At 40.6% G+C, this 67,562-nt stretch overlaps 1 protein-coding gene and 1 long non-coding RNA gene across 2 annotated transcripts; both read left to right on the top strand.

Moving 5' to 3' along the window:
• The first annotated feature begins 17,428 nt into the window (after positions 1-17,428).
• LOC121897110 lies at positions 17,429-20,566 on the top strand. Its single transcript, XR_006096189.1, has 4 exons — positions 17,429-19,487; positions 19,614-19,786; positions 20,186-20,285; positions 20,440-20,566. It is a non-coding gene; the product is annotated as an uncharacterized LOC121897110 (long non-coding RNA).
• A 969-nt stretch (positions 20,567-21,535) lies between these two features.
• On the top strand, positions 21,536-41,783 carry dnajc24 (DnaJ (Hsp40) homolog, subfamily C, member 24). The gene is made up of 5 exons (XM_042411394.1): positions 21,536-21,622; positions 23,093-23,212; positions 33,575-33,710; positions 40,437-40,505; positions 41,041-41,783. Exons 2-5 carry the CDS (start codon positions 23,111-23,113, stop codon positions 41,256-41,258), a joined length of 525 nt encoding a protein of 174 aa, XP_042267328.1. The 5' UTR covers positions 21,536-21,622; positions 23,093-23,110; the 3' UTR covers positions 41,259-41,783.
• Positions 41,784-67,562: the final 25,779 nt, after the last annotated feature.

Raw genomic sequence — 67,562 nt, 5'->3', positions numbered from 1 at the left:
AGCCAAAGCCAAATGTATTCCTGGGGCCAGAGCGGGTGACAATGAATCAAATTTAAAACTGCGGGCTAAGGACAAACGTAAATATGGGATGATTGTTATTCACATCGGCGGGGACGACTCTTGATTACGCCAATCGGAGGTCACTAAAATTAATGTTGAGTTGTTGTGTACATATGCCAAGATAATGTTGGACTCCGTAGTTTTCTCTGGGCCCCTGCCAAACCTGACCAGTGAAGACATGTATAACCGCATGTCACAATTGTCACAAACTGGCTCAGAGTCAGTGACAAAGGAGGGAATCACACATGAATAAAGCTTTTAAAAATTAGATTTATTATTAACTTAATATAAAATTTAAATTAGTCATGAATGCAATGTATGGATGAGTGAAGTATGTGGTGTGTGCAAGCAAAGCAAAGCAAAACAAAACCAAAGTCTAACCCATCTGGCTGGTGGAGGCCTGGAAGGAAGAGAGAGAAAGAGGTTAACAGGAAGACACCTAAATAGGCTGGAGGCCTAAACTACCCAGGTGCAGGTAGTTTCCTGACATCCTCTCCCACCCACTGGCTCCTGAGCCAAGAAGCCAAAGCAATCTCTTAAGCAAAAGGCGAAAGGGATGTCACACAATTCAACCACTGGCTGTTGAGGTGGTGTCCAGCAAACGATGTGGGCTTCATAGATGATTGGCAGACTTTCTGGGGAAAACCTGGTCTGATTAGGAGAGATGGCATACATCCCACTTTGGATGGAGCTGCTCTCATATCTAGAAATATGGCTGAGTTTATTAGCAGACCAAAACCATGACAACCCAAAGTTGAGGGGTCGGCAGAGTTGCAGTCTCACACGCTTCTCTGCGCTTCCATTAGAGTAGTTACCAATCCAAAACCACATAGAGACTATGTTTGTCCCCCGACCACTCAAATCAATTTAATCTAAAATAAACAAAAGAGGAGTCATTCATAAAAATCTAAAACAAATTAACACCACGTCTGCAATTGCTCAACAAAACACAAGAATTAAATACTGACTCATAAACATTAGATCAGTGTTTTTCAACCTTTTTTGAGCCAAGGTACATTTTTTTCATTGAAAAAATCACAAGGCACACCACCAGCCGAAAATGTTAAAAAATGAAACTCTGTAGCCTATATTAATTAAAGCCGCAAGCAGCGTTGAACGGGCCTTCGCACCCTTGTGCACGTCAGGGCGCGGTGCAGTCCAAGGGCTTTTGTCACATGTAGATGTCTCCAGACCTGGGCTGACAGGTCTGACTTTACAAACATGTAAAGTTTGGTGCGACCGGAGCATGTACAATAAAGTTATAGCAATTTCCTCTGTCATGGCGAAACATCAAATGTCAACGGTGTGAGGATCACAATTTTCTGCAGGGTGAGACATGTCTGTTTTGCTCACCCCTGTGTCATCAAAATTATGCAAGTTTTGGGCCCATTCACTTTAATTTCAATAAATAATTTGAAAACTTTTGATGAGTTTTTGTGTAAAAGAAATTCACTTCCTAATTTTCATTAAGTCTATTTTTAGAAAAGTTAAGACTTCTAACCCACATTACCTGGTCAAGGTTTGATTGACATGTGTACTGTCAGGTGTGTAGAGACAATAAGTAACTGCAGCTGGACACAGAAAAATACTCATATTTGAAGGGAGAGTGTGAATGAACCGCTAGGTGCTCAGGCCTTAATAAAGGAAAAACTGCAGTACAGAACTACAAAATTTAGTTTCGATTTTATTTTTCTGCAGCACTTTATCACTTAACAGTCACCCTCACTCCATTTTTTCCCTTCCCCTAATAGGTCATCCCCACCACTGAATTATACATATAAGACCTACAATTATTGTAAAATAAATGATAATAACCCCAAACTTCATACAAAGTTTGTATATAATGTACAGTAAGTATATAAACCTTGCTGCTTTATCCTATAAAACTGAGCTACATTCAACTGTCACACCCATCCCCCGCCTTTCTTCCCTCCTTCTCCCTGTCAGATTGAGAGCAGGATTTCAGAGCAGTCTTCTAGTGGAAATATCTTCATAAATCCCATGACTTTGGCCAAATCTTACATTAAAAATCACATTTTAGTAGGAATTTTCATCGCAAATCCATTGATACAGGTTTGAAAGTGGTCAGACTTATAGTTTAGACATCAGACGCCTCAGTTTGGCGCAAAGTCCATGCCAAGAGATTGCCTCCCCATTGGTTTACGTTGTAAGGTGCAATGTGGCACTCCAACTTTCAGGGCTTATAATATCTAAACCGTATGAATTATTACAAAGTTTTTAATAACTTTTGTTCAGCACAGTGTCATAAGTCATGTATTAAAGTTTGAAGCTGATACCATTAACGCCCTCGGAGGAGATAGCGTTTCTTGGGGGTCCAAAATTGGCAAAGTTGTACTTTCATGGGTGTATTGTGGACTTCCTGTTGGATTTAGGTCAAGGTTGTCAGTGTATGATTTGTAGGTCTTGATGAGACAAATAATTGAGTTTTGGTTCGATCTCTCTACGACATTTCTGTGGGCCGTGGCAGCCATTTTAGTGACATAGGTGGCGCTATAGAGCACATTTTGGCACTTTGGGGGATAATTTTTACATTTTATCAAATTTTTCACCAGACCTGATGTGTGTGCCAAATTTGGTGAGTTTTTGAACATGTTTAGGGGTTCACATTTAGGTCTGAAGGGGCGAGATAAAAAAGAAAGAAAGAAAGAAAGAAAGAAAGAAAGAAACAGAACAGATACAAGAGGGTCTTCGCCCCTTTGGGGCTCAGGCGCTAACAATATAAAGTCATTCTCATCAAAGTGTCTTGAATAGGAATCAAATAAACACAAGTCTTTTATAATCTTTCATATTTCTACTCACTCAGTGTGAAACCTGGGCCTGTTTGAATGAACACAGAGCTGATATCCTGGCGGGAATCGAAGAAAGACACACACAAAGCTCTTCCTCAACAGCTCTCAGTCTCTCTCTGTTTTTAGTTTTTATAGCAGTCAGGCTTGACAAGGTAGATCAGCAAAGCTTAGCTTTAAACCATGATTTTGTCTCAGTTCAGTTAGTTCCTCCTGCTCCTGTAAAGTCATGTCCTTTCCAACAACTGAGTTAGGGACCCATATAGCTCAGCAGCTATATATATGAAGAGAAATAAAATGACATTTTCTCCTCAAGAGTTTTCAAATGTTTAACTATTATCTCACACAATGCAGCAGTGTTAACATCTTGCCATTTCTTGGTGAGTGGGAACATTTCAAGGTTGTTCTGTTTTTTTCTTTCTTTCTTTATTATCTCACCACTTCAGTTGGAGTGCCACATCACACCTTACAATGTAAACCAATGGGGAGGCAATCTCTGGGCATGGACTTTGTGCCAAACTGAGGTGTCTGACGTCTAAACTATAAGTCAGACCACTTTCAAACCTGTATCAATGGATTTGCGACGAAAATTCCTACTGAAATGTGATTTTTAATGTAAGATTTGGTCATAGTCATGGGATTTATGAGGATATTTCACAAGAAGAGTACTCTGAAATCCTGCTCACCAGCTGAGAGGGAGAAGGAGGGAAGAAAGTGGGGGGATGGGTGTCACGGTTAAATGCAGCTCATTTTTGAAGGATAGAGCAGAAAGGTCTATATACATACAGTACATTATATACAAACTTTGTATGAAGTTTGGTGTTATTATCAATAATAATAATAATAATAACAATAATTATGAGTCTTATATGTATAATTCAGTAGTAGGGATGACCTATGAGGGGAAGGGAAAAAATGGAGTGAGAGTGACAGTTTAGTGATAAAGTGCTTCAGAAAAATAAAATCAAAACTAAAAGTTGTAGCTCTGTACTGCAGTTTTTCCTGTATTAGGGCCCAAGCACCTAGCGGTTCACTCACACTCTCCATTCAAATATATGAGTATTTTTCTATGTCTAGAAATATTGTCTCTACACATCTGACAGCAGTGTTCAATGCTTACTTTTTTGTCAAAGAGTATATGTGTTCCTAAATGAAAAAAACTAGGAGCACACTGAAAAATGTTCAAGTAACTGTTTATTAAAGACAACAGTTTATCACATACATATTTAAATGTTTTGTGTGTGTGTGTATGTAAATCAAAATTTCTGTTCTCTTTAGGGGTGCTTGATTATGGCAAAAAGCATAATCACAATTATTTTTGCTCAATATTGACATCACAGTTATTTAACACGATTACTTTTTGACTATCATTTTTGGCGATTGCCGATATATGCACAAATTTTTTCTCATGTGGCTGAGGAAACTATTACACATGCAAGCATAGATTGTACTAAGTATGATCAAAAAAGACAATATATGAGGGAAGAACTCAGGAAGACTAGAGTTCCGGAGCTCAGCATTAAAACTTTAATGAACTTGCCAAGTGGGTGCAGCAGTAGAGTTTTCTTTGAGTTCATTAGACAGACAGGATTAATGTGCAGGATTTAATCTCTGGTCCACACTCCAGAGCAGAAGGTGGCAGTAATGCACCTAATACGCTGGTTGCCAACTGCCGTTATAAACCAAAAAGATTTTTTTCCCCCCAATAGAGTGGTACATTCTGTCAGCCAAGGTGTTTCCTATCTGTGCAGCCGAACGTAGCAGTTCTTCCACGGACTATTTTACCCTGACGGTACCCTGATCATCTAAAGTTGTATTAGTAAACGATGTTATCTCAGATCATCATATTGATTTATTTTGTCTTATTGAAACCTGGAATTCTCAGAGTTTTTATCAAATTTAGTCCTTAGGACGGATAAAGTAATTATAGTAGGTGACTTAAATATTCATGTGGACGTCAATAATGATAGTCTTAGCACTGCCTTTATCTCATTGTTAGACTCAATTGGCTTCTCTCAGCGTGTAAATAAACCCACTAACTGTCTTAATCACACTCTCGATCTTGTGCTGATTTACGGCATTGAAATTGAACATCTGATAGTTTTTTCCACAAAATCCTATTTTCTCAGACCATTACTTGATAACTTTTGAATTCCTATTACTGGATTACACACCATTATACAAAAATGTCTTCACTAAATGTCTATCTGATAGTGCTGTAGCTAAATTTAAGGAATGTATCCCATCAGTATTGAATTCAGTGCTATGTCTCAATACTTCAGAGGACTCCTATGCTAATCTTAGTCCCTCCCAAATTGATAATCTTGTTGATAGTGCTCACAGGCTCACTGCAAATAACACCCAAATCCATCACCCCCTTAAAAAGGAAAATAATAAAACATAAGAGGTTAGCTCTATGGTTTAATTCCCAAACCCACAAATTAAAGCAAACATCGCGAAAATTGGAAAGGATTTGTCGTTCCACCAAACTAGAAGAATCTCGCTTAACCTGGCAAGACAGTCTTAAAACATATAGGAAGGCCCTCAGAGCAGCCTATTACTTATCATTGATAGAGGAGAATAAAAATAGCCCTAGGTTTCTTTCCAAGCTGACAAGGAGTCATAACTCTATTGATCCTTAGAAACAGCTGTGAAACCTGACATTTATTTGGACTGTTTTTCCCCAATTGATGTTCTTGAAATAACTTCAACGATTTCTTCATCCAAACCTTCAACCTGTCTCTTAGACCACATCCCAACTAGGTTGCTTAAGGAAGTCTTAATCTTAATTAGTACTTCTTTACTAGATATGATCAATCTCACTTTAGTAACAGGCTATGTACCACCGTCCTTTAAAGTAGCTGTAATTAAACCTCTTCTTAAGAATCCTTCTCTTGAATCAGGCATCTTAGCCAACTACAGACCCATATCTAATCTTCCATTTCTCTCCAAGATCCTTGAGAAAGCAGTCACCAATCAGTTGGGTGACTTTCTGCATTACAATAGTTTATTTGAGGATTTTCAGTCAGGATTTAGAGCACATCGTAGCACAGAAACAGCACTGGTGAAGGTCACAAATGACCTCCTGACTGCATCAGACAAAGGACTTATCTCTGTACTTGTCTTGTTAGATCTTAGTTCTGCATTTGACAGAACTGATCATCAAATCCTATTACAGATACTGGGACATTTAATTGGCATTAAAGGAACTGCATTAAGCTGGTTTAAGTCCTATTTATCAGATCGATTTCAGTTTGTTAATGATGAATCCTCCAAAGTTAGACACGGGGTTCCACAAGGTTCTGTTTTTGGACCAATATTATTCACCTTGTATATGCTTCCTTTAGGTAATATTATTCGGAAATACTCCATAAATTTTCATTGCAATGCAGATGATACCTAAATATATTTTTCAATGAAGCCAGATGAAACCAATCAGTTAACTAAACTCCAAGCATGCCTTAAGGACATAAAGACCTGGATGACCTGCAATTTTCTGCTAGTAAACTCAGACAAAACTGAAGTTATTGTGCTTGGCCCTAAACACCTTAGAAACACATTATCTCATGATTTAGCTACTCTAGATGGCATTACCCTGGCCTCCAGCACCACCGTAAGGAATCTGGGAGTTATTTTTGATCAGGATATGTCTTTCAACTCCCACATAAAACAAATTTCAAGGACTGCCTTATTTCACCTACGTAATATTGCAAAAATAAGGCACATCCTCGCTCAAAAAGATGCAGAAAAAATAGTCCACACATTTGTTACTTATTGCAACTCATTATTATCAGGCTGCCCTAACAAGTCTCTAAAGACTCTCCAGCTGGTCCAGAATGCAGCTGCAGTTGTACTGACAAAAACTAGAAAAAGAGATCATATTTCTCCCGTTTTAGCTTCACAGCATTGGCTTCCTGTAAAATCCAGAGCTGAATTTAAAATCCTTCTCCTTACCTACAAAGCCATTAATGGTCAGGCATCATCATACCTTAAAGAGCTCATAATACCCTATTACCCCACTAAAACACTGCACTCCCAGAATGCAGGCTTACTTGTGGTTCCTATAGTCTCCAAAAGTAGAATTGGAGAGAGAGCCTTCAGCTATCAGGCCCCTCTCTTGTGGAACCATCCTCCAGATTCGGTGTGGGGGGCAGACACCCTCTCTACATTTAAGAGTAGGCTGACAAAACTTTCCTTTTTGATAAAGCTTATAGTTAGGGCTGATCAGGCTCGCCTTGGAGCTGACCATAGCGCTATCTGCTAGATTGGTTAGCACGGTGCATTTACAATCTATGGTTAAAAGTGATAATGCTAATGCTAGTGCTAATTTCTGCTAGCGAAGAACAAGCGTAAAACCGTTAAAACAAAATGTACTCACCAGAAAAACCAATCATCCAACTCATTGATTGTTGTAAGACCTAATATTGCAAGGAAGAAGAATTCTGAGTCAGAAAACTACAATGATTTGAAAAAAGTAAAGAGAGCAAATGAGATTTAAGAATGGAAATTAATTGTAGAGTTTGGACAACATTCCAGTAACATCTTGCATTCAGTGAGACTTACAAAGGCTATACATCAAGAAATTGGTCCGATTAAGCATGCATTTTTGAGAGGATTTTTGAGTAAAGGAAGGATGTTGATAGAAGCAGCAAATAGCGTCCAACAAGGAAAGATATTGAAGAAGAAAACACTGAATTGAGTTTGAGTCAAAAGTCATGTCCCAGAGGTAAACTGCAAGATACATGGAGTAATTAGTGGAGTCCCTTTAGAAATTAGTTTGGAAGACCTCAGGAAAGAAATTAAAGGGGGTAACATAACTGTAGTGAAACTGTAGTAGAAATTAAAGGGGGTAATGTAACTGTAGTGAAACGCCGTCCAACTAGGTATCAAGGTAAAATAGTTGACAGCTCGTCTGTTCTCCCTCAGTTTGAGAAAAACATGGTTGAGAAAGTAATGATTGGGTGCATGGGTTTTCCAGTCAGAGAATATGTTCCTAAGCTGCTACAATGTTTTAAATGTCAAAGGACTGGGCATGTGGTAGATCAATGCAAGTCAAAACCGAGGTGTGCCAGATGTACTGGTGAGCATGAATATGGTGGTTGTGCAGCTGATGCTAAATTGAAATGTTGTAACTGTGGTGGGGAGCATAATGCTGCTTATCAACATTGTGAAGTTAAAAAAAGAGCAATTCAAAGATATGAACTGCAAAACAGAATATCATATGCTGGCAAATTTCACAAAATATGACAATGAAGTCCTATCCATTCACCCCAAACACAGACTCTACAACTGACTTCTCTATACCACCACAGGTGCATAATCCAAGTCCCATGAAGTGTTCACGCAAGTGTGCAGTTAAAGAAAACACCCTGATTGTGGATAAGTTTAACTTTGTGGCCTTCATTGGGAAGGTTGTGAGCATCTCCATGCAACAAACGAAGAAAAGATCAATACTGAAGACCATAGTTGATGCAGCTGATGAATATTCAGGCATAAAAGATCTGACTGTAGAAATACTACATGAGATGTTACTCCCTATTCCCAATGGATTCTTGCAGTGTAGTGATTAATATCATGGTTTTCTTTATTCTTTGATGGAATGCCAGAAGACCTATCATGAATGGTCAAGAGTTTAAGAAATATCTACAGCAATTAAACAATAAAGGGTTAGGGTTAGAGGTTAGAGTTTGGTTATCTTAGCAAAGGACCAGGCCAGCCACTGTTTTCTACTTATATTTTACCTTTTTTTGTTTGTTTGTTTTGTTAGTTTCTTTGATCCCCAATTCCCATTGGCCGTTTGCTCACTCAGTACTATGGCCATTATATTGGCATTTGAGGCTTACCTTTAGTAGTGTAGGTTAGGCTAGGCTTTAGCTGCAACGCTCCTATTGTATGTTATATTTTGGATGATGATCTCATGTAATAGTTGCTTTCCTCTCCTCTGTCTCAATAGCTTGACTCTGTACAAGGCTGGGTCCATGCTGACACACCCCCTCTTCCTTGTGGTGGGACTGCACAGGTTGGCACATTGTAGTTGTGTGTATACTTAATACCAACACTGGATGGTATTTTGGATATTTTAGATGTTGTGTGTAGTGCATGCTTTTTGGTGTCAGTCCTGCTGTACCCTTCTCTTGTTAAAGCAGTTTTCATTTGGCAGGTCCATTTGGGTTCGTGTTGGGAATTCTTTCTCAGAGAAATATTTAGATGACAAAGGTACTCCTCAAGGCAGCGTTATTAGTCTTCTGTTATTCTCAATCATAATGAATAATATATATAAGCAAGTCAGTCCAGATATTGGAAAATCACTTTTTGCAGACAATGGGGCAATTTGGAAAAGAGGAGGAAATATAGAGTATGTTATTAAAAAAAAGTTCAGGAAGCTACCACTGAAGTTGAAAACTGGTCTCTGATGTGGGGATTTAAATTATCTGTAGAAAAATCTCAAACTGCTTTTTATGTGATGGATAATGATAAGATATTTGCCTTAAACTTTATAATCAAAGATTAGGAAAAATTAAAATGTTGAAGTTTTTAGCATTATGGTTTGATGCATTCCTCACATGGAAGAGTCATATAGACAAAATTGAAGATAAATGTAAGAAGGTCTTGAATATTATGAGATGCCTGACAGGGTGCACTTCCTGTACCATCTTTGGTAGAGACCGTAACGGTAGTCTGAAACCACAGAAGTTGTGACAAGATGTTGGCTAAAACTTTACCAAGATAAACATAAAATACAGAGTGAAATAGTAAGCAGTTACAGAGTGAAATTATCTAGCTCCAATCTGAATTTGTGGCAAATAATGGTCAATGTAGCGAGCTATCAAATTGTTACGCATTTGTTTCTTGCTTAACGTTAGCTAACTTTAGGTTTAAGTGAGGACAAGACAAGAGAATAGGCTATATAACACTAACGTTATACAGTGGAAACCGCTTATATAATCACAGTTACAGTGATCAACCGCTTACATGGATCAAAAAGCTCAGGACAGAATCATTCCTATACAAACGCTGTTTAAGTAATTTTCTTATAGTAATCAATAGTCCGTTTACAGTGTTCATTTTGTGTCTTTCAACACATGAAAACATGGGGGGGGGGGGGCGGGATTATGGTGACTCTATTTTTATTTTTTATTTTTTACCTTTTTTACTCCTATGATACACATATGATATTGTAATTAGCGTCTGCTGTACCATTATCAGGGGTTTGGGTGTGTTTATTTGTAACCACCATGAAACAATCAGAAAATAGAAAAATCGCTACCACTGCTTGCTCTCATCCACTCGCTAGCTCAATCGCTAGCTCGCTTGACCACCGCTCTTTCTCAATTTAATTCAATTCAAATAGCTTTATTGGCATGAACAAAGAAACATGTTGACAAAGCAGTTTACAGAAGATTCATATGTTACATGCTACATATACATATTGAATACACAGGTGTTACATGCAGGTTCTGTATTACACTGATGCAGTCCATTCTTTGATTGCATTACAATACAGTACAACACAGTTTAATTCTCTCTCTCTCTCTCTCATGTTAAAATGAGTCAGGAAGGCGTCAGCAGTGAAACAAGCGTTTGAAACAGCTGTACTGTATTGTGAAACAGCTACAGTAAATAGCAAAGCTGGCCATTTCATTACGTTTTCATTCATGTAATAAATATACAGATGTCAATTAGATGGTAATCTGCATGAGAAATTAAAAAAAGAAAAGAAATCGGTTATAATAATCATCCACTTATGGTGATTAATTTGACCCAGATGGACGTGATCACTATAAGCGTTTTCCACTGTACTAACCAGCTGACGAACCATCCAGCCAAAGTGTGAATGAGCAAAAGAGATAGAAATAATGTTATTGACAGCTCTTTACATACTTTTTTTTTATTTGCCTCTCAAGTATTCAGAAACAGTCATATCAGTAGGCATAGATTATTATTTATAATCAGTTAATGTCAGTGAAAAGGTCACATTGTGTTGATCATAACACAATTTTATATCCCTCAATTCCTCAACATGTAGATGGATAAACGACATTTCTTCAAAAAAGGCAGCAGCTCCGCTGAAGGCCAGTCAGGTGAGAAGATTTTGCCAGTTCAGACAAATACAAAATTAAACTGGTTGATCACTAATTAAGCCCTGAGTTCTTGTAAATCTGAGTTTAATAAGATAACGTGTTACTAAAAACAGGCGAGGGAGAGGAGAAAGATGGAGGAGACTGACATGGCTGAAGGACCAGGTCTGATGGAGGCTAGTGATTAAGAAGAGAGCGAGTGGAAGTTGTTTCAGCTTTCAGTTAAAATTAATACTGAATTTTATGGCATAGGCCTGTAATGGCAATTTTCATTTTTCGATGTCCTTTCTTTTCCTGTTTTTCCGGTTTGCCATTACTACACAGGTAGGTTAAGTTAGGAGTGATCTTACGCAGATTCAAGAACAGATTTTCCAGTCCGTTGGCTGCCGTTTAGTTTGTTGTTTTATTGAAGTCTTTGTACATGACATGAACATACCGGGTTTCTATCCTGCCAGCTGTAGTGTGCGTCTGTTCCCGATCTGGTAAGAACTGTATGTGCTCCACCTGCCTGTGCCTGTGCCCCTAAATATACAACCCTGTGCATCTCATGACCGCCACCCAGTGTCCAAAATAATACTGCAAGTTATAACTAAACAAATGACATGCCAACAATCAACATAAATGGCTCCTACATACCGGCCCCTAATTGTTTTAAGTATATAACAAAACAATTACCAATAAATAATAAAAAAGGTGCCATATCCATTATACATTACATATACAATTTTCAAAAAATGCATCTATGTGTTGGCATTAATCTTCTTTACTGATTCTTCAATCTTCTTTTTTCTTTTCCTTTTTTTTTTCTTGCCGTTTAGGTCTCGGCTTCTTGGAGCAGACATATCTTTGTTATTGGTCTTTCCAAGATGCTGCTCTTCGTCTGGAGTCGAACTGTGCGCACAAGTCCTTGTGCATCTGGTTTAGTTTCCAGTATTCTGCCCATTAGCCATGAGCCTCGTGGTGCAGTAGAATCAACCACCACAACAATGTCACCTGGAGCAAAGCTTCTTTTTACCTTTGACCACCGTTGTCGTTCTTGGATAAGAGGTAAGTATTCCTGTGTCCACCGTTTCCAAAAGAGATCTGCCATGTATTGCACTTGTCTCCATCTGCGTTTGATGTACAAGTCTTCTTTTACAAAGAGTCCAGGTGGTAGTATTGGCTTAGACTTCAACAGAAGAAGATGGTTTGGTGTGAGTGCTTCCAGATCCATTGGATCATTAGCAGAGATTGCAGATTCCAAGTGAGGTTTTGGCCATTCTCTGTCTGGCTTACAGAGAAAATCTGGTCCCTGGATCCATCTTTTGCAGCTCAAGAAGCGGTCTGCTGTTAGTCCTCTTGAGGCTTCATCTGCAGGATTTTCCTTTGTGTTAACATATCTCCATTGTGATACATCAGTAGCATCCCTTATAAAAGAGGTCCTGTTTGCTACAAATGTTTGGAAGCGTTTGGTTTCATTGTTGATGTATTTAAGCACCATTGTGCTATCGGTCCAGAAGATGGATTTGTCCAGTTGAAGCTGTAATTCCTTTCGCAGCATTGTGTCAACTTTGACAGCTAGGACTGCAGCTGTGAGCTCCATTCGGGGAATCGTTATTTGTTTCAATGGTGCCACTCTGGATTTTCCTATTATGAATGCAACATGCGCTTCTCTGTTATAGTTTTCCAGTCTTATATATGAGGCAGTACCATAGCCACTTTCACTGGCGTCTGAAAAGTGGTGTAGCTGTGCAAATCTGATTTGACCAAAGCTTGTGGGCTTCATGCACCGGTCTACTTTAAACTCTGCCATCTTGTTAAGGTCTGCTAGCCATCCTGTCCACCGATGCAAGAAGGTTTGGGGTATGTTTTCATCCCATCCAAGTTTTCTCTTACAGAGCTCCTGCATAATCAGTTTGGCTGGCAGAGTAAATGGTGCTACAAATCCTAAAGGGTCGTATATAGAGCCGACTACGGACAAGATGCCACGTCTGGTGTATGGTCGTTCCTGTGCAGCAATTTTGAACTTGAAGACATCTGTTTCAACACACCAGTGCAATCCCAGGGCTCTTTCCATTGGCAGATTGTCTTTGTCCAAGTCCAACTCCTTAGTCTCTTTGGTTCGGTTTTCTTGGGGAATGGATGCCAATACAACACGGCTGTTGCTGATCCACTTTGACAGCATGAATCCTCCCATTTTGCAGAGAGCAGTCAGGTCTCTTACCATTTGAACTGCTTCCTGTTCCGAAGGCAGGGATTTCAAACAATCATCTACATAGAAGTTGTTCTTTACTGTGTTTGTTACCTCTGATGGAAACTGACCTTTGTTGTCATCAGCAGTCTTCCTTAATGCAAAGTTTGCACAACTTGGTGACGACACGGCTCCAAAGAGATGTACTTTCATCCGGTATTCAACAAGATCTTGCTGCACATCACCATCGGGCCACCACAGGAATCGCAGATAGTCAACATGCTTTTCTGATACTCTGACTTGATGAAACATTGCTTTGATGTCAGCCATCAAAGCAACCGGCTCTTGTCTGAATCTGATGAGAACTCCAATGAGTGAGTTGGTAAGGTCTGGACCCTGCAGCAATTGGCAGTTAAGTGATGTTCCTTTAAAGACTGCACCACAGTCAAACACTACCCTTAAGGTTCCTTTCTTTGAGTGATACACTCCGTGATGTGGGATGTACCAGAGTTCTCCATCGCTTCGATTCAGCTGGTCGACTGGTACCACTTCAGCATAACCATTGACAATCATTTCTGTGAGGAAAGATGTATATTCATCATGAAATTTCTTATTCTTGGCAAACTTGCGTTTCAGGCTCTGGATGCGCTGCACTGCAATGCAACGGTTATTTGGCATGCTGGGCTTTTCTTGTGTGAAAGGTAAATCTAGGCAGTAGTGTCCATCTGTCACTTTTGCTGAGCGATTCACAATGTCCAAGAATTTTACATCTTCCCTAGACATTTCTTCTGTTTCCTTGCTGGTTCCTTCACTGAAGTCATGATTGTACTGTTTGACCAGTAGCTCCTCCAAGTTTACAATGGATATTCGATTGACAGCAGCAGCAGGGCAGCCATTTTCATCCCTTATGCTTTTGTCTCCTCTCAGGGGACCATAGATGACCCACCCCAGTAGGGTCCTCACAGCATATGGTCCATCCCCTTGGCTGTTGACCAGCTCCCAAGGTTCCAATACCTTTGAAGCATTTGTCCCGATGAGTAGGTCAATGCCAGAGTCTATTTCATGAATCATGATATCCTTCAAGTAAGGCCATTGTGTCAGATCTTCTTGTCTGGGAATGTTGAGCTGGGAAACAGGCATGGTTTTATGTGTGAACACATCAGATATTTGAATGAAATAGTCTTTGTCCAGACTAGATATTTCCAAACCTGAGATATGATGACTGGTCACAGGCTTCACTTGGTTCATGGTACGTAAAAGAATATTGGTCCTTTGCCCTGTTATGTTCAGCCTTCTCATCAAGCTTTCTGTGCAAAAGGTAGATGTACTTCCATGATCCAAAAATGCATATGTTTGCAACACTGTGTCCCCCTTTTGGCTCTTTACTTGTACTGGTACAATGGAAAAGGTACAGTTTTCGTCACCGGCCCCAATATGCCCACATGTATGAGGTGAGAGAACAGCATTACTCCCAGTTGCTTTTTCACTCTGTTCTGTATGTTCTGTTTTTTTTTCTTTGTCCTTTTGTTCAATGTGAAGTATTTCAGGATGATTTTGGTTGCACACATCACAAGTCAAACGACTCTTGCAGTCTTTGCTCATGTGTCCTATTTTTAAACATCCAAAACAGACTCCCTTCTCCTTTAAGAAGTCTATTTTTTCTCTGTGCATCTTCTTCCTGATCTGTGGACACCGCCCCAATGTGTGACCACTCTTGTTGCAGAACAAACAAGAACTTTGAAAATTGGTAGTAGGTACATTTCCTTTCATTCCATTTGTTGTCAAATTTTCTTGTACTGATGTTTTTACAGGTGTTACAGCTGTTGCAAAACTGCTTCCTCTAGGTCTTGACTTTTCTCTTGTTTTAGTAGAGCTTTTGACAGTTGCAGCTGGCTTAGCATCCTGAATGTTTCCAAAAAGTGGATCTGATAGTATCTTCACTTGTCTCTCTATGAAGTCTACCAGGTCAGGAAATCTAGCTCGGTGTCCACGCTGCTCCTGTAACTGACATGCTCTACTTCTCCACTTGTCTCTGAGCCTGTAAGGCAGTTTCAGAAGGATGGTCTTCATATTGGAAGCAACATTCATTTCCTCCATATAGGTGAGATGTTCCATTGCAGTGCAACAACCTCTAAGGAACAGTGAGAATGCTTGCAATGCTTCCACATCCTCTGATTTGATCACTGACCAGGCAAATGCTTTGTCCATATATGCAGTGGCAATCTTATGTTCATTACCAAAATGTTCTTTAAGCAGATCTTTTGCTCTTTGATAGCCCTGGGCTGGGGGCAGATGTTGACAGCTGCGGACTAAGTCTTTTGGAAGCCCTCTTGTATATTGCTCTAGGAAATGCAAGCAGTCACTGTAGTCATCACACTTTTTTTCCACTCCTCTCTCAAATGCCCTGCGGAAAACTTCGTACTGTAAAGGATCACCATCATAAACAGGAATGACTCTTGGTGGTAAAGTAGAAGAGAGACTTTGTTGAGCCAGGAGAGCAGTGATGTCATTTTGCCTCTGTATTAGGTTACACATATCACCTTGATTGCCATCATTCAATACAGGGGGTGTAGTGCGAACATGCCCCTGCATATGACTCTGTACATTTTGCCTTTGAGGAGAATATTGTATTAGATGGGTTGTATCATGAGGTCGAACAGATGGTCCGTGAGCTGTTTCTTTTGGTCTAACAACCTGTTGCTGGGAAGAAGAGTCAGTTTCTATCAACACATTCTGTCTTTGCTGCACTTGATCTGGTAAATATTCATTTGCGTGTGGATTTAATTTAGCTGATGTTTCATTTTGAGCAGTTCCTTTTCTCAAATAAGAGTTCATCCCATCAGAAACTCTAGAGCTGCTTCTTGATCCCAGAGCCTCAAGTATGTTGATTTTTGCATTGGTTGCTGCCAGTTCAGTTTCTAGTTCCAGTTGCTCTTTCTTTCTTTTCAATTGTTCTTCTTGTGCCTCAAGCTCATGTTTTTTCTTCAGGGCAGCAACACGTTCCATGAGAGCAGCCTTTTCTGCCTGAGCTTTAATGCGAGCAGAGGATGTTGAAGATGCACGTGATGAAGAACTGGATTTGTGCTTTGATTTAGGTTTTGAGGCATTTGAAACGCTGTCATCAGGTCCAATGTCATCTGAATTTACTACACTTTGTAGTATGACACTTTCAGCAACGGAGTGTGCAATTTGCTGTCCAGCCTCAGGTAACCACACCTTTACCTCTTGTATAAACCCTTTAAAGATTTCCATTTTTCGTTGAAACCACTGATTTTGCTTTTCAAGTTCATCTTCAGGCAGTGGTAAATTCACCAGTGATTCATGGTTTTCCTTGGCTTCATCACAGAGCTTGATTAATTGAAACAAATTAGATTGTACTTCTCTTGCATTTTCCTTTAATTTCATGAGCTCTTTCAGCATTTCCATCAACTTGTTAGCTTGTTTACATTTCCTGTTTCGTGTCTTTTGACAATTTGCAATGAACAATTCCAAGCCTTTGGCAGTGTGTTTGATAACTCTTTTTTCCTTTTCAACATCGTCATCTTGTGACTGAGCATCAGACATATTTGTTCACTGTCTCTTTAAGACTTGTTGACGAAAGCCGTATGCTGCCGGCACAATGTTTCAAACAGCTGATCGATGTGCGATCGTAGCTTTCAGTCTTCAGTCCACCAACTCCATTATAATAGCCGTCTTCCAATACGGCTTTGCATATAGCTTCTCCAATAAAGCTTAATGCTTGCATGTACTCACTCAGTTTGCGGTTTTCAATCACCGTCAGGTAAGCGCAGGTGACGAAGATGTCCACCTGGTTTGGTAATGGCGGCGTCCTCTTTGTTGTTCCGCGAGACAATGCTCAGTCCGTCTGAATGAATCACGAGCTCCAGTTTCACTGGAAGAGCGAGTTCTTACTTAGGTGTAATGGCAATTTTCATTTTTCGATGTCCTTTCTTTTCCTGTTTTTCCGGTTTGCCATTACTACACAGGTAGGTTAAGTTAGGAGTGATCTTACGCAGATTCAAGAACAGATTTTCCAGTCCGTTGGCTGCCGTTTAGTTTGTTGTTTTATTGAAGTCTTTGTACATGACATGAACATACCGGGTTTCTATCCTGCCAGCTGTAGTGTGCGTCTGTTCCCGATCTGGTAAGAACTGTATGTGCTCCACCTGCCTGTGCCTGTGCCCCTAAATATACAACCCTGTGCATCTCATGACCGCCACCCAGTGTCCAAAATAATACTGCAAGTTATAACTAAACAAATGACATGCCAACAATCAACATAAATGGCTCCTACAAGGCCTATTACTCATACCAGGCATAAACCAGCCTAAATGATTTTATGACATTTTTAGTTTTAGAGGTTCACACATCAAACATCAGTCTGTGTATGAATAACATACTTAGGACCTGCAACATATCTTAGAGAGAGGAGATAGCATTCCTTGACTTCAATACCTTTGCTTGATCTGTGCCTGTTGTAAGTGGATGGAAAGCATTTAATTCATATTAGATCCTTGTCGAATACAAACTATGAAGAGACAGATCTACTGTGTTGATTTAACACCTATTGCTATAAAAATTCATGAAAAACTGGGGTCATTTAAAAAAAAATCCTCCTCCCAGTCCCCCCTGGTAAAGGCTTAGCCCCCTTAACCATAAATCTCTAGTGACGCCCCTGGTTGTGGGGCAGTCAAATCAACACAGTTGTCAGCACCACAGGTGGAAGTTGGGGACATGCTATTACAGTTAAGAAGGAGACAATTAATGGCCTATTATTGGGCAAATCTATAAAATTGATTTTATGAAAGATTTACACCATACTAAAAAAGTTATGAATAGGTTTTGGGAAATGGGCAAAATCTATAAGGAGAGTTTTTGCACAATCATATCAGATATAACTAAGGAACTGGAAGTTAATAATTGGGCTATCAGTCAAACTGTTTCAATGCCAGCTGTTCCACCATGGCTATTGCCTCAACCATCTGTTGATTTCTCAATTTTGGATCACGTTCATTCAAGTAAAAAGGCATTACGTGAACACTGTATTACATGAGAGATATGGGCAATATGTACATATATTTACAGATAGGTCAAAAAATCCAGAGAATGGGAAAGCAAGTAGTGCATTTTATGTCCCAGAGTTAAAAGTCAAGTTGAACAAGAGAACTACAGATCATATATCTGTATATGCAGTTGAAATTATGGCAATCTTGTTAGCCCTACAATGGATCGTGGAAGTCAAACCTTTGCATATACTGCTTTACTCAGATTCAAGTGCAGCCCTGGCTAGTCTCAAGCATACTTCTTCAAGACGCAGACAGGATATCCTTTAAGACATTATGTGATATAGAATTATTAGATTAGGAATTGATGTACAGTTTTTATGGGTACCAGTGCCTACGGGCATCCGGGGAAATGAGGTTATGGATCGTTTTGCCAAAAATGGATTAGATAGAAATCAAGTAGAAGTTTCAATAGCAATAAGCAAGATAGAGGCAAAGGCTTTTATATGGAACAGGATTGAGGCACAGTGGCAAAGGCTGTGGGACAGGGATACTAAAGGAAGGCATTTATATCAGATTCAACAAGAGGTTGGACCTCTCCAACCTCTTCCTGCAGGGGAAAAACAAAAGACATGAGTGCCTGATCAGCAGAATAAGACTGGGACACACAAAACTAAGCTCATCTCTACACCTCATCGTGAAGCATCTAACTGGAACTTATACAGAATAATACTGAAATTGTGGATCACATTTTTTTCATTGTCTCAAATATACAAGACAAAGATAGCTGTTAAAGAATGAACTGGAACATAAAGGGATTGAACGCATGGACTTGAAAACACTCTTTACAAATGACTGGACATTTTAAAACATGTCTTCATTTATCTACAAAGCATGAGTTTAATAGGGATTGAAGAACTATGTACTGTAATTCAACAATTTGTGGCGATAGTGCTTCAAATGGTGGCAATTCACGATTAAACAGGAAGAAGAAGAAGAAGAACAACAACAACAACAAGATGGTGACTGCTGTGTGGTTCTTGTTGCTGCTGTTCTTGTCGAAGTGTCCTTGGGCAAGATACTGAACTCCAAATTGCTCTTGATGACTGTGCCATCAGTGTATGAATGTGTGTGAATGATTAGCTCCCTCTGATGAGTAGGTTTGGACCTTGCATGGTAGCCCCTGTACCCATTCAGCGTATGAATGTGTGTGAATAGGTGGATGTGACATGTCGTGTAAAAGCGCTTTGAGTAGTCAGGAGACTAGAAAGGCGCTATACAAGTACAGTCTGTTTACCATTTACAATCTGAGTCAACTGTCAATGTGAGCCGCACATGTGCGAGGCGCTCCGCCATCTTGGACAGCTAGGTATGGCAACACCATTTGGACAAACCACATGTCACGATATAAGTTTAAACTGTTGATATGAGTCACTCCTGTGCCGTTTTACATGCATGCACAGCTAATTTATGTACCTTCATCTATTTGTTATAGGCTATAACGTTTGTATATGTGAGAAGACAGAGACGGATGAGAGTAAAAAATGTGTGAATTTCAGTTTTTCCATCAACTCCGAGCTTACTTTGAAGCTGGAAAGTTTCACCACAGTTGGGGAAAAGCTGACAAGTGGAAGATTACTCAGTCAGCAAGTAATTTCATCTTGAAAGGTAACATAGCTATGTATTTTATGTCGATTATCATGCGTGTGCACATAATGGGTCAAAAGTGACCAGACTGAGTTTTTATTTTCTATATTTTTGCAATAAATAAATTTCATCATTCAGTATTCCATGTACTCCTGAATTTGTCATCACATTCATCATCATAAATCCTTATTTTCATTTTTTCTTTCTTAGTTTTTGAATAAAAATCATTTTCATATCACTACCCTTCTAAAGCACATGGGTCAAAAATGACCTGTATTCATTCCTTATGTTATTTCAGGCATGTCTGAGTGTTTCTTGGTTATATCTTTGAAATAAATTTATTTTACCATTTAATAGTCCAAGTTTTCATCAAATATCTTGTTTTTGATTACCAAAAATGATTATTTTTATTTTTCCCAGGTGAAGAACCCAGACTACAGTGATGACACCAACAGTGACAACAGCCAGCTCTTGAGAGGAATTGAGAAGAAGATGCAGCATCCCAACACAAGACACTGAGGTAATAACCAATATGAGTTAGAACTTTAATTTGTTTTTATTGACTGTTGTATCTGTTATGAGTGTGTGGACACTTGTTGTTTATTATTTATTGTTTGTGGTATAATATTATTTGTTGTACTGATATCTTTACTTTTGTGTACTTTCAAAAAAAGAGGAAGATGATTAGTATACTGCACTATTCACAAACATCCGCCTGCCACCTGAGTCCCGCTGGAGAGAACCATGTCGCTGCACGATCTGAGTCAACCGTTGATGTGAGTCACGCATGCGTAAGCGGCTCCGCCATCTTGGACATCTAGGTACGGCAACACCACTTGGAAAAAACCACATACTCGCCCGACACAATTGCGATTCGTGAAAGAATAACTTTTGACTGCTTTCCAATTACTATGACTGAAGGCTTGAAGGCTTGTTACAATAGGGTAAATCCAACAACTTACCATTTAGTCACATTTAAAGAGTCACACATCTTAACATACTATATCTGTAAAAATACAAGTAATGTCATTTTCATTATTATTGAAATTAAACATAATTATCACAGCCAAATCATCTCTCTTTAGCTCATACAGTCTATGCTTTAGCTTGGTTATCACATGCATTCAATATGTTAGCAGCTGGTAGTTAGCAATGCAACACACCTCTGCTTTTCTCATACAGAATTGATATATTTGAATGGATAGTCATTGTTTTATTTTTGTTATCCTCATTTTTGACAAAGAAATATGCCATCATTGAGTGGCTTGACATCCTCCAAAGAAGCCAAGAGTGATTATAAATATCATGGAAATATCTGGAAATCAGACCTTGCCTGTTGTGATTTCAGCATAATGTATTTTTTAATTTGAGAATGATATAAACTAACTGAACTTTTAAACATTAAATTACATCCGTTATACACTCACAGAGCACACTACAGACTGGTAAAATATGGAAAATAAAATAGAAATATAATATAAAATATGTTAAATTTAAAAACACACCAGCACAAGGTTTCATAAGTTAGGTGATTTGGCTGTGATAATTATGTTTAATTTCAATAATAATGACATTACTTGTATTTTTAGAGATAAAGTATGTTAAGATGTGTGACTTAATAAATGTGACTACGAGGTTAGTTGTTGGATTTACCTTAATGTAACAAGCCTTCAGTCGTAGTATTTAGAAAGCATTTAAAAGTTCTTCTTTCGCGTGTTCTCGCGAATCGCGATTTTGTCGGGGTAGTATGTGGTTTTTCCAAGTGGTGTTGCCGTACCTAGATGTCCAAGATGGCGGAGCAGCTCGCGCATGCGCGATTCACATCGACGGTCGACGCAGATAGTGCAGCGACAACAGGTATGTCAAAGCTTTTCACGCAGATTTATCTACTCAGTGTTTCCTCAGGTCGCCCTATGACAGAAAGAATGACGACATCTATGTTTAAAGCGCTGTGTTTTCAGATAAACGACCGCATCTCCTGTTAGGTTAAAGGGTTAGCTCGGCACACACAGATCCTTGCCCTCAGTTCACTTGATAATGTGAGCCTGTATTTAATTACACATTATCGTCTTTAGCTGTAGCTGTCTTACTTTTGATCAATACAATCTTATGTAACATTTCCATACCACTTTCAACACGGAAGAAGCCTGTACATAATGCTGTGAACGTCTGCAGCAACACAAGATAGAACATGTAGAGAGAGAAATGTGTCTTATTTCGTCCGCCAACATCACAAGTGTAATATCTCAATCATCATCTCATGCACACAATTGGTTTAATGAACTAGGAAACACTTTGAAAGAGACGATTCTAAAGGCCTTTAGGACTTTTACACACCGGGGGCATGACGAATAAACTACGTGAAAATGCGAAACACTCACCTGCAAATAGTTCGCATCAAAACTATTCCAGGAGCTGCAGCCGACAGACGGCTTCTATGGACAGAGACACTGAACGCAGGTCGGAGATCACTCGATGATGTCAACATCATCCAGTGATGATGATCTTGTTCTCCTCACTCAACTAAAGAAGAGGAGAGCGTTACATCCATGAAATCCACACCAACTCCGACCTGTGTTCAGCATCTCTGTCCACAGAAGCAGCTGTCTGTCAGCTGCAGATCCTGGGGAGTTGAGAGGACAGCGGCCGGACAGACTGCCTTCACCAGGCTGACTGACAGCAGAATGAGCTGTCGCAAATTCTTTGGCAAATTCGTGTTTCTATGTTTCTGTTGCAAATTCATATTGCTGCTGGTGTGAATAGTTTTGATGCAAACTATTTGCAGGCGAGTAGTTCACATTTTCGTGTCGTTTATTGGTCACGCCACTGGTGTGTTACAGTGAATTAATTCATGAGCGTCCTTCATGCTCTCAAAGGACTTTAATTAAGGCATCAACAGCAAAATAAGTGTTAAAATCCATCAGTGATGCAGACTGAGGAAGAATCATAACATAACCATAACATTTTAACTCTCTCTCTCTCACTTCTGTCAGAAAGCCAGTACTTTAACAGCTTGATGAAGCCAGCAATGTTACATATTCCATGTCTGAAAAGGGCTTTAAAGTAGATATCTGATCTCTATTGTTCACATATTCATAGTTCTAAGCATTACAAATACACTTAGGCTAAGTGTTTTAAGGGAGTCCAGTGGGGCATGCTTGCTGGCCCTCCAGCTGGTGTAGTCATCTCTGATCTTGCATATTTTAAGTGTTGTCGAAGAAATAAATTGGATAGGCTAGAACAATGTGATGTTGCTGTTTAAGGGCTAGTGAAAAGATTATGACTGTTATTGGAGGTTTGTGTTATTGATCTATCAGTTTGTGTCAGTCTTGTGTTTGAGCAGAGATGTGTGAAGCAGCAGAGAATGACCTATACGCTGTCCTGGGAGCCAGCCCCTCAGACTCATTCCAGCAGCTCAGACACAGATACCAGCAACTGGCCTTACAGGTGAACACACTGCTCTGTCTGTCTCTGGACCAGCCTGAAGCAATAATAGATGTACAAATTTATATTTATATTTATACAACATTTTTGGCAAAGTTCCAAAACTTCCAAAATGCTCTGTGTATGACAAGGCTCAGGTTTCAGCTGCCCTGAACTTTTCGTTTGCAGTGTTTTTTTCCCCGATGAGATGACAGCAGCTCATTGAACAGGTCCATAAATGGCTGTCTGATCTGTAATCTTTGTTGCTGAGGTTATTCGTGTTGTCCACTCTCATATTTCTCATATTTAACTCCATCAGCCAAAGTTCTGAAATATGAACTGCCAGACTAAATAAAGAAGACAAATCAAACATCATGTCATTACATAAAGGAAAAGACAAACAATATGCTACTAAATTGGCTAATTACTGTTGTAATTCCGGCAACCTCCGGCAGCAGCCTGAAACTCGCCGTCACTAAGTCTTAAATAAGGGGAAGATCTAAACTAGAAATCCAATGTTAAAGATCAAAGTGAGTGCTCTGCGGATGAGTGTCATTGACGAATATCTTATTTTGTAAAATGTCTGGTGTAATCGGGAACACCGGTGTTGTCATGAGTTAATTAGTTGGAGGGAAAATTTCCTCATTCTGACATCCCTACACAAGAGTCAGTTTTTATTGTTTCTTTGAACACAAATACAGTATTTAAAAACTTACTTGTATACAATAACAATATGAAAACCCAACTACATACATAAGTATTTACACATGATGTTAAAAGGCTCCATGTAACAGGTTATATTTAAGACTTTCCAAGTCATTTTAATGCAACAGTTTAACAAAATGTATGGTCAACTTTGCATTAAAAAGTAAGCACCAAATGTGAAACTATAGACATATTAGAACTTCAGGAGGATCAGTCGAGTCCAGGTTTCTCCTGTCAATGATTTAGTCCCGTTTATGTAAACTGTAAATCCTAAGCAGCAGCAGAGCTTCAGGAGGATCAGCTGAGTCCAGGTTAAGCATCCAGCCATGAAAGTGAACTTCAGTTAATAAGCTGCAGCCTGTAAAGGCCTGCTGCAGACATAGGTGAAGACATGCTCGACTTAATCCACAGAGCCTGCCTCCACTGCTGCACAGAGCGTTGTTCGCTTGTCTGCCGCGGACGTAGTCGGAGACAGGCTCGACTCAGTCTGCAGAGCCCTGAAGCCAGCCCCCACGTCCACAGCAATGCATCCACCAGTTAGATTAGATAGTTATATAAATGAGAAGGAGAAATGCAGAGGAGGAAAATGAAACAGAAACTAAGACTGTCTGTCTCTACAGTTAATCATCTGTTGAGTGTTTGAAGGTTGTTTATTTGTGCTTTAGAATGTAACCGCTGTGAAACAATCAGAAATAAGGTATTTATGTCATTCACAGGCTTTCTGTTGTCCCCTCCTCTCTCATGCAGTCGTGGAGCCCAGAGGGCCTGCCCCCCTGCTGCAGAGCTTGTGTGGCTCACTTAGAAAATAACGTATTTCTGTCATTCACAGACTTTCTCTGTCAGAGAAAACTTTTCAGCGCTGTCTCGCTGCGGCTTGCTCACCCTTCTCTCTTCTTTCTCTTGTCTTTTTAAAAATGACTTGGGAAATCCACAACAAAGCCTAACTTTTAACGTTATCAAACAGATATGTCCTCTCCCCCTCTCTCTCATGGCAGCATTGTATACTCCATGAAATGCAGCCCCACTCCACTGCTGCAGAGTGGAGCGGCTCCCTGATCACTTGTTTATTCCTCCTTTATTAATAATACTTTCCAAGTCATCAACAGTATGGGTGTAATCCTACCTCTGACCACAGTGGGGGTTGCAATGGCAGAGTGGCACTGTCAGTATTTCCGCTGGTTGACTCCACGGGCAGAAGAAGCAGCAAATCAACGTTGTAGAGGCAACATTGTTAATGAGGTATTTTTATATATTTCTGAACATGCCTGAGACATCTAGCACTAAGTCTTGAAAGTACATGCCAATTTTCATTCACAGTAACGTTACACAGTTCAATAGTAGAGCTTAAGTCCAATGTTTTCAAGTCATGAACACTATGGATGTAATCCCACCTCCAACCACAATGTGGGTTGAAATGTCAGATTGGTGCTGTCCGTATTTCTGCTCATTGACTCCACATGCAGAGGAAGAAGATGCAAATCAACATTAATATTTATGAGGTATTTTTTTAATATATTTCTCAAGAAACACTTATCCAAACAACTTCACACATTGACATTGCACTTCCTCATTTCCCCAGCAATCCACCTGCCAGGTATGAAGTGAATCTTTTGTGGTAGATTTGTAGTGGATTTTTTTTCAAATGAAGCCCTTTGTATTCTTGAAGGAAAAAGAATGTCTGCATTATTTGGCCAGTCCACTACGAAGTTGGGTGATGGGTGGATGCTTTGAGCCGGCAGTATGTTGTTGCTTTTACGGGCCATAATATACATGGAATGGTGTCATCCAACCCACCTGTTTTTTGGATCTTGATTAAGGACTTGAGCATATTTGGATAAATGAGTGACCCAGTTTACCCCTCCTTTCTCTACATTTATAAGATCAAACAGCATCTTTTTTCTTAATGACCTGTGCATTCTACTCGCTTTGAGGGTGATGTGGTGAGCTTTGTGTGACTTTTACCTTCATGCTTTCCATAAGCCTTTTCATGGCACCTTTGAACTCATCCCTGGTCATGCTGTAAAACTTTAGGTGGTCCATGTTCCATGTAAATATCTGCCAAATGCTGAGCTATTTCATAACTGCTTTCCACTTTTAATACCTTCAGCCACACATATCTACTGAACACATCCTGTACAGTGAGGACATATTTGTAGATTGCTCTCCCATGTGTAACTTTCCAGCCTGACATATGTAAGTAGGTCTATTTGGTGTCTTTCCTGAACATGTTTAGCTCTAATGGCTTCAAAGGTGGCCTGTTTTTAAATTTTGCTCTCAGCAACTGGCGCTGTCTTGATAAATCCACTGCTTGTTGAACAGCTTTCTCACTCATCCCAGAGTACTTCTCTCTCAGTCTGAGAGAGAAGTCTGTTTACTTTTCATGCATTAGAACCTTTAGTGGCATCAAATCTGCTCTTAACCAGTTCTGGGATAGCAGACTTCTTTACCACTAATTTCCTGTTGCACAAAATGGACTCTTTGTCATCACATAAGGAATACTAGTACTTATTTCTCCATACTCTGACCAGAACTGACCGTTGATTTGTTGTCCTGTCTGCAACAAGGACATCAGATTCCCCCTGAGTACCTGCAATATAACACTGTAGGTCTCATTATCCATAGGCCGTAGGCCTAGGCCTTGTCCTTGTCCAGTACATATCCAGAATGTGGACAACAGAAGTATGCGCGGAACCATCTTCAATCTGTGAGACATACCAATATGACATGGTATAAATATCTAATCACACTAAACATGTACAATAATTTAAGTCTTATTCTAATTGGTCAATCAAGTCAACAGTCTTTAATGTCTCAATTATGACCATTGAGTTTAGATTACAAATCACTACTGTTGGCATTCACTGTCTGCCTGTCACGTTTGCTAATAAGTTATATTGCTAATAAAATAATTTTCAATTCACTATCAATATTCCATCTGAATATTAATTTTGTAAGAAATGTAACTTACGCTGCTTATTGTAAGCATCCTAATCACCCTATCTGGGTTTATTCTGCGAGGGTGACTGTATACCCTAACTGTATAACTGCAAACTGTATCCCCCCAATGCTACTAAAACAGCTACAGTCACTAACACCATGGGCCCTGTTTTAACGATCTAAAGCGCATGGTCTGAAGCGCATGGTGCAAGTGCATTTAGTTTGTGTCCAAATCCGCTTTTGTCTATTTTAACAGAGGAAAAATGGTCGATGCGCCAGGCACATGGTTCAAAGGGGTTGTCCTCGGCGTAACATGCAACAAACCAATCAGAGTGTCATCTCTGGAGGAGGGGGAGAGAGGAGCTCAGTGCATTAAGGGACTTGCCCCGGCAGTCGAGGCCTAAAGCAGCATAACTAAGGGCTGATCCAAGGCGAGCCTGGCCGGCCCTAACTATAAGCGATATCAAAAAGGAAAGTTTTAAGCCTACTCTCAAATGTAGAGAGGGTGTCTGCCCTCCAGACCAAATCTGGAAGATGGTTCCACAGGGGAGGAGCCTTCTCACTATGGAGCTGCCAATAATCAGAGTTGGTTTCTCATCAGGTGTGTCGCTGAGTGGGGAGAATCTGTTAGAAACATGAACTGGTTGGTGGTGAACCGTTGGCTTCTGCTTAGGGCTATGCTTCCTTCAGACAGTCACCCAGCCACCCTAGCTTCCCAGCTGCTCGTGGACTACCGGGGGAGTAGGAGCTACACTAGGTCGGCCCGCGCCGGCTACTAAGGGCTGGCTAACTACTTTAGCTACTGATTGGTTTTCCATGGTGCGGAGCCGTGTTTCCAATTCACTGAGCCTTGCCTCCAACACTGCAAATAAACTGCATTTATTACACGTACCATTTTCACTAAAGGAGGCAGAGGAGAGCAAAAAGATTTGCGCTTAACTTGATCGAAAATGTAATAAAAGCCAATAAGGCTATAACTTGACCAATAATGTAATAAAATGTGCTGACTGATATTGTAATAACCTCTATTTTTTTTGTTTCAAAACTGATCATGTAATTTTGACGGATAATGTAGTAATGTAAAAAAGTATGCTTTTTGTCTTGGAGTGTGCAAGTATACAAAATGTATAATACTGTTAGTGTCATGTTAGCCTACTGAAAACTAATATTTGTCACTGATTTAAGGTTTGGAAATGAAAACTCTAGGCTTTATGTTGAATTTGAAATTTACAACAGATAGCAAGTGGTACATTGTTATCAGGCAAAGATGCATTAAACTAAAATCCCTATCAATGGTTTACTGTCTAATAAACATAATAATAGTAATAATAATAATAAACATTTCTAGTTTGGGTCTAATTTGATACAAAGTACTGCTTATTATGTCTAAAATACTTATAATTAGCATGTAACATGTGGTCAATAAAAAAACTAGCTTGCAGTCTACCACTTTATCCTCATATCGTATCAAACTCTTTTATAACATCCTACAGAAATCTGCAGGAATTGATGCTGTGAAATTTCATACTGTACCTTGCCAAGTGATCATATCCTACAGGGAGAAAACTTCAATGCAGTGTGTAGCTAGTGCTGGAGGTATTTTCAGTTTATCTCCACTAGAGGTCCACCTAGGGGCCAAAATGACTGGCTGTTCATTATATTATTTTTGACTTAATGAAGAACATGCAGAACAACAATGTCAATTGTCAGAAAGGACTATGTCATTTTGATGCAGTGTCAACTTATCTCTATGACAGTATATGTCAACTGACCACTAAGTCACTTGACATAGAGGATAATGTCAATTTGACATTGAAAGTGACATAATAAACCTTTATGACCAGGTGGAACAAGTATTTATGACTGGTTATGTATGTCAGGTGTCATGTAGTGCGTTTGTAGGTGTTATGAATGCTTATGTATACTCCATTCAAATGAAGCGTTATTAAAAGTTGTTTTGTTGGATTGTGGTTGTTTTCATGAGGCAGTATTTTGTTGGAAATCCGTGGTATAGAGAGTGAAGAGGTAGGTTTAGGGAACAGTTACCTAGGGTCTCCAGTGCTGCTCAGAAGGTTATCTGACTTGGAATTCTACATATGGTGGTCTCACAAGGAGGTAGTCTATCACCCACCCAAACTGCAGCATTTGCACATATTAGTGGAGGAGTGAGTGGTTTGGAAGGCTCCACTCAACTCCAAGCCTTCTTAACTATTTTTATTCCCATCTACCAACTGATCACATATCTCTATCAAATAAAGAACTTAAAATTTGATCCAAAACAATATGGCAAAAACAAACACAAAGGCAGCTGTAATTTTATGACAGCAATTAATGGTTTAATAGACAGACACACTAAACATGGAAGAGCAGCCATAAAAAGAGGTTAATTCCATGGTTATCTGGCAATTAATGAAGAAATGTGATTTTTGCCCTCAAAAGGTTTCTAGTCACAAAAACAGATACCGATCATCTCATTTACACAGGCCTAACAAACAAAGTTGTCACTGAACTACGCAAGACTAAGACAAATTACTTCTCAAATCTTATTGAAGAGGCTAAGGGTAGTAGCTCCAAACTGTGGAAACACATCAATTGTTTAACCAATTCAAACACCCATAAACATCAGAGAATAAATAAACATATTAGGGATGCACGATAATATCGGCACGTCGTTGATATCGATATCTATATAAGCTCTAAAATGAAATATCTGCATCGGCTGAAATGAACATTTTCTGCCGATTATGAGAGGCCGATGTGTTGCCTGCTCCTCCGTCGCATAACTGTTCTTCCTTCCACGGACTGACTGCCCAGCAGACCAGCTGCGTCTTCTAGCAGAGGCTAGCTGGCTGTGCTTACCTCCGGCCGTGCTGCTGCTAACGCTCTGCTAGCCTCTCAGCTAACGTTAGCCCCGGCTCCTCATGTGGATCCAACCAGAGCACCGAGCCCCGGTTTGTTATTCAGGTTAAAATGGGAAGAAGCAGCATGTCTGACAGGCAGCTTGAGTGAAGTGGAGCCTGCAGAGGAAACACCGGGACCGTCAGGGTAAAATAGTCCGTGGAAGAACTGCTACATTCGGCTGCACAGATAGGACACACCTTGGCTGACAGGATGTACCACTCTGTTGGGGGGGAAAAATTTTTTTGGTTTATAATGGCAGTTGGCAACCAGCGTATTAGGTGCATCACTGCCACCTTCTGCTCTGGAGTGTGGACCAGAGATTAAATCCTGCACATAAATCCTGTCTGTCTAATGAACTCAAAGAAAACTCTACTGCTGCACCCACTTGGCAAGTTCATTAAGTTTTAACGCTGAGCTCCTGAACTCCAGTCTTCCTAAGTTCTTCCTTTATATATTGTCTTTCTTGATCATACTTAGTACAATCTATGCTTGCATGTGTTCCAACGAGTTGGAAATATTGGCAAAAAATCCAATGTTGTGCATACCTAAAACACAATATATTGCCAAAAGTATTCACTCCCCCATCCACATAATTGAAATCAGGTCTTCCAATCACTTCTGTGGCCACAGGTGTATAAAATCAAGCACCAAGGCATGCAGACTGTTTCTACAAACATTTGTGAAAGAATGGGTCGCTCTCAGGAGCTCAGTGAATTCCAGCAGGGTACTGTGATAGGATACCACCTGTGCAACAAGTCCAGTCGGGAAATCTCCTCGCTCCTAAATACTCCACAGTCAACTGGAGAGCTTCATGGCATTGGTTTCCATGGCCGAGCAGCTGCATCCAAACCATACATCACCAAGTGCAATGCAAAGCGTCGGATGCAGTGGTGTAAAGCACGCCGCCACTGGACTGTAGAGCAGTGGAGATGTGTTCTCTGGAGTGATGAATCGCGCTTCACAATCTGGCGATCTGATGGACGAGTCTTGGTTTGGCACTTGCCAGAAGAACGGTACTTGTCTGACTGCATTGTGCCAAGTGTAAAGTTGGGTGGAGGGGGGTACTATGGTGTGGGGTTTTTTTTCAGGAGCTGGGCTTGGCCCCTTAGTTCCAGTGAAAGGAACTCTGAATGCTTCAGCATACGAACAGATTTTGGACAATTCCATGCTCCAAACTTTGTGGGAACAGTTTGAGGATGGCCCCTACTGCACAAAGCAAGGTCCATAAAGACATGGATGAGAGAGTGTGGTGTGGATGAACTTGACTGGCCTGCACAGAGTCGTGACCTCAACTCGATAGAACACCTTTGGGATGAATTAGAGTGGAGACTGAGAGCCAGGCCTTCTCGTCCAACATCAGTGTGTGACCTCACAAATGCACCTCTGGAAGAATGGTCAAAAATTCCCATAAATACACTCCTAAACCTTGTGGAAAGCCTTCCCAGAAGAGTTGAAGCTGTTATAGCAGCAAAGGGTGGACCAACGTTAAACCCTATGGATTAAGAATGGGATGTCACTTAAGTTCATATGTGAGTCAAGGCAGGTGAGCCAATACTTTTGGCAATATAGTGTATCTCTGATTGCAACAATTGCAAATGAATTCAATGCTTTTTTTTGTAGAGTCAGTACAAGAACTTGCAAATAATTTTAAACCAGTAGAGCTGCAACCCAACACAGTGGACCAGAACACTCAAAATCTATTTTACATCAAAAAGGTCAATCTTGAAAAAGTAAACAAAATCATGAGTCACTTTAGCAACTCAAAGGCCAAGGACATCCATAATTTTTATTCCGCACTGATAAAGAAATACAGAACCCAACCGCGTAAGCCAATAACACACCTCGTGAACTTATCAATTAAAGCAAGAACTTTCCCTGAGACCTGGAAAACAGCTGTTATCAGTTCAATATTTAAATCTGGTGAGCAAGACTTGAGATGTAATTATTGACCCATTGCCATTCTCCCAGTTGTGTCCAAGACACTGGAAAAAATTGTAGCAGAGCAACTCATACATTGCATCTGGTGCCTGAGACAAATCAGTTACTGCATCATCAACAATTTGGATTCAGACCGAAACATTCTACCAAGACTGCTAACTGCTATTTAATTGAAAAAATAAAAGGTCTTTTGGATAAAGGTCATGCTGTAGGAGCAGTCTTTTTAGACCTGAAAAAGATTTCTGAAATCCCAGTTCTCTGACCATGCCTCACAATGGTTTGACTCATATCTTAGGGGAAGAGTACAATATATAAGAGTGAATGGAGAAAAGTCCACCCTCCATGCCAATAACGTAGGAATACCCCAGGGGTTGGTTTTTGGTCCATTGCCATTTAACATGTATATCAATGACCTACCTGAGAGATGTCCTGGGGTTGACTGCCAAATGTATGCACATGATACAGTCATTTATACATCTGCCAGAACATCTAACAAGGCAACTGACCTGCTTACTTAATCCCTACATTTGTATCGCAATGGCTGGATGATAAAATAATGATATAATGAAAGATTCATGGTAAAAATAAATAATAAGGTCATGAGTGCGGTTGACAAAGTCAGATACTTGGAATCATCTTAGACTCACATCTAAAATTTGAGAAACAATTGAATAATATCTGTAACAAGGTTAAATCAAATCTCAACTGCTTCAGACTCATCAGAAAGTATCTGCCTTTCAGCACAGCTCAACTCTATATGCATGCCATGATATTCTCACACCTATCATACTGCATCACTATCTGGCCACAAGCCTCACAGTTAACTTAAAAACCTATCATATCACTATATAATGAGACAATAAAAATCTTGGATAAAAAACTATTGAGATGGCACCCCTGAGCTTGGATGACACTTACAGCTTTTATTATAAAATAAATGTAAAATACAGGGGTGTCACTAGAGATTTATGGTTAGGGGGGCTGAGCCTTTACCAGGGGGAGCTGGGGGGAGGATTTTTTTTAAAAATATGACTTATATGCTATCCATCCACTTACAACAGGCACATCGAGCAAAGTTATTGAAGTCAAGGAATGCTATCTCCGCTCTCTTAGATATGTTGCAGGTCCTAAGTATGTTTTTGATACACAGACTGATGTTTGATGTGTGAATCATTTAGGCTAGTCTATGCCTAGTATGAGTAATAGGTCTATGTCATAAAATTCAGTATTAATTTTAACTGAAAGCTTAAACAACTCCCACTCCCTTTTTCTCGACTAACCTGAATTACATTTATGGTAGGCAACTGCTATTACGTTTGTGGGATTATTACATAAAAGCTGCAGATTTGTATTACATTTGTGTTTTTTATGTTTGTGGGACGTTGTTACATTTGTGGGTCTAACACCTGTTTCAGACAGAGGTTGAACTGAGGGGCTGCCTAAAGGGTCAGTATAAGATAAATAAGGAGTTTTTAACTGTAAATCATACAAAGATATTCCAGTAGAGCCCCAAAATATAAATATTATATATTTAGCATTATAGTGAAACACACGTTACACACTAGTTTTCATTTAAGTTACTTAATTTTAGATGACAACAGAGCTTCTCCAGTAAGCCACAGGAGACATTTTATACTTTCCTGGTTGTGTTTCTGTTGCATTTGACATTCTTTTTAAATTTCAGTGGGAGTTTTAATTTTTTGTGACTCATTGTTTTGAAAAGAAAAACTGTTCACACTTCTCTACTTTTGATTTGCATTTTCATCATATCTGTATAACATTTGTTGGCTCCTTTTTCTGTATGTGTGTGTGTGTGTGTGTGTGTGTGTGTGTGTGTGTGTGTGTGTGTGTGTGTGTGTGTGTGTGTGTGTGTGTGTGTGTGTGTGTGTGTGTATGGGCATGCAGTATCACCCAGATCGTCTTGGAAGTGTGTGTCCTTCAGAAGCAGAGTCTGGTGTGAGGACATTTCTTGAAGTTGATGCAGCCTGGAAGATCCTGAGTGACCAGAACAGCAGGAGACACTATGACCAGCAGAGGAGAGGTAGCAATTTAACTAGGGCTGTACCTGAATCAGAAAATTCCAAATCTATTCTGAGTCACAGGTTTTACTGAATATTCAACTTTTAATTTGTTTTTCTTCTATACAACTCACCTACAATTATAACAAATACATTTTTATTGGCCCCCGTTCAGCCCACCTGCAGAGCAGCCATGCCACACTAACCTCCTATAACAGTGTACATGAAGCTCATGTTCTACCTGGGAAGAAATGGGAAGAAACCTCAAGCAGAACCGGGCTCTAGGTTGGCAGACATTTGTGTTGACTGGTTGTGTTGAGAGAGAAAGAGGGAGGGGGAGAGGGGAGAGAGACACAGATTGTTCCACGGCATGGTTCCACAGGAGAGGAGCCTGGCAGTTGAAGGCTCTGCCTCCCATTCTACTTTTGGAGATTCTAGGAACACAAGTAAAGCCTCATTTATATTCCCAAGCGGATGCGTACACGGACAGCTGCGTACTACCTTCTGGGGTTCTCTTGGAAGACGCGTTCCACACATGCACAGTAGATCACGGTCTACAGGAGCGTTGTGACTGCATGGACTGGTGCGGACACAACAATTTGCAGGTACATGAATGTCTGCACAGAGCCTACGCATACACCCTCTGACGAAATTTACATCACGCACACCCTTGCCAACTCGGAAAGTATAATTTCAGCATAAGCCTGCATTCTGTGAGTGCAGTGTTCTAGTTGGGGTAATAGGGTACTATGAGCTCTAAATATGATGGTGCCTGACCATTAAGGGCTTTGTAGGTGAGGAGAAGGATTTTAATTCTATTCTGGATTTTACAGGAAGCCAGTAGGGCCCCAAAAATCCAGTATCAGTCGGGCTGGAACCCAACTGATTAAGACATCTACGGGCTACTTTGTTTTAGTTTCAGTCAGACTCAGGAATCTCCTCCCAGACCTGGATCAGGGCATCAGTGAGCTCCTGGACAGTCTGTGGCAGTACTTGTGACATCTGATGCACTGATACATAACGTCCCATAGGTGCTCAGTTGGATTTAGGTCAGGGGAATGAGAGAGCCAGTCAATGCCTTTGTCATCCAGGAACTGCCTACACACTCTGGCCACGTGAGGCCAGGCATTGTCCTGCATGGAGGAACCCAGGGCCCACTGCACCAGCGTAAGGTCTGACAATCAGTCTGAGGATTTCATCCTGGTACCTAACAGTAGACAGGGTAACGATGGCTATGACATGGAGGTCTGTGTGACCCTCCAAGGATATGCCTCCCCAGAACATCACTGACTCACCGCCAAACCAGTCATGTTGGATGATGTTAAAGGCAGCATAACATTTACCATGGCGTCTCCAGACTCCATACGCCTATCACATTGCTCAGTGTGAACCTGCTCTCATCCATGAAGAGAACAGGGTGCCAACTGCGAGCACAGTTCCGACTAGAGGACGTCGGGCCCTCATGCCACCCTCATGCCACCCTCATGGAGTCTGTTTCTGACAGTTTTGTCAGAAACATGCACACCAGTAGCCTGCTGGAGGTAATTTTGTAGGGCTCTGGCAGTGCTCCTCCTCTCTCTCCTCGCACAAAGGAGCAGATACCGGTCCTGCTGCTGGGTTGATGCTCTTCTATGGCCCTGTCCAGCTCTCCTCGTTTAACGGCCAGTCTCCTGGTATTTCCTCCATGTTCTTGAGACTGTGCTGGGAGACACAGCAAAGAGTCTTGCGACTGCAGGTATGGGTGTGCCATCCTGGAGGAGCTGGACTACCTGTGCAACCTGATTGGGCTGCAGGTACCGCCTCATGCTATCAGTAGTGACTAGGGATGCCACGGTGAGGAAATTTTCCCACCGACTAATAAACTTGTGACAACACCAGTGTTATCGGTTACACCGGACATTTTACAAAATAAGATATTCATCAATGATGTTCATCCGTAGAGTGCTTACTTTGATCTTTAACATTAGATTCTTAGTATAGATCTTCCCCTTATTTAAGACTTAGTGATGGTGGGCTTCAGGCTGCTGCCGGGGGTTGTCCTCCGTGTACAGCCGGGCTGCAGCACACACAGACGGGGACAAGTCAGAGGACGACCGCTTAGAACCAGAACCAGAGCAACTCGCCTGCCATCCAGAGAGACACACACCGAGAGCAGGCTGAGCAGGCAGGGAGTGGTAGAGTTACTAGCTACAGCTAGTTATGTTTGTTTACAGCAGCAGGACGGAGAACAGACATCTGACTCTGCTACTTTTGCTGCAACTCTACTGCTGCTTCAGACGCTCCTAGTCTGGTTTCTGATCGACAAAGCAACTTACTTTCTCACTCACAATGGCACAAACACAGCAGTAGTCCCGAGCGGGACAAACACAAAACAGTCTAGTGTGGTGAACACAACTAAACAGGCAGCAAACTTAAAATACTCCTGAGAGTAAACAGAGAAAAATGGATCGGCGGTCCGTCAACAACACAACGAACAATAGCAATAAAGCTAAAAGCTAAATGCTAAACAACAGCAACTGATGCTGAAAAGAACACACAATTAACACTGCCTCTGCCCAGACTTATGCCTCTTACTTGGTCGCTTTAGAAAGCAAGCAGGATGTGTGTGTGGTCCATCTTTCTGTCCGGCTTTGTCCTTGGCTCGGATGCAGACGGTGGCCATTCTTGCACGGTCAGCGAAAAGCATGGCAGCTGGCTCTCAGCGGCGTGGCGGAGAGAACAGGAGAGTCGACTTGGTGAAGAAGGGCTGAGCGTTTCTTCCTTCTCGAGGGAATTTGAGGACGCTGGTTGCAGCAGCGGTCTCTCTCGGATCCGGGAATGTGTTAGGGTGAACACAGGCGAAGTCTCATCTCACTCGTCCGGCGAGGGGAGTCTTCGATGAGGGGAAAACACGTGCGTGGGGTACCCCCTTTAGTCAAGCTGACTCACAGAGGAACAGAAGTTACCCCTAGCTCAGTGACATGGGAAAGGCGTGTGCTTCAGGGCACGTTCAGTTTTTAAAGGGGCGGTGATGTCACGGCTGCGTCATCAGGACGCTCCTGCACAGCGGAGCGTCCTGATGATGCCAATGAGAGACCGTATGTTGACTGTTCCCTGCTGAGGTGTGAAAATCGCAAAGCATCCTTGGAAATGGAGTTTGCAAGGGACTCCCATTGTCTGTAAGCAGCATTTTGGCGCTATTCCTTTGTCTTGGGGGAAACAAAGGAAAAAGCACCTCGTGGTCAGGCCTCACAGGTTACATGGTAGGCCTTCTCTGTGTGACCTCATGGTTTTAGGCCCAACATTTATATATATACAAGGATGGGTGACAAATTAAAGGGAAAACTTTATTTATTTATTTATATATAATATAGATTTAATTACAGCTACTTTAAAGGACTGTGGTACATAGCCTGTTAATCAAGACATTGATCATATCCAGTAAAGAAGTGCTAATGAATGGTAAGACTTCCTTAAGCAGCCTAGTTGGGATGGGGTCTGTGATGTGAAATTGTCAGATTTCCATACAGTCTGAGAAATAAAAATAGTGCGTCCTGGTATTTGTTCAGTCATAAATTCCTAGTGCACCTAGGGCACCTCCTGCCCGGCAGCTGACAGCGCTGTCAGCTTAAGAGTTGCAGAGAACACAAACAAAAAACAAATAAAAAAAAGATCAACACATGCAAAAAGACAAACCAATTTGACAGCATGTGCGCAGCCTTTAGAAAAATGCTGCAAAGTGAGAAGACACAAAGAAACAAATACAGAAAGCACATCCAAAAATATAAAACACTGCAAGTCGCACAGAATATAACAAAACTGAGTTACAAAACAACAGAATTTTATTCCAGGGGCCTGCCTTTAAACAGCACACAATAATACAAATAACCCTGTATTGATTATATTGAATTAAATAGGGGCACTTATTACATTGGCTGTAATTTATTTTAATGAGCACCTTACCATGAAGACACTTAACAGATGCAAAAACACCAATCAGCTTAGCTCTGATGCTGTCACTAAACTCACTGGGATTAGTGTGTTCCCAGCAAACTGTCAACAAAGGAACACAATAACAACACTGGTAATCAAATAGCTTCTACACATATCTTTGGCTTTCCATTACTTTAGTGTCTTGTTACTTATCAGCTGACGTTATCTGCAATAAGCTTAAATCAGCCCACAGATGTATCAGTCTCTACGCAGTGCAGACATGATCGGAAACAAAGAAGTATTGCTGTATAATAATCAGCCCTGCTTTTAAGTATTGCAGGCTGGAAAGGTAGCTCTGAAAAGTTTGTATCTTACTCTTCATGGAGGACAGCAGCTGTGGTTAGCTTAGATTCACAAACAATGGATTCTAATGTGAAGGAAAAAAAACATTTAATCTCACTGCTCTTTCAGATATACAGTAAATCTGTAATTGTATTGTAAAACAAATGAATGAGATGTTTATCTGTTGGTGTATACCTGTATGAGTATATACTTTGTCAAAGTTACAGCCCCTACCTCATCATTTATCCTATTTTAAATTATCACTAGTTTAGCAGCAATTATTCTTCACACAGTGTAACACTAATTAAAACCCAAGCAAAGTTTAGCACTAATTATTCATGGTTCAAAGTCATAATCGCTATCAAATTGTACAACTTGATAATGACTGTTTCCTCGAGTGAACTGTAAAACAGAGTGTGAACATCCATCTGTTCACCTGTCTGTCCATCCTTCCATCTATCTGTCAGTTCATTGCAACAGTCCTGCAATCATCAGCAGCTGTCCATCCATTCTTACATCTGTAATCCATCCATCTTGAGCTCCTGTCCTCTATCATTTTTCTGGTAATTTGGGTCAGTTGGTCAGGTGCAGTTAGATTTTACCAGAGCTTTCCATAAGCACCGGCTGCTGGCCAAACAGCCAACTACTCATTTAAGTTCAGCCAGCTACTTTATTATATTAATTTTTGATTTAAATAAAATTGTTTTGATGAACAAGTTGTGATTCCCTATCCCTGCACATTTATAACCACTAGCCTCTGCTTCAAAACAATGCATGCCCACACGCTCTATATGAATGTGTACTTGCACTCAACTGAGAGGTTGTGTACTGCTAAGCGGAGAATTGTCTGCAGTGTTTGACAAATATTAGCAAAATAATTGATGACAAAACAAATTTAAGAATTGCATTGATGACACAGGGGACAACATTACGCTTTCTACTGCAAACACACACTAAAACAGGCAGTGTTGTCAAAGTAACAGGCCAATGTTATATGAGAAAAATGTAGGTTATACCTAAGCCTCACACTCAGGATGATAGTGAAGATGAAAATGAAGACAAAGATAACATTGAGTTGAGTTGATTCAGTAGATTCACATGTATTGAATCAAGTGTTAGCTTGGTGAGCTTCTGGAAGCTGCATCACAGCTGACCTCTGGCAACTCAAGAGGCTGCATCAACAAACTATGAAACAAACTATAGTAGCAGGATTTTGACTACTTTTTCTCATTCTTTAGTCCAAATATCAACTTCTCAAATACATCTGTACTTGTTTGAGCAGGAATCCGATCCGAAATATGAACGTGGACAACGTGAACCACACGTGTAAAACCTTAGCAACTCTGGTGGGGATGAGACCACCTACAGGTGGGAGATTGACCATCTGGTGACTCGGTGTAGAAAAAACAACTTTGAACTCAACGCTCTAAAGACAGTGGAGATGATTGTGGATTTCAGAAGGAACGCAGCCCCGCTTACCCCCATCACCCTGTGTGACTCCCCAGTCGACATTGCGGAGTCCTTCTGCTTCCTGGGCACCATCATCAGCCAGGACCTGAAGTGGGAGCTTAACATCAGCAGAGGATGTACTTCCTGCAGCAGCTGAAGAAGTTCAACCTGCCAAAGTCAATGACGGTTGCACTTTTACACCACCATCATTAAGTCCATCCTCATCTCTTCATCACCATCTGGTACACTGCTGCAACTGCCAAGGACAAGAGCAGACTGCAGCGTATTATCCACTGCACCGAAAAGGTGATTGGATGCAATCTGCTGTCTCTCCAGGACCAGCACGCCTCCAGGACTGTCTGTCAAGACCAAAACTTCTCGCCACAAGAACAGTTTCTTTCCGGCAGGGTTCCAGTGGGACTGCCACTGGCATGGACTCTTATCTCACCCATGGACACAACATGTTATATTAACATAAAAATCTCATAAACTGCACATCTGTGAACCCATCATGTTACATTAACGCAATTCTTTGGTTTACTACATTTATTACATTGTTCATTGCAAGTACTGTTTCTACTGCTTATACTATGAACGTGCGCATTCCTGGTCAATATCTTGTTTTGTTGTTAAATTGTTAAACTAAAAAATTGTGAAATGTTTTTATACTTATTGTATATATTTATGATCACCTGCCTTTTGTGGTATTTGTATTTTCTCTTACTTTGTATGGATACAATGTGCAAACATACTTGGCAATAAACCCGTTTCTAATTCTAAATTTTGATATGGACTGGTTTTTTTTTCAACATAATTTGTGAGGTCTAGTTTCACATGTATTTTATTAGCCTCTGTTCATTTTAAGGTTTTATTTCATATTCATTGTTTGTATTACTGGTCCTGTTTTTAGGTGCGTCATATGGTCTGCCTATATGATGTTATTGTTGGTGCAGTATGTCTTTCTTATGTTGTCTTTTGTGACTAGTTTGATTTGTACTACTTCGCCTTCCTCCCTCTGTTCTAATAATACATTCATGCTCTTGTAGCTCGGGAGCTGAAACAGGATTGGCCAATTGATTCTACAGTCTTTCTAGAGGGCATGACCTGGGACCAGGGTAACTACACAACATGCACACTAAAACACATAGAATGCATTTGAAACTGGTCAGCAGAATACCTGTAAGTATAAAATAAAAAAGTAAATGTAATCAGTAGTTAAGGGGATAAAACTTGAAAACTAGTAGCTGTATCAGTCTTGTATTACTGCATAATACTAAGATTGCCGTCTATAAAATTTCTCCCCCACCCTGCAATTTTTAATAAATATAACAATGTATTTTATTTGCTGGTTTGGATGCTGCAAAAAAACGTAGTTTTACGATGGAAAACTCCACATTATCTTAATTATCTTACCTCTCTATAAAAGTATACTACCTTTACATATTTACCTTTACCACTGGCAAGGCACTAGGTGCCCCTAAAATCTGAAAATTTAAGATCTGAAGTTTTGCTTTCACAATTCTGTTGTTGTTGAGTAATACCATCTCTTCAACTGATTTTTATGGTGTTCATGTATGAAAGTGTTTTTATAATAGGAAAAAACAATCTAGTAATTGTACCTCTTCATATAGAATGTGTGTGTTGTTTCAGATGAGTGTGTGTATACATACTGCTGTCGCTGTGGAGGGGGATTCAGCATCTCAGAGGAGGAAGTAGAGGAGGAGACTCAGAGGAGGCAACAGGAGGATAAGGAGGAAACAAAGGAGGGACAGCACAGAGGAGTCGTTGTATGCTGTGACACCTGTTCCCTTTGTGTGTACGTCACATGGTCATTACATACAAAGACTCAGAGCTTAAAATGTCAGTAAGAATACTTTCAAGTTGGGAGCCTGGAACTGAAACTATGTCAACACATCCTTCCATGGGAGATAGCACCAAATCATCATCAAAGTGTACTGTGTGTTGGGGGAGGACAGCGGGATTCAGGGGTTCGGAGCTCAGATAGATTCTTGGGATGTGCAAGATCTCTATCACAAACTTCTGTTTAGGTGCCCTTGAAGCAAGGCAGCAAAACAGTTTGCTGACTAACAGCAGAACAGACTGCGTCCATATGCGGAAGCTCCTACTGTATGTTGAAAAACACATGAAGATGAATGTTGCTCCATCAGATCCACTAGTCAGTTTTTTCCTCTTCTGATGAGTTTAGTGAAGCATGAACTCCATGGACTGTTAAAAGCTGTTAAAATCACACAAATCTCCCAATGTTTATATATTCTGAACTTATTAACAGTATCCATATTAATTGATCAAGACTATGGATCTAAGGACTAAGGATCACCTATACTTTGTGAAACAGCCTCAAATTACTTAAAATAAATTGTTTTTTAAATCTATCCAAGTGTGTACTATTTATAGCTATAATACAAGTACAACTTTTCAGACAGGTTAGCATTTAAATGACAAATTTTCATCAAAATGTCATAATTAAAATTCCATTGGTCACCTGCTTTAGTTGAATTTATATCTTTTTGCTCATGGTATACCAAACTGAATTTGAACTGGTGTAGTGGTATAGTTTTATTTGACAGAATGTAATGTAAAGGAAGGTATTTACATTTTTGATTGTGTTTACATGCTCATTAGTATCCTGGTTTTGATCATATTCAGGATGTGGCATTTACAGTGGATTCAGAAAGTAATAAGACCCCTTCACTTTTTGCACACATTGTTGTGTTGTAGATTAATTTTAAATGCATAAAATTTACATTTTTGGAATAATGAAAGAACAAGAAATCTTTGCAAACTTATTACTGTATAAGCACCTTTGGCAGCAATTTAAGTTTCAAGTCTTCTTGGGTAAGTCTCTACAGTTTTGAACACCTGTATTTGGGCAGTTTATCCCGTTCTTCCCGGCAGATCATCTCAAGCTCTGTCAGATTCAATGGGAAGCGTCTGAACTGCCATCATAAGGTCTCTTCACAGCTGTTTTATGGGGTTTAAGTCTGGATTTTGGCTGGGCCACTCAAGGACAGTCAGAGACTTGTCCTAAAGCCACTCCAGTGTTGTCTTGGCTGTATGCTTCAGTTCATTGTCGTGCTGAAAGATGAACCATTGCCCCAGTCTCAGGTCTCATGCACTCGTGAGCAGGTTTTTAAGGACCTCTCTGTATTTGGCTGCATTCATCCTTCTCTCAACTCTCCCTGCTGCTGAGAAGCATCCCCATAGCATGATGCTGCCACCACCATGGTGGTATTACCCATTTGATGAGCATTCACTTTGTCATTGGGTGTAGATTGATGAGAAAAAAATTAAATCTTTAACACAAAGTGTGCAGAAAATGAAGGGTCTGAATACTTTCTGAATCCACTACACATGGAACATGAGAAACCTGGATATCCCTGTTTTTATGATCAAGACATTATCAAGGTATCTGACCATCGGATAGCAGGTGTGTCAGCAGACAGCAGGTGTTGATTCCTGAACATCTCAGCGACTCGTTGCTATACTGACTGAGTTACCTCAGAATGAACACAGTCTCTGGACACATTTATTCTGCTGTATGTAGTCTCTTCATTTGATCACCAGTAGTAGAAAACATGAGTGACAACACATTTCATGATCTGCCTTACTGAAGTCAGACCATCCTATTTTTTGTATTACTGATTAACTACTGCATAACTTAACATTGATGATGCACCTGTGAACATAGCAGAGAATGATTGGAAACCTGGATAAGGTGTTTACATGCCAGTGTCCTGGTTTCTATCAGAACACTCCAGCTAACATATCCAGGTTTCTCAAAAAACTTAACTAAACAACAACTAAAAAAACTCAACACAACAATGTGTGTTTCCAGAAACAGTATTGCTGCTACTCTGGATAACCTACAGAACACACAGTTGTTTGCCTGACTGACTCCTTTGTAAAGCTGTGTCTAGTGAAGTTACCAGTTCCTCAAATCTCAAAAATGAAATGAATATTTGACTGTAGCCCTGGACCATAGTTATGGACAAAACCACCATAATACCAGCATGAATAGTTACCATTAAAGCTGTTAACGGCAAGGTTTCTGGACAGTTTGTTACTGTTGAGTTCATGTCATTTGCTTTAAACCAAAGTTCATTCATTTAATACAAATTCATTAATTTATGTTGGGGTAACCACAGTGATCTTCACCAAATAAATCCAAATGTATCTGCACAGCCAGATATACACAGGTAGCACCCATAGTCACACACACACACACACACACACATCTACTAATCTGTATCTGGATACATTATCTGGATAAAAACATTCACTCCACCACCAACATTCCCTTACATTTAGACCTGCTGCGCTGTGATCTGACCTTAATATGCAGATTAGTTAGGTGGGGTTGGAAGAGTTGTCAAGAAGCATAGCCCATCTCTGGGTGGTATTCCAGAAAGTGGGTTTAGTGAAAACTCTGAGTTATCTCTGAGATGAGGGAAACTCCAGAAATACTCCAGAAAGAGAACTCTGGGTCAGTTACCATGGTAACTTACTCTGTGAACCTAACCTGCTCACTGTTAGGTTTTCTTCAACAAACTGAGTTTCTCTCTGTCTCTTCTCTTTTACAGAGCCAGACACAATGTTTCATGTCATCATTCATTCAGTCCGTATCAAAGTGCATTTTGAGGCGCATTAATTAGTGGAGGTCTGTCAGAATCAAAATCCTGGTTGGATTTAGATACTCAGGACTTTCTAAAGGTACCGCTTTTATGCACGAGTCATCTCTTTGAACAGCAGTTTTTGCTTTCGTATTCAAATATAACAGCATGAATTAACCCTCATTTCAGAATAAAACCTCTGCCTCTATGTCCTTCTTTTATAACATTGTGAGACTGTGCACACAAGACAGCTGTCACTTTGTTAGAGCAGCTCCTGCACTGAAATGTTTATTGCATGCTTAATCTCAATTTTGTTTAAATTTAAACAATTGCTATGAAGCTTTAGATACATCAAATCAGTGAATAATTATCTCAATCACTCATGTTGTGATTGGTTGCACTGATGGAACATAATTCCCATTATATTGGACATTAGATGTTAATATTTCTAACTGAGCAGGATCGAGCAGCATCACTGAATGCTATTGAGCCAAGATACAAATGGATGTCTAAAATTTTAAAATCTACTGATTTTAACCTTGACGCCTTTTCATGTGCAGATCACCAAACACATTATTAATGGATCAGACTGTGAGCTTACAATCATGTCTCTATGTCTTTGATCCAAATGTTTCTTAAATCTTTAACTATATTTTTCATCTTCAGTTACTGCCTCCTGTTTTTTGTCTGTCTAAGTTTAAAAGTGAACAAATATATTTAAAATGTAATGCAGGTTACAGCCTAATACACAGTCAGATTCCACTTTATCATCATGAAGGAAATGTAAGTCTGGTAAATGATGAATTAATGGACAACACTGATTAAAACTTTATGTTGATAACTTATTGACACTTTTCCCGCTCTGACCCAGGCTCTTTTTTTAAAGTTAAATGTGCACCATCTGCATACACATGCATTAATATCTCTATGTCCACCAGATTAAAATGGAGACTCTGCCTTTTATTTACCTGTTGCCATGGTGAACCGTAGTATCGGAGCTTCATTGATGATGGCTTTTTTCCTTTTTACCACGCACACGCATAACTCAGAGTGAACATCCTTAGAGTTGATTGAACTGACTCTGATCAGCTGTTCTGGAACCAAAAACTCAGGATTTCCTTTCTCAGGGTTCATCAACTCAGAGTTCAGTGTTAGACTCAGAGTTTGTGGAACCTACTTTCTAGAATGGACCATGGATGTATTACAAGAGCTGGATAGGGCTCTGCTGCTCAGCCTTTTAGCTAATTTTTCTCTGTGGTCACTTGTGGTATTGCAGTGAAAAATGCCCCTGCGGCCCAAAAAGCATTTTCCCCGTAGACCACGTTGTAAAAGAGACATTTTAAAACTGTTGACAGGACACCTCAAACTGCACACTAGGTCAATTAAGACTCTTTCTATTATGAATTTTTGATCCATGGAGGTTTCATATTTGTAAAACTTTCCTCAAGCCTAGAAAAGTGATTTAAAAATCCATGAAATCATCACAATGAAAAGTCTATGGGCCAAGCAGGAATTCGCAGGCGGGGCCAGTGAGGGAAACACTACTGTGCATATTCAGTAGGCCACACAATGCAGAAGCAAACCTGGAAGCTAGAAACTTTCTTTGGTGTATGCACTAGCTGAGAAATTCTTGGACTGAATGGGTGCCATTTTTTGTTCAGTATCCAGCTCTTATTATACATCCATGGAACGGGCCCCTTGTCAAGAGAAGCAATTCCATGTGCAGATGTCATTCATCTTTTGCGAGGGATGACTTGCTAGTTACAGGTTGTACAGATTGCATTTACACCTGCTTAGATCTGATCATAGTGTGTCCATGTTTAGAAGCAGTCTTGTTGTTCTGATCACATTCCAATCCCTGTATGTTCTACATGCATTTAGACTTCCATTATCCAGATATTCAGATACAGATCAAAGGTTAATGCCAGATGAGGTATTATACTACATCAACTCAACGTCATGTGCTGGCATGGCGTTAGTCAGACTCCACAGATCAAGTCCTCCATAGTTTCTGTCTTGATGAATGTACAGAGATGCATCACTGCACTATACCAGCTCTGAATAAGGACACACTGTGGTTTTTATTAATGGGTTTGTCAATTCACAATTACAACACAGTTCTATTCAAACAAGATTGCTGCATCCTCAAAGTTGTCAAAAAAGAGAAAGGCAGCTTACTTTTACTCTACAACCACGGAGATCTCCACTGATTATGTTCACGCAATACACTTGCACTTGTCTGCACCATATTTGTTATTGTTTACTTCTGCACAAGCGTAGTGAGGTAACTATGTTGAATTGTGGGAAATTGGACCGTGGAACTGCTCAAACTGCAAGACAGCTGACCAAAATTACATGCAAGAAATTCATCTGGCTGTCCGATAGCTAGATCGTTGATTGTTCAGGTAATTATTCAGGTGTTGTGACCTCAAACTGCACGTGAAATGACAACCAATCTCACAGATTTTCATCCCAATTCTAAAAACAATTCAGGATTAAAATTGAGCTAAATCTGTACAGTGCCAGCTTTAGAGACAGCTTGAGTACTTCATTTATAGTGAATTGCTGCCACTACTTATTTTGGCAATTAAAAGAAAATAAAAGAAACACCTTTTCTGTCCTTTTGGGAAAGTCAGGGCTAGATGGAGCAGGTATAGCATTTTAGGTCCCTCCAATCAAGAGTAAGGTGAAGCAATCTTATTCTCATCAGAATACAGGGACATGGAAATATGGGAAATGTGTTTTAGGGGCAATTGAGTCAGGAAAAAGTGCTCAGTTAGAAATGCATCTGCTTAGGTGTGAGGCCCAAATAGAATTTTCTGCCAGTTTAAATTAATTTTCTGCAATAGTGTTCTTCCTTTTCTTCACCTAATAACACCAACCCTGAACAGGTGATACAGTATGTTTACTGTAGGCTTGTGTGTGCTGCCAGGCTTTCAGCAGTGCCATGGGGTGGAGGTTGTCAGGTGGACCAGTGATGCCATCGTGGGAATTGTTATGAGGTAATGTAATGTGATGCTAAAGCAGTAGAAAGTGATGGTCTATCCCCTGGAGAGTCTACCTATTACGTTTTACTCTGGCAGTGTGAGGGGTGTCTGTGCTCTCTAGGGTTTTTGCTACATGTCTGAACCTGAGTGCTGGCTGGCATGATGCTGCTTAGCATAACTGAAGCTCATCATCCATATCACAGATAACCAGAAGTTACCTGTCTCTGATCAAAACCAGGAGCAGAGTTATAGCAGGTGAGGGCATGGTACATTCTCAGAAATGGAAGTATTTCACATTTAATATACATGGTCATTCTGTACTCAGTAAAAGCACTTAATATTCTATCATAATATTCTTATAATAGACTGGATGGTAAAAACCTATTTGTAAAAATGTAATATGCGTACACTTTCAAATCTATTTAGTTTCTGATCACAATCAGATTTGAGGGCACACAGGCATGACTTAAGAGTAGCATAAGATTTGAGCAACCAATCCTGATCACGTACATACTTTCAAAGTCTGCTCTCTCAATGCTCTCCAACTGTTGTGGCATCCTCTGAGTACTTGAGATCACAAGCTATGATCTGCTGATATGCCACCATTTTTGATTTGCAAGTTGCAATGAGAAATGCACACATTTGGCCATCAGGGTCATGTCTTTTTCATTTTTCTTTTTCAAGTTAAAGTCCACACAAAGAAGAAATATCAGCATTTGAATATATTGCTTATCTGTATACAGTGATGCCGACCATATAACCATTTAGGACAAAATGTGCATATTTTATGCCCAGGCTTGGGGAGTAACGGAATACATGGAATGGCGTTACGTAATTAGGGTACAAAAAATAACTATACTGTTACAGTTAGAGAAAAAAAAGACGTAATCAGATTAGCAATACATTTTGTAAAAATGGGGATTATTAGCAAGATTACAATTTTAAAATGCATTTTAAAATAAAGAACAATATTCTACCATGCATACATGCACACACATTACAACACTTAATGAGTCTCACATGACTCTGGTCTGTGAAACCCTGCAGTTGCCAACATGGCCTCAAGTGAAGAAAATGCTTTCACTTGGTGGAAATTTCACCATTATTTTGTATTTAAAGTAGAAAAGGAAGCAAGCAAGTCATGCCATCCAGCTGTGAAAATGCTGTCATCATCCAAGTACTCGACATCCAAGTTGAAGAAACATTTAAAGGTAAGACCAACTGCTAATGTTAGCTACACGGATATCCAGTTGGTTAAAATTAATGTTAGTTACCTAGCTAACCTTTCAATACTACTACTACTACCACTGAAAAGTATTTTGGGACTGTAGGTGGTGATGCCGGGGACTGGTGTTATGGAAAAAAAAAGTAACCCTCCCAACCCTGCACACCATCCCAGTGTTATGTCCCAACTGGTTTTCAAGCTAACTGGTTTCTGTACCTAACAGCAGCAGCTGTAGTCTGCCTCTGTCAGCAGATTCGTCACACATTCACAAACATATAACTGGTGATTTTTGAGTTACATCTCATAGCTACTGCCGCAAATATGACTGTATAAGTGAGCATCACATCATAGCCACCCATGAAAAAATAAAGCTAACAAAATATAATATAAATTCGATTTCACTATAGCAAAATGATCTATAACACCAGCCATCTGTATGTCACTGTGAGCCACTCACACTTTCATGTTTGTCACCTTCTGTCATGTAAGTTACTGGTAAAGCGCGTCAGCATCCAGATAACATTTTGTTTTAGGTTTACCCTTGTGGCCAAAGATGGGTAGGACAGGGAAAGTTTCACAACTATGCCACCTGGGGAATTGCACCCCAGGAAATACACTGATGAGTACCCTTAATAATAGGAGGTCACACAGATTCGCCACACTGAGAGGACGGGAGATGGACTTCCAACTACAAAAATGTATTGATTAAGATTTACTGTAATTAAAAGAACAGAAAGATGTCACTGGTAAACAGCCTGAGTGCCAAAACAACAAAGTTAATTGTGGTATGAAATAACTAAAATAAATAGTAGGAACAAGGCTAGGGCTTAGTTAGCGGGCAGACTAAAACAAAAAAAGGGGGTGGAAGCACAACTCAAACTAAAAAAAAAACACTATAAACCAAACCACCATGTGTCACGCCAAAGTACAGGGGACGAGAGGGGAACCACCACCGGGGACACTTGCTGCACACCTCGCCAGCTCCTGTCCTAAAAGAAAAGAAAAGAAACAAAATTATAATACTGCTCATAGGGGGACACTCAGGCAGATACAGTAAATTACACAGTTAAAACAGGAGGGCTATACTAAAACACACACACAGCACTCACACTCACATACACACAAACAAAAAAAAAGAATAAGCAAAATAACTAATTCGGTAACTGACACTAACTAAAAATATACAAACAAAGAAAACACAAAGTAGCAGATAATAACAAAACAAAATTAACCCAAACTCAGCTGTGGGCAGAGACCAGGAGTGGTAGCAGTAACCCCAACAGCTAATGTTAAACTAAATAAACAAAAAGAAAATAATTAACCCACAACAATTAAATCAATAAGCAAAAAGAAGAGAACTGAATCAAAACAGGAGTTGTGATGGGATGGAGAACCAAAGCTGCAGAAGCACACTGTGCACTTTAAGCAGCGTGTGTAAATACTGGCAGCAGCAGCAGCAAAGAAGAGAGAGAGAGATGGAGCGGCTGCACCGGGGCTCAAGGCCGTGGAAAGCCGTCCTTCAGGATGCCCAGCTGGCGGCACAAATCACCTGGCTGCACAATGCAGCCCCACAGAGAGCGCAGGAGGAGAGGAGGCACAAACTGTGGCCTTAACAGCTACAGCAGACAGAAAGCAGGACCATTTTTATATACAGCAATTACCCTTAACATATAGTAGTTATAAATACTGTCAGTCTTACCCAAGCAAAGAGAGCTTAACACCTGGCCCAACATACAATCACCACCTCATGATGCAGGCGGAGAGCAGATGCCGCGCTCCCTCAAATCCTCACAGCTGCACACCAACCGGCTCGGCCAACACTGCTGTAAAATGGTCACACAACGGCCGCTGTCACACCATAATGTCCCATAAAACATGTATAGCAGCACCTATGCCTACTCACAAGTTGTTTTGTGCTGTCAACTGGAGCACACCAGACAGAGTCCTCACCTGATTGACGCCAGGCACATCTGAGCACTCGAGTGCTAATAATAATAAGCAGGACTAATAAACCAGGTGGCACCGCGGCGCAGTCAGCCGCAGGTGAAACTAATTGGGAGATGGAAGTGGAGGTGGAGCAGCACTCAACCTGCCACATTCCACCCCCCGTTTCTGTGTCGTCGCTCCGACGACGAACTACTAGTTGAAGCAAAGCTAGGACCAAGGTATAAACAGGACTGACTGAGTATTTACCACAGCCTGTGCAGGTTGGAGTACGCCATTAGCCCTGATGGCAACAGGCTGGGGGAGGCGGTGAACATTGGAAATGCTGGTGTGCTGACGTGCTACGGTAAGCGTATTGTGTCATTTCCGGTTGCCGACTGTGTCTACTGATAGTGTTGTTGCTGCTCTCAACTCAGTTGATTTTTCTAGATATCACATTACTGTGGATTAATACCTGCTGTATATTTAAACTTTCGCTAGTTCTACACAAGCACTCTCAGTGCTTTTCTCTTAGCGACTTTTCACGCCAATCGCACAGTTGTTTGTTATTTCAGCTCTGCAGATAGCATTAGCAGCTAACTTAAACTAAGCAGTTAGCGATGGCTTCTCTCTCTCCCTGTCGTTCTCCTGCTCTCTCTTGCTCAGTGTGTCAAATGTTTAGTTATTCCTCTGCCTCCTTTAGTGATAGTGGTACGTATAATAAGTGTAGTTTATTTGCAGTACTGGAGGCGAGGCTCAGTGAATTGGAAGCGTGGCTCCGCACCATGGAAAAACAATCATCAGCTAATATAGTTAGCCAGCCCTCAGTAGCCGGTGCGGGCCGACCTAGCATAACTCCCACTCCCCCGGTAGTTCCTGAGCAGCCGGGAAGCCAGGGTGGCTGGGTGACTGTCCGAGGGAAGCATAGCCCTAAGCAGAATCCCACGGTTCACCACCAACCAGTTCATGTTTCTAACAGGTTCTCCCCCCTCAGTAACACACCTGCTGAGAAACCAACTCTGATTATTGGCAGCTCCATACTCAGAAACGTGAAGTTAGCGACACCAGCAGCCATAGTTAAATGTATTCCTGGGGCCAAAGCGGGCGACATTGAGTCAAATTTAAAACTGCTGGCTAAGAATAAACGTAAATATGGTACGATTGTCATCCATGTTGGCGGCAACGACTCCCGATTACGCCAATCGGAGGTCACCAAAATTAATGTTGAGTCGGTGTGTACATTTGCAAAAACAATGTCGGACTCCATAATTTTCTCTGGACCACTGGCTAATCTGACCAGTGATGACATGTATAGCCACATGTCACAATTCAACCGCTGGCTGTCGAGGTGGTGTCCAGCAAACAATGTGGGCTTCATAGATAATTGGCAGACTTTCTGGGGGAGACCTGGTCTGATTAGGAGAGATGGCATACATCCCACTTTGGATGGAGCTGCTCTCATATCTAGAAATATGGCTGAGTTTATTAGAAGACCAAAACCATGACAACCCAGAGTTGAGACCAGGAAGCAGAGCTGCAGTCCTACACACTTCTCTGCGCTTCCATTAGAGCAGTTACCCACCCAAAACCACATACAGACTATGTCTGTCCCCCGACCACTTAAATCAATTAAATCCAAAGTAAACAAAAGAAGAGTCATTTATGAAAATCTAGTAAAAATTAAAACCACTACTGCAATAGTACAACAAAATAAGATAATTAAATGTGGACTCTTGAACATTAGATCTCTGTCATCTAAAGCTGTATTAGTAAACGATTTAATCTCAGATCATCATATTGATTTATTTTGTCTTACTGAAACCTGGCTGTGTCATGAAGAATATGTCAGCCTAAATGAATCCACTCCCCCAGTCATATTAATACTCACATTTCTCGAGACACTGGCCAAGGAGGAGGAGTTGCAGCCATTTTCAACTCAAGCCTAATCATCAACCCTAGACTTAAACTTAATTATAACTCATTCGAAAGCCTTGTTCTTAGTCTCTCTCTGCCAACCTGGAAAACTTTACAGCCAGTTCTACTTGCTATAGTGTACCGTCCTCCTGGCCTGTACTCTGAATTCCTATCTGAATTCTCAGAGTTTTTTATCAAACTTAGTCCTTAGTACAGATAAAGTGATTATAGTAGGTGATTTTAATATTCATGTGGACGTCGATAATGACAGTCTCAGTACTGCATTTATCTCATTATTAGACTCAATTGGCTTCTCTCAGTGTGTAAATAATCCCACTCACTGTCTTAACCACACCCTAGACCTTGTTCTGACTTATGGGATTGAAATTGAACATTTAATAATTTTTCCACAAAATCCTATTCCTTGTCTGTCTTATAATCAGATCATTTTTTAATAACTTTTGAATTCCTATTACTGGATTACACACCATTAAACAAAAATGTCCTCACTAGATGTCTATCTGATAGTGTTGTAGATAAATTTAAGGAAGCAATTCCATCAGTACTGAATTCAATACCATGTCTCAGTACTACAGAGGACTCTTATGTTAACTTTAGTCCCTCTCAAATAGATAATCTTGTTGATAGTGCTGCAGGCTCATTACGAATAACACTTGACTCCATTGCCCCCTTAAAAAGGAAGATAATAAAACATAAGAGGTTAGCTCCATGGTATAACTCCCAAACCCGCAAATTAAAGCAAACATCACGGAATTGGAAAGGATTTGGTGTTCCACCAAAGTGGAAGAATCTCACTTAGTCTGGCAAAATAGTCTTAAAACATATAGGAAGGCCCTCTGTAATGCCAGAGCCGCCTATTACTCAGCATTAATAGAAGAGAATAAACACAGCCCTAGGTTCCTTTTCAGCACTTTGGCCAGGCTGACAAAGAGTCATAACTCTATTGATCCATGTATTCCTATAGTTCTCAGTAGTAATGACTTTATGAGCTTCTTTAATGATAAAATTCTAACTATTAGAGACAAAATTAACCACCTCCTGCCCTCAACAGGCACTGTTTTCTCCCCAAACACAGGCACCTTAGAAACAGTTGTAAATCCTGACATACATTTGGACTGTTTTTCTCCAGTCGACTTTTCTGAACTAACTTCAATGATTTGTGCATTTAAACCATCAACCTGTCTCTTAGACCCCATCCCAACTAGGCTGCTTAAGGAAGCCTTACTCTTAGTTAGCACTTCTTTACTAGATATGATCAATCTGTCTTTAGTAACAGGCTATGTACCACAGTCCTTTAAAGTAGCTGTAATTAAACCTCTTCTTAAGAAGCCTACTCTTGATTCAGGCATTTTAGCCAATTATTGACCTATATCTAACCTTCCATTTCTCCTTGAGAAAGCAGTTGCCAATCAGTTATGTGACTTTCTACATAACAATAGTTTATTTGAGGATTTTCAGTCAGGATTTAGAGCACATCATAGCACAGAGACAGCACTGGTGAAAGTCACAAATGACCTCCTTACTGCACTGGACAAAGGATTTGTCTCTATACTTGTCCTGTTAGATCTTAGTGCTGCATTCGACACAATTGACTATCAAATCCTTTTGCAGAGACTGGAACATTTAATTGTCATTAAAGGAACTGCATTAAGCTGGTTTAAGTCCTATTTATCAGACCGATTTCAGTTTGTACATGTTAATGATGAATCCTCCGTGAAGGCAAAAGTTAGACACAGAGTTCCACAAGGTTCTGTACTTGGACCAATTCTATTCACCTTGTATATGCTTCCTTTAGGTAATATTATTAGGAAACACTCCATAAATTTTCATTGTTATGCAGATAATACCCAATTATATTTATCAGTGAAGCCTGATGAAACCAATCAGTTAAACAAACTCCAAGCATGCCTTAAGGACATAAAGACCTGGATGACCTGCAATTTTCTACTTCTAAACTCAGATAAAACCGAAGTTATTGTGCTTGGCCCTAAACACCTTAGAAACACATTATCTAATGATATAGCTACTCTGGATGGCATTACCCTGGCCTCCAGCACCACCGTAAGGAATCTGGGAGTTATCTTTGACCAGGATATATCCTTTAACTCCCACATAAATCAAATCTCAAGGACTGCCTTTTTTCACTTACGTAATATCGCAAAAATCAGGCACATCCTGTCCCAAAAAGATGCAGAAAAACTAGTCCACGCATTTGTTACTTCTAGGCTGGATTATTGCAATTCCTTATTATCAGGCTACTCTAACAAGTCTCTAAAGACTCTCCAGCTGGTCCAGAATGCAGCTGCATGTGTACTGACTAAAACTAGAAAAAGAGATCACATTTCTCCCATTTTAGCCTCGCTAACTTACAAAGCCCTTAATGGTCAGGCACCATCATATCTTGAAGAGCTCATAGTACCGTATTATCCCAGTAGAACACTGTGCGCCTAGAATGCAGGCTTACTGGTGGTTCCTACAGTCTTTAAAAGTAGAATGGGAGGCAGAGCCTTCAGCTATCAGGCTCCTCTCCTGTGGAACCATCTTCCAGATTAGGTCCGGGGTGCAGACACCCTCTCTATGTTTAAGAGAAGGCTTAAAACTTTCCTTTTTGATAAAGCTTATAGTAAGGGCTGACCAGGCTCACCTTGGATCAGCCCTTAGTTATGCTGCTGTAGACTGCTGGGGGGACTTCCCATGATGCACTGAGCTCCTCTCTCCTCCTCCTCCTCTACATCTGTATGCATTCATGTAACATCAATGCATGTCACTAACTTTGCTTCTTCCCTGGAGTTTTTTTGTGCTTTCTCATCTCGCAGGAAACCCTGGGTTCTGGGCCGAGCCTTCTCAGTCCTTCACAGACCTGTTGGCATCCTTCCCTGGCTGTTGCTGTTGCTGTTGTTATGATTGTTGCTATTCTGCCGCCCCAACCCCCCCCCTTCCCTCTTTCTTTCTCTCTCTCAACCCAACCGGTCAAAGCAGATGGCCGCCCACCAAGAGCCATGTTCTGCTTGAGGTTTCTACCCATTAAAGGGGAGTTTTTCCTTACCGCTGTCGCCAAGTGCTTGCTCATGGGGGAATTGTTGGGTCTCTGTAAATGAAAGAGTACGGTCTTGACCTGCTCTATGTGAAAAGTGCCTTGAGATGACTTTTGTTGTGATTTGGCGCTATATAAATAAAAATTGATTGATTGATTGAATTGATTGGAATGTTGACTGGGGGTGGACCGGCCAGTTTGACCCAAAGTCGACTGAGAGGGGCTGGTGTGACCACTAGAGGAAGCAGCCACTGAGTGGGAATGCTCCGATTCCGAACCTGGGTGTGGGTTGGGCTGAGCATCCCCTGGAGTTGCCACAGCAAGCCCTGTAGAGCTGAGCCACAGTTGCTGCCTCCTGATCCCAGGTCGGGACTGCCACTGTGTATTTGCACATCAGTCATTACCAGAACATTCTCCAATCCATTCCGTGAGGGTTCCAACAGTGTAAAGTCGATCGCAACAATCTCATTCGGCTGAGACGCCAGTAAGTGACCCATGAAGCTCCGGGGCACCGACCCGGAGTCCTTGGCAACCTGGCAATGCTTGCATGTCTGGACCCACTGCTTGATGTCAGCAGACATCCCTGGCCAGTAACAGCACTGCCACACCAATTCAGTGGTGTGCTCAATACCCTGGTGACCAAGGTCTTGGTGCAACTGAGTCAGGATCTCCTCCTTAAGTACAGTGGGTAGGACAAGCTGGAGGTATTCCTCCCCCCCATCCGAATGCGGTACAGTACACCCTCCTGCTCAACCAAGCGGTACCACTGTTTCAAGAGTGTCAAGGCAAGAGTGGGAAGTTGTTGCCTCTCCTCGGGGGTGGGCTTAGCCCGCCTCCTCCAGAAGGGCAGAAAATGGTCACACGAGAGAGCATCCGCCATCCTAGAGCGATACCTGATCTCAAAATCAAAGACAGCTAGTTGGGATGCCCACCACTGCTCTGTGGCCCCTAACTTAGCTGTATTAAGGTAGGAACTTTTCTCCCATTGCCCACTTAAGAGCGAGAAACTCTAGCTTCATGGAGCTGTAGTTATCCATGTTGCACTCCATGGGCCGAAGGCCTCTGCTGGCATATGATACTGGCCGAACACCGTTATCGGCCTCCTGTGAGAGGACAGCCCACAATCTCTAAGATAAACAGCCGTGAAAAGTCTGCATAGGCCAACACTGGGGCCGAAACCAACTTAGCCTTTAAGGCCTCAAAGCTTTGCTCACACTGGGATGTCCATACAGAGCTCAGATCCCGCCCAGAGCCACGCTTGGACTGGGTACCTGCAAGCTCTGCCACCAGCTTATGCAAGGGGCCCACCAGCTCAGCAAATCCTTCAACAAACCGCCTATAATAGCTGGCGGCCCCCAAGAATGAGCGCAGCTCTTGCACATGGCCTGGCCACTGCCATTTTGCCACTGCTTCAATCTTGGCAGGGTCAGTAGAAACTCCTTGACTGGAGATGATATGCCCCAGATAGCGGACCTCCTGCTGGAAAAAGGCACACTTTCCAAGTTTGACCTTCAAGCCTTCTCTCTGCAGCCGACTAAGACCCACCTCTAGTTGCTGCAGGTGTTGGGAGACTGAGGAAGAGAATACAACAATGTCATCCAAATACAAGAGCAAGGATTAGCACTGTTGATCCCCGAACATTCTTTGCATCAGTCTTTGAAAGGTTCCTGAAGCATTGCATAAGCCAAATGGCATATGGTTCCATTCAAAGAGACCGAAGGCATACAAAAGGCCGTCTTGGGCTTATCCTGCTCTGCAATAGGGACCTGGTTATACCCACTTGCTAAGTCCAGGGTGGTAAATCAGCGAACTCCTGCAAGGGAATCAAAGCTTTCCTCAATACGAGGTAGAGGGAATGCGTCCTTCCGTGTCTTGCTGTTAAGCAGGCGGTAGTCAACGCACATACAGAGACTACCATCCTTTTTACGCACAAGGACAATGGAGTAAGCAAAGGAACTATTGCTTTCCTGGATCACCTTGGCTTCAAGCAACTGATCAATGTGAGCCTTCACCTCCTCATACTCTGAGGGAGGAATCCATCGGTACCGCTGCCTCACAGGAGCATCATCAAGCATGGGAATTTCATGAGTGATTAGGTTGGTGCAACCCAAATCACCATCATGGTTGGAGAAAACTGCCTGATATTTCTGCAGCAGATTTCACACATCTTTCTGTTCTTGTTCTGCTAAGGCAGACAGGTCAAAGGCTTCTACCCCACCCAGCTGCCTGGGAGGAGACTGATGCTGTAGTGGGCTTCACCTCGGTTACACCAGCCGGTAAGCTGACAACTTGGGCACTACTTAAAGCACCAAGGCCAGTGCGTGGGTAAAGGAGGACATCAGTTTTTCCCACATTGACCACTGGGACGTAAGTGGTACCATAGGTAACCTGGACAAGACAAGGAGAAGCCAGTAGCCCCGCTGCAGACCAGACTCTGCTGATTCAAACAACACAGCCCGACGAGCCAGCTGCTCCGGACAAGTGGTTGCCACAAGCTGCATCAGTCCACCAGGTATACGTAGTGCCCGTCTGTCCCGAACCCTGGCGGAACCAGTGACATTCCCATGACATTTTGTGGCAGCCCGATGGCACTTTTGCAGGGCTTCAAGGACTGGACCTGGAGCTTGAACCACTGGGGGAGAGTTAAAAAAGGCAAGAACCATACACCGCAAAGAGCTCCTGACAGCATCTACGGATGATATTGGTGCCCAAGATCCCAGGGGCAGCAGATTCAGCATCAGGAGGGTCTCGCACTACCAGGATCCCACAACCAGGGACCACCGTCCCACACAAGGTCACCGCCAGCTCCAAATAGCCAATATATGGAATACAGAGACCATTGGCTGCCAGCAACTGCAGCCAATTACAAGATTGAAGACGTTCATGGCCCCATGGCACGACATGTTTTGCAAAGAAGCTCTCAGTGATCGTGGACACCATGGACCCACTGTCCAACAAGCATGGTACAGTAACCCCACCCATCATGACATCAATATGTGGACAAGGTGCCATTATTCGATCACTGAGGTTCTGTTGTGAGCCTCCAGACTCCCCCTCTGAGCTTTGGCTCTGCAGCTCAGCAGGCTTTAGTTTTCCGACTCGAAGGTGGAGTGGGAAAACCCAGCCGCATAATGGCTAGTGGCAGAACCAGCACGGGGACGGGGTGGAACCGCTCATAGGGAGACACTCAGGCAGATACAGTAAATTACACAGTTAAAACAGGAGGGTTATACTAAAACACACACACACAGCACTCACACCCACATACACACAAACAAAAGAAAGAATAAGCAAAATAACTAATTCAGTAACTGACACTAACTAAAAATATACAAACAAAGAAAACACAAAGTAGCAAATAATAAAACAAAATTAACCCAAACTCAGCTGTGGGCAGAGACCAGGAGTGGTAGCAGCAACCCCAACAGGTAATATAACCACATAAACAAAAAGAAAATAATTAACCCACAACAAATAAATCAATAAGCAAAAAGAAGAGAACTGAATCAAAACAGGAGTTGTGATGAGATGGAGAACCAATTCACTTGAATTTCAAGTAGTAAATTGAAAACTCTTGATGAGTTTGTGTGTAAAACAAATTTTTCCTAATTTTCATCAAGTCTATTTTTAGAAAAGGAAAGACTTTTAACCCACATGACCTGGTCAAAGTTTGATTGACGTGTACTGTCAGGTGTGTAGACACAATAAGTAACTGCAGCTGGACACAGAAAAATACTCATATATTTGAATGGAGAGTGTGAGCAAACCCACACCTTTTTGAACATTTACTGCTTCCACCTAGTTTTAGATACAAACTTCATTTGAACTTCAAATGAGTCACGAGACTTTGACCTACAAATCTCGAATTTACATGTTTTTTCTATCTTTTATTGTTTTTGAGATATTAGAGTGTGAGTTTTAAAGTCTTTTCTTGCTCCTCCTGTGATTTTATAATGAGTGTGTATTGTGGAATGTTTCACAGCACTGAGGGAATGACATCACCAGGAGCAGTTGGAGAGCAGGATTTTAGAGTCTGCTTTTTGTGAAATCTCCTCATAAATCCTACTACTATGGCCAAAGCTTACATTAAAAATCATATTTTTTGATAGGAAATTTCGTTGCGAATCCATTGATACAGGTTTGAAAGTGGTCAGACTTATAGTTTAGACATCAGAAGCCTCTGTTTGACACAAAGTTCATGCCCATAGATTGCCTCCCAATTGGTTTACATTGTTACATTTTATCAAATTTTTCACCAGATCTGACGTGCGTGCTTAAGTTGGTGAGTTTTTGAGCATGTTTAGGGGGTCAAATTTAGGGTTTAAGTGGCGTAATAATAAAGAAAGAAAGAAACAAACAAACAAACAAACAAACACACAAACACACGAAAAACGATAAGGTCCTCGCCCTCTGGCTTTTGGGCTCAGTCCCTAATAAACCAAGTGGCACCGCGGCGCAATCAGCTGCAGGTGAGACTAATTGGGAGATGGAAGTGGAGGTGGAGCAGCACTCAACCTGCCACACCCATAACTGGTTACCTTGGGCTCGTCTGAGAAAATACCCGACCATATTGATGAAGTGTTTTTTTTTCTCGAAGCTCCAAACATATTGACCACTACATTACAGTCCCCCACAACATTACACATGATGATAAAGAGATTCTTTTAAACAGTTACGATCTAACTCAGACAACACTGTCAAAGTGATGCTAAATGATACATCAGTAAAAAATAAACACTGAGCCACAGGCAGGCGTGTCGCACCCACACTTTCACAGAAACATGATTTCATCCCCCCACTTTTTCTTGAGGTTGTCACTGATGAAATGAAACTGAGTTCCCTATACATGAAAACCTATTGGTCAAGTTACATTGATTGAAAGGCCATCCAACCAATCACAGCCATTTGACCAGGCCAGGGAGCGTAAACAGTTGAAGGTAAGTTGAGTTTGTGTTTGTCTCGTTATATCATGTGTCAGCTTAGCTAACATTAGTCATTGAACATACATAAAATAGGCTATCCTAAATTCAAACCAGCTGGCAAATTTGGTTTTTAAAGTCACTTTTATTATGTTTTTTAAATGGTCATAGTCAAACATGAGCATTCATATTTAAGAAGTGTAACATCTATCTGTCTTATGGTAATGTGTTGTCTGCCTTATGGTAAAGTTTTAACAATCAAATTAAAGCTGCAAGCAGCATTGAATGGGCCCTTACGCCTTTGTGCACGTCGGGCAGTCGAAGGGCCTCTGTCACCAGCATGTAGATGTCTTCAGACCCAGGCTGTTTTCAGACAGTGCAAGATGGAGATAAACATCACTTCCTTTGTCCACTATCTTGCCTGCTGCTGGGGCTGCTTCGCTGCAATTTCGTAGGGGGCGCTATTCAGCCAGTTTGATTGCACTTCTATATAGCGTACGTTTAAATGTACATTGTTACGAGTACTTGCTAGACAAAGACGTATAACTAGTTTTTCACTGTTATCTAACATTGCATGAAGGAGTTAAATATCATTTCTTGAGTCCACTATATGGTGCTAGAAAACCCCCATTAAGTGAACATCATGTCGCTGTATATCAACTGTAGAGCACACCTTGAAAATTTCATGTAAATCAGATGATTTGTCGTATAAGTTTGTCATATAAGGCTGAGTTGCTCACACCTGTGTCATCAAAGTTGTGCAAGTTTTGAGCCTGGACACTTGAATTTCAATCAGTGAATTGAAAAGTCTTGATGAGTTTGTGTGTAAAACAAATTAATTTCCTATATTTCATCGTCTATTTTTAGAAAAGTAAACACTTTTAACCCACATGATCTGGTCAAAGTTTGATTGAAATGTGTATTGTCACTGGGCTCTACAGTGTGAGTATTTCACTCACATTTGCCCCTAAAAATAGATATGTGTGAAGTGGAGAAATAATTTACTCGCACACTGTGCAACTACAAATTACAGCCATAACACTATATGAAACTCTAGAGGGATTTAAAGTTGATACAATGGATACAGAAAGTGGTGACGCTCCTAAGGCTAGTGGAGTGTAAGCTGCAGCATGACCGGAAAGAAGCACAACCAGTTAGCTTCTGCTAGCCTCTCAGCTAGCCCCGGCTCTCTGTTTGGATCCAACCGGACCACCGAGCCCCAGTTTGTTATTCAGGTTACAATGGGAAGAAGCAGCGGGTCTGTCGGCCAGCTGAGTGAAGTGAAACCTGCGGAAGAAACACCGGGACCATCATGGAGAAACAGGTCGTAGAGGAGCTGCTGTGTTCAGCTGCACAGAGAGGAAATCCTTGGGCTGACAGGATGTACCACTCTGTTTGGAAAAATATTTTACTCTCCTCTTTTTGGTTTATAACAGCGGGTGGCAACCAGCATATTAGGTGCATTACTACCACCCTCTGCTTCGGACTATGAACCAATAATTAAATCCTACACATTAATCCTGTCTGTCTAATAAACTAAAAAAAAAAACTGCTGCTCCACCCTCTTGGCAAGTCCATTTAAGTTTTAATGCTGAGCTCCGGAACTCCAGTCTTCCTGAGTTCTTCCCTCATATAGGCTACAGTCTTTCTTGATCATTAGTACAATATATGATTGCATGTGTAATAGTCTCCTCAGCCAAGTGGGAAAAATATGTGCATATATCAACATCAGCAATTGTCAAAAATGAGAGTCAAAAAGTAATCGTTAAATAATCGTGATCTCAATGTGGAACAAAAATAATCGTGATCATGATTTTTGCCATTATCGAGCACCCCTAAAAACAACATAAATTTTGATTTACATACACACACACACACACACACACACACACACACACACACACACAAAGAGTTTAAATATGTATGTGATAAATTGTAAATATGTATGTAATGAATTGTTTTCTTTAAGAAACTGTTACTTGAACATTTTTCAGTGTGCTCCTAAAGTTATGTGTGCTCCTAATTTTTTTCATTTAGGAGCACATGTACTCCTTGAAAAAAAAGTAAGCATGGAACACTGCTATCAGATGTGTAGAAACGCTAAGTAACTGGGGTGTGACGCAGTGCAATGGCTTCTGTCACGGGCATGTAGATGTTTTCAGACCTGGGCTAACAGGTCTGACACTACCCATCCCCCCACTTTCTTCCCTCCTTCTCTCTCTCAGCTGGAGAGGAGGATTTTAATAGTCTTCTTGTGAAATATCTTCATAAATCCCAGGACTTTGGCCAAATCTTACATTAAAAATTACAATTTTTGTAGGAAATTCCGTCCCGAATCCATTGATACAGGTTTGAAAGTGGTCTGACTTATAGTTTAGATGTAAACTGCCTCAGTTTGGTACAAAGTCCATGCCCAGAGATTGTCTGTCCATTGGTTTACATTGTAAGGTGCGATGTGGCACTCCATTTTTCGGGGCTTAAAAAATCTAAACCGTTCAAGTTATTACAAAGTTTTTAATAACTTTTGTTCAGCACAGTGTGTCAGCATATGATTTGTAGGTCTTGATGAGACGAAGAATTGAGTTTTGGTTCAATCTCTACGACATTGCTATGGGCCATGGCGGCCATATTAGATACATAGGTGGCGCTATCAAGCACATTTTGGCACTTTGGGGGATAATTTTTACATTTTATCAAATTTTACACCAGACCTGATGTGCGTGCCAAATTTGGTGAGTTTTTGAACATGTTTAGGGGGTCAAATTTAGGGTTGAAGTGGTGTAATAAGAAAGAAAGAATAAGAAAGAAACAAACACAACAGATACAAGAGGGTCTTCGCCCATTTGGGGCTCAGGCCCTAATTAATGTTTATTATCATGCTAATCACTAATCGTGAGTAAAGCTTATCACTAATTAGCCACCATGCTAGGCAGACTTTGGTAAGTAGTTTGTACAAGTTACCTCTATGTCCAGAATGTAAACTCACATGGTTTATGCTGTTTAAATCCAAATGCCAAAGGAATGTTGCTTTAGATGTCACAGTTTTACTCCTTATTTTAGGGAGTAATGTATGTTTTGCATTTAATAAACAGTGAGTTATAGTTTGTATTGTGTATCAAAGAAAGAGAACAGTAATGTTTATTATTGAGTTTAAAAAGGGATCAGATGGTTGTAGCTGTGGCAGTTAGCCTGTGAGAGCCAATTGCTCACTCTCTGCACTCAATAACCTCAAATCACCTGCTTATGTGATTTTCTCCTGTTAGCTTTGAGTTGGACTTCTGATGAAGAGGGACGGCTTGTTCCCTGTGGCTGTTGGACAGGAGTTGACGGCTGCTGATCCAAAACCTCCTTGTCAACTTTCAGTATTTCATTTCCCAATTAAAGGACCCCTTTGGATTCATACTAAAAGAGAGACTTTTTTTTAATTGAAGACTGTTTCATTTCTACTAGTCCACGGACTCAGAAAGGACTCTTCAAGTTTTGAGGGCAACATAGTACATTTCCAGATTGAACCTGTAACTTTTAATGTTATTAAGCCAGTTGTTTGAAGATACTGATTTGTTACCAAACTAGGGTTCAATTTGTTTGGCATCTATACCTATCCATTTCATTTTAATGGAAGTGTAAGTGTCCTTTAATGTCATGTCTATAAGGTATGTAAGGAAGTACATTATGGATAGCTATGCTACAGTGAGGCAATAAATTAAAATAAGTGGATATAGGTAGTAAACTACTACCAGACCAAACAAATAAATTCTCCTGAGCTGTTACAGTTATATGGTCTCAGTAATTACTTTATAGTAAGCTGAAACAGTGATTACATCTTTAGTAGGAGAAAAAATTGTAGAAATGCATGACATTCATTTTGATATGGCATGTTGTGGAGACTGGATATAGGGCCGAAGGAGAGGGGTTGCGGTGCTCATGTCCCACCTCTAGTACCCCCACACTTTTAAAATTGCTGCTCCAGCCCTGGCCACAGGGTGAGTAATTCAGTACAATACAGTAAAATAAAATACAGATGGGCATCCACTCAGACCTCTGTGTCATTAAGTGCTTGTCAATACTGTTATTTAAGAGCTTTAAGTTACTCCAAATGAACCAAGCATGACGTGTTATGTATCAAATGATTCTATCCAACGTGACTTCCAAAAATGCAATCATAACGAATCAGTTGTCAAACATTGATTGCAAGAAAGGCATTGGAAAAAAATAAAGTTTATTAGTATTTGTATACTCTTTATTTTACAGACCCAACATTCCCCCATGAGTAAGCACTTGGCAACGGGGGCAAGCAACAACTCCCCTTTAACAGGAAGAAACCTCAAGCAGAACTGGGCTCTAGGTGGTCGGCCATCTGCCTTGACCGGTGGGGTTTAGAGAGAAAGAAGAGGGAGGGAAAAAGGGGAGAGAGACACACAGAGGCACAATAACTATACTAATAAAAACATCAATAATAGAAATAATAATAATAATAATAATAATAATAATAATAATAGTAATAATAATAATAATGCGGTGTGGGTGTCAAGCAGGACCACAGCAGCAGGGGGTCTGCAACCACAACCCACGGAAGCTGGCAATCCATAACTAGGGGGTCATGAGCCATAGGAACCTGTGACATGAGAAAACATAAATACTCTGGGGAAGAAGCCTCGTTAGTTCCATGCATTAGTGGAATATGAACCCTTCCCATCAACATCTGCAGTGCCCACAATGGTGAGCCAGCTGTACAAAAGAGGAAGGTCTCTACAGAAGTAGCATTTCAAATTTCAGCAGGTAGGGTGTCTGAGAGTAGTGCAGCCCAATAAGAGAATGCCCTACAAACTGAGTTTTCATTAACAGCCAGCATTTTGTGAGAAGGCTTTAGATTTTTACCTCCTCCTCCTGTTACAGTGTACATGCTGGACAATAAAAGTACTGCTCCAATGGTGGTCTCCCAACACAAATGTATCATTATACACATTAAGGTGTCATTACAATTAATGGATCTGAGGAAAAGCATGGCAGTAGATTAGTAATACATTACATTTGTAAGCATACAGAACTGTCAGTTCATGCTTCATGCGTCATCATGCTCTTCTTTATTTCTCCCTGGACTTTTTTTTTTTTTTTTAAATTTTCTTTTTATTTGCTGTTTTCACATACATTCTGCTTACAACTGGTACACAATGTCGTATTCTTTTCTCCATTCCTAATATTATAATATTATTCATTTAAACATAACAGTCTTCCTTAGTTTTTTACTTTGGATCCAGATAGAGAACAACTGTGCCTACTCATACCTATCAAGAGAAAAAGTAAAATAAAATAAAATATAGAATATATTATTCATATACCTCTGGCTATATATCCATACATGGATACATATACACATGTCCAAAGCACAACAGTTATTCACAATCTTCCATACCTCATGGCCAGTTGAATTAACAGAGTTCTACCATGTGATCGATTATGCAGATATTGTGAAATAGAATAAAATTTAAAAAAAAACAAACGAACCATAAAAGAAAAACAGAACCTTTCAACATCTGTAGCTATGAAATATGAACTAGGGGTCTTAGTTCCTATGATGTACTTCTCAAATAAAGTCTGATCTAGTTGGTTTTATGTACTCTATCCAATTTTCCCAAATTCTTTCAAATCTGTCCCTCTCCAGTCTCACAGAGAAAGTTACCTTTTCCATCCCATATATATTGTGCATAACCTCAACCCAGTCCTCGACCTTAGGTACCTCGTTCTTCAACCACTTTCTGGTAATCGCTTTTTTACTTGCAATCAGCATTATTCTGTAAATATATTTGTCCCCAAATCTTGTTAAATCTATGCCCAATATCCCCAAGTATAACACCTCAAATGTAAGTGGAAGATTTACCTTCAATACTTTATCCATACACTTTTTAAGCTCCTGCCAGTAGGTGCGAATGGAGGGACAACTCCAGAACACATGGAAGTGGTCAGCTTTCTCAGCTCCACACAATCTCCAGCACTTTGTATCGTGATACTTTGACTGTGCTGGTGTTCTAAAAAATCTTATAATATTCTTCCACCCATGTTCTCTCCAAGATAAAGAACAGGTTGTTCTCCATTGCTGTTCATTTATCTCCTCCCATTCATCCATTGATATAACAATATTTGCATCCCTCTCCCACCTCTCTTTTATATACACTGTGTCTGTTCCCTTTAAGTCCTCCACTGCCTTATATAGTCTTGAGATAAGCTTCGTTCCCAATTTTGATTCATATGTTGCAGTAAATATCTCAATAATTTCTGTCCTCCTCCCGCTTATAACCCCCCTCATTGTTTGCTCCAGATAGTTCCGTAATTGCAAATACCTATATTGATCCGAATTTGTTAGGTGATATTGGTCTTTTAGCTCCTGAAAACTTTTGATTTTCTTCTTACTTAAGAGCTCCAGGAATATTGTAGGTCCCCTTTCCCAATTTTTAAAACTCTTATCTAGTCTATTTGGCATAAATTCAGAATCAAACCCAATCCATCTTAATAATCTACTTTGAGTTTTCAAGTCATTTTCCACAATTAATTTGAACCAGATCTTCAATGATATATCCGTCCATGGGTTTGCCCCTTCTCTAATGTGCTTTCTCAGGTTACTATCCCCTATTATAGCCTGTATTGGGACCCCATCTGTTGTGCCGGCCTCTATCTCTTTCCATCTCGCCGAGTAGTAAGGATTGTATATATTCAACAATGTTTTTATTTGTGCAGCTTGGTAATAGCTCTTCAGGCATGGAAGTCCTAACCCTCCTTTGTTTTTGGGTAACTGCAGCGTTCTGTACCTGATCCTCGGTCTTTTCCCCTGCCAAATGTATCTAGAGATCATTTTATTCCATTCCCTAAATTCATCTTCTTTTAACTCCACTGGTAGACTCTGGAACAGGTATAAAATCCTCGGCAGTACATTAATTTTTATCACCTCCACTTTTTGTGTAATGCTCATATATGGTATCAGGTTCCACCTGTTAATATCTGATTTAATTCTACTAAGCAATGGATCATAGTTGATGGACTTCAATTGTCCCAAGTCTTGAGGTAGATTAACTCCCAAATATTTTAATGATTTTGATTCCCAATTAATTTTGTAATTATCCCTAATCGCTTGGCCTGGTCTATAGTTGAAAGTAATAACCTGAGTTTTTTGTATATTTATTTTATAGCCTGATAAATGACCATAGTTTGTGAGGGTTGTCATAAGTGCAGGGAAGGACGTATCTGGGCTTATTAAATACATTAGTATGTCATCTGCAAATAGAGCTATCTTTTGTACCCCTCCCCCTATATTTACACCTGTAATATTTTCATTGTGTTTTATCCAATTGCTTAGAGGTTCCAAAAATATAGCAAAGAGAAGAGGACTCGCTGAGCAACCTTGACGACAGCCTCGTTCTAGTGTAAAAAACTTTGAAAGACTCCCATTGATCCTGATCCTAGCTGTTGGTTTATTATACAGGGCCTTTATGACTTTAATAAATGTCTTATGAAAACTGAACCGAT

This window comes from Thunnus maccoyii, chromosome 5 (genome assembly GCF_910596095.1).
Source record: "Thunnus maccoyii chromosome 5, fThuMac1.1, whole genome shotgun sequence".
In the NCBI taxonomy this organism is placed as follows: Eukaryota; Metazoa; Chordata; class Actinopteri; order Scombriformes; family Scombridae; genus Thunnus; species Thunnus maccoyii.
The sequence above is the reverse complement of the archived record's forward strand: the minus strand, read 5'-3'. Positions and strand labels throughout refer to the sequence as shown.

Excerpts from the sequence above, each read along its gene's own strand:
- dnajc24 (XM_042411394.1), top strand. The coding sequence starts at position 23,111 with ATGTGTGAAGCAGCAGAGAATGACCTATACGCTGTCCTGGGAGCCAGC. Across the intron at positions 33,711-40,436 it reads CTATGACCAGCAGAGGAGAG|CTCGGGAGCTGAAACAGGAT; the intron begins GTAGCAATTTAA and ends ATGCTCTTGTAG. Across the intron at positions 40,506-41,040 it reads GGGCATGACCTGGGACCAGG|ATGAGTGTGTGTATACATAC; the intron begins GTAACTACACAA and ends GTGTTGTTTCAG.